Here is a 72,089-nt window from a genome sequence, read left to right as displayed (position 1 = left end):
TTGCAACACAAGTTACTCTCGAAGGATGGCCTGTCGTTTGCAAGAGCCGTGGAGCTTGCAGTCAACATGGAGACTGCCCACCGGAATACACAGCAGTTGAGGAAAAGGAAGATGTCACAACGTGGATACTACAGATCCAAAGGCATGAACCATAGTGCTACAAGAGTTCAAAATGTTCGACAAGAGTTAAAAATGTCATCACTGTGGTAATGTCGGTCATATTCAAAAGGCATGTTGGGCTCGGGCACAGGCATTTAATGTTAACAAAAAAGGGGGAAGATCAGCAAAGGGATAAATAATTGTACAATGAATGGCTATGTGCAAACTGACGAAAAAGATGACGATGTTCCCATGTTACAAGTCCACGTGTATAGTGCTAATGGTAGCCGGAGACCATATAAGGTCGTTTTTCACATAAATGGAAAAAAGGTTCCAATGGAAATTGACATAGGGGCTGGAGTCAGCATTATCTTCGAAAAAGTGTATGAGCGGTCGTTCTCACATATACCACTAGAGGGGAATCGTGTAGCACTGAAGGGCTATTTAGGCGAACCAATTCCTGTCAGAGGTAAATTTAATGTTAAAGCGAGATATTAAAATCAGACTGCTGACTTTCCACTGGTAGTCGTGGGGGTTAATGGGCCGTCTCTGTGGACAAGAGTGGCCAGATAAAATAAAATTAAACTGAGAAACGATCAAAACAGTCACAAAAAAATAATTTCTGTCAGCTCCAAGTCCCAAGTCAATCCCAGAAATACTCGAAAAACATGATGATGTTTTCAAAGATGAGTTAGGGACACTAAAATACATTAAGGCATCAATATCTGTAAGGACAAAGTTGAAAATGAACTGCAGCACCTTGAGGAAGATGAAATCATCACTCCTGTCAAACAGAGCGAGTGGGCCGCTCCAGTCGTCCCAGTACCAAGCGGGATGGTGGACTACGTATATGCGGTATTATAAAATGACGTGAACCAAGCCATTAACACTGAGTCTTATCCACTACCACGCATCAAGGAGGTGTTAGCCACACGATGTGGTGGTAAAATATTCTCGAAAATAGATTTGGCTACAACTTACCAACAAATTCTTCTTGACGATGACTCAGAAAAGTATACCACAATCAACACACACAAGGGACTGTTTGTGTATCAATAGTCTTTGTTTTGGTATTAATTCGGCTGTCAGCATTTTTCAGAGAATAATGGAGAATCTAATGAGCGATCTCAATGTAGTAGTGTACTTAGATGACTTACTTGTTATGGGCCGAGACAAATTCGAGCACCTAAAAACCCTTGACAGAGTTCTGCAGAGACTGAAAGAAAATGGTCTAAGAGTGAAGAAGACCAAATGTGACTTTGGAAAGTTGCAGATCAAATATCTGGGGCACATGATAGATGCAAAAGGTGTCTACCCATCCAAGGCATACCGGAGCAGATTGTCACTGACAATGCCACAACCTTCATGTCGAATGAGTTCCAGCTCTTCATGAAAATAAATGGAATCCTTCACACGACTGGAGCACCAAAGCATCCTGCTACAAATGGACTTGCTGAGAGATACAACCCAACCTTCAATGCAGGCATGAAGATGCTTGTGTAGGGGGTTAGAAACGACCTCCGTTATTGTATGTTAGTCGATTAGACTACCAAGTCAGGAGAGGGCGCTACGCGCCTGTGAATAGAGCAAAGGAAGGCGATGTAGGCTCAGCTCACGCATGCGCAGTTGTCATAAATGCCGTTGTGTGAAGCTGATTAACACGGTTGTCTCGTGTCGTCTTTCCTCGTCGTTCACAGGTATTCAAAATAATAAGTGTTAGACATTCTCAAGATGTTAAAGTAATTGGGGACTTATTGGGCGATGCTATATATGAAACCTTGTTTGGTGGCTTTGATGAATATTTTGTGGCTTTGATGAATTTGGATTGTTGGATGTCAATTGTAGTTCCCAGTACAACACACACGAGGGGCAGACGTGCATAAGCATGTGCGAATGTGGAGAATATATACAATGTACAGATGCTGAATGTAGAGATCTACACATGAATGTATTCTGATATTGAAATTGCTGAATTGACGTTTTGATGAGTAAATGGTCATAAATGCCGTTGTGTGAAGCTGATTAACACGGTTGTCTCGTGTCGTCTTTCCTCGTCGTTCACAGTGCTACCTGCCTGTGACGCTTTTGGACCGACTCAGGTATCCCCTAGGCCTGAGGCCGGTTACAATTGGGGGCTCGTCCGGGATCCGTGTCGCTAGTGGGCAGAGTGGGAGCTGCTACGACGAGAACCTGTGCCTAAAGCTTCAGGGAAGACTGTAGTGCTGTCCGTTCTCCAGAGAGTAGAGGCTTCAGGGGATAACGATGGCTCCACGACGGGTATTGATTTTCAAGATCCAAAAGAGACTATTAGCTTTGAATGTCAATCAGCTACTAACTGTTGCCGGCGCAGTGGATGAGAGTGATACTCAGGACCTTGCGGCCCTTAGTGAACCAGAACTGTTTGATGTGATTATTGACTGTGTCAGAGGTGACAAATTAAGACACATAGAAGATGAAGGCATCTCTCAACTCCTTCACCTCGATGACATGATCAGCGAGCTCCTAGATGCCCCGGAGGAACCTACTGGGGAAGGAGCTGACCTGAGAGGAGAAGTTGAGGTTCCATATCTTCCACCGAGAGACATCCACACACCGGGCAGGAACGTCACCACTCCATCGCCATTCAGGATCATCGCCAACAGTTCAGGTGGTGCTCCTCCTGAACATGCCGGCTTATACTCTGGTGTGGGGGAGCAGGTGGTGAAGTACACAGATGTAGCTGCTCTGTTTCCACGGAGGGAGTTCAAAATTTATGGTGGTCAGATTTCTGACACCGGGTCTGAACTGTCATACCGTAGTCTGTGTAGAAAAATGGATGAGGGACTACAAGAAGGGTTTAGCGAGTCTGAGGTTATCCGCACTGTGTCGAAGATAACTAAACCTGGAACATTCCGAGACATGCTAAGTGATACAGAGGGTCTTACAATGTCACAGTTAAAAACAATTTTACGATCACTGCCTAACTCAATGCTGTCGGACATCGCTGGGTGGGTGAATTGGCGGATTTCCACTTCACAAGAAAGTACAGGCCAGGCAAGGCGAATGCTGATGCCGACACACTGTCACGTTATCCAGTTAAGCTGGAGGGACACACAGAGGAGTACACTGAAACTTTGCCCCCAGACGTGGTTTCCACCATATGGCAGGGGGACAAGGCTGTGGCTGAGGAGGATGTGTCATGGATGGCGGTGTTGCAACCCACCTCTGATGGTGAGGATTTTCTTCCGGTGACAGTCCCCGTTATCACTCCAGATGATATCAGAGCTGCTCAGGAAGAGGATGCGTCAATCTCCGAGGTAATGACACTGAAGAGGAGGGGATGGAACCCCAATGACAAAGATAAAAGACAAATGGGAACAGAGGCAAGGAGACTAGTACACGAATGGAATAGACTGAAACTGGACAAGGGGATTTTATACAGACAGGTGGGGAAATGGAAACAGCTTGTTCTCCCTAGTAAGCTGAAGTCGACGGTGCTTAAACACCTGCATGATGACATGGGTCATGTTGGAGCTGACAAGGTGATCAACCTTGCAAGGCAGAGGTTCTATTGGCCATTCATGCAGCATGAAATAGAAAACTACGTCATTCCCCAGTGTTCCTGCATTAAACAGAAATGACCCACCATTCCGGAAAAAGCACCCATGGGCAACATCACTACTAGTGCCCCATTTGAGCTCATTTCTATTGATTATCTCCATCTGGAGCCAAGTAAAGGAAGCTATGAGTATATTCTAGTCCTCGTAGACCACTTTACTCGTTTTGCACAAGCCTACCCAACTAAGAATAAGTCAGGCAAGGTTGCTCCTGAGAAAATCTTTAGTGATTTTATTCCACGGTTCGCTTATCCAGTGACACAACATCATGATCAAGGTCGGGAGTTTGAAAACAGTCTATTCCAGCGGCTTCAACAGTTGTCTGGCATTGCACATTCCCGAACCACCCCATACCATCCGCAGAGCAACCCTGTAGAACGTCTGAATAGAACATTGTTACAGATGCTACGCACTCTCCAAGAAGAGACGAAAGCTGAGTGGAAAGACTATTTGCCTCATGTAGTTCATGCGTACAACTGTGCAAGACATGAGTCCACTGGCTATTCACCGTTCTTCCTCCTCTATGGAAGGTCTCCCCGGTTGCCCATCGACTTAGTTTTTGGTCTGACAGCAGACGAAGAAGTAAAAAGCCGACAGGAATATGCACGTAAGTGGGCCTGTCGAATGCAAGATGCTTACAGAATTGCCTCCGAGAACAGTCAAAAGAGCTCTGAAAAAAGGAAGAAATACTATGACCGTGGTGTTAAAGGCATTGCACTCCAGCCAGGGGATCGTGTACTTGTCAGGAACCTATCTGAGAGGGGTGAACCTGGCAAGCTCCGGGCTTACTGGGAGGAAAAAGTCCACAGGGTAACTGAAAGAATGGGAGAAGGACTAGTGTACAAGGTTCAAGCAGAAAACGGAGACAAAACTACCCGTCTGTTGCACCGCAATCTCCTAATGTCTGTCAATGATTTGCCAGTTGAACAGCCAAATAAACAGAAAAAACAGCTAGACCGACAGGCAAGTAAGCAGAAAAAAAACAGCTAGACAGACAGGCTTATAGCAGGGAAGCAGTTGGGCAGGAGTTTGGATATTCAGATGAAGAGGAGGGATGTTCATACAATCTCCGACGGTTACCTGTGTATAAAAGGAAGACAGGCAGTCATCAGGTGTCTCAACCTGAACCGCACAATTTAAGAGCTGTGGCATCAGAATTCTACCCCCAGGCACAAACTACGGAACCAGAGGATGGGCAGCAGCTAGAGGAAGCGTTTCCATTGGTCGTACCAGCATCATTACCAAAACCAACACCAGCTGACAGCCTGCCTGCTGAGGGAAGCCCGGAACAACTTGTAATGGATGATAATGAGGGTGATGCAGGAGCGCCGCCGGAGTTGGTGGAATCGGACACCGCGTCACAAAGTGGAATGAAATCGCTGCCACGAAGGTCTACTCGTACTCTAAGACCCAGAGAGATATTCACATATGAACACTTGGGTCATCCATCATACCAGGCCTGGAGACCTGGGGCAAATGTGTTGTATACTTGCATGCCTTACCCCACGACTCATTATCTACTGCGACCTGAACACTGTTGCTACCGTACCCCGATGGTATGGACTTGAATGTAGTTGCATTTGAATGTGATTGACACCACCCGACGGAGACCAGACAGATGACTGTGCTTCTACTGGTACTGGACTACTTGTTGGTATAGTCAAGATGTCGGGGGACATCTTTTGAAACAGGGGAGAGTGTAGGGGGTTAGAAACGACCTCTGTTATTGTATGTTAGTCGATTAGACTACCAAGTCAGGAGAGGCCGCTACGCGCCTGTGAATGGAACAGAGGAAGGCGATGTAGGCTCAGCTCACGCATGCGCAGTTGTCATAAATGCCGTTGTGTGAAGCTGATTAACACGGTTATCTCGTGTCGTCTTTCCTCGTCGTTCACAGGTATTCAAAATAATAAGTGTTAGACATTCTTAAGATGTTAAAGTAATTGGGGACTTATTGGGCGATGCTATATATGAAACCTTGTTTGGTGGCTTTGATGAATATTTTGTGGCTTTGATGAATTTGGATTGTTGGATGTCAATTGTAGTTCCCAGTACAACACACACGAGCGGGCAGACGTGCATAAGCATGTGCGAATGTTGAGAATATATACAATGTATAGATGTTGAATGTATAGATCTACACATGAATGTATTCTGATTTGAGTAAATGGTCATAAATGCCGTTGTGTGAAGCTGATTAACACGGTTGTCTCGTGTCGTCTTTCCTCGTCGTTCACAGTGCTACCTGCCTGTGACGCTTTTGGACCGACTCAGGTATCCCCTACGCCTGAGGCCGGTTACACTTGCAGGATAGACCCTAAGTGTTAAGGATAACATCTCACTCTTCATGTTGCGTTATTGTTGCGCTCTCCTCTATGGTAACGGAGATACGGTGTTGTGGGATCCGGAAAAAAACCACAAGACAAGCATTGCGATACGTCTTGACTCAACAGTGGTTTACTTCGAATGCCCAGATGTAATGCAAACGTATGCGCACAACAATTTCCTGTCCAACGATCTAAATCGGTCCGACATGAAACACTAATCGAAGCAGGTGTCCCTTGTTTAAATAAACATTTGATATATATCATTTGTAAACCAATATAACTACGCGAATGTAACCAAAATACGAAATAAGATACTTTACAACCTGTCACATACTCCCCCTCAAAATAGATGTTGTCCCCAACATATGTACTAGTAAATACATAAATGCGCTGGACGACATACCCAAAACAATTATGCACTGTATTATGAACTGCATCCAAATATGAACTATAATAATCAACAGTTTACAGACTGGAACTCTTTTCATACATTTTGTTTACATTATAACAATCAACAGTTCACAGACTGGAACTCTTTTCATACATTCCGTTTTAATTATACACATCAGGGCTCATCGGGGTCTTCTTGTTTCCATCTCACTGTGCTATCAAACAGAAGTGTCGATTAACCATCTCTGTAGTACTCTGTGGCATAATAGGGGTGTGCACCATACATCCAAGGCATTGTCTGTTCACCATAACATGGTACTGTCCCTACATTGTAACAAGATGGCGAACCAAGACTATCATACGTGAACACCTTGGGTCTCCTGTGTTCTCGTCGTGGCCGTTGATCTCCCCCAATATCAGAATTACCGGGGGGTGGCTGGGGAAAAGGGGGACACACCGTCACAGGTGGATCATTTTCCGGACCAATGTGGCCCTCCTGAGTTTGGTCAACTTCCTCAGCTCTGTTAGCTCTGTCCCCGGCAGTTCATTCCCCAGTTGATTGTCATGATGGTGGGTTGTCTCCACCAAGCTCACATCCCGCAGTTCTGGTGAGTCTGGTCGGGTACTCTGGCAATGCAACACTGGATAATACTCATCCTCCTCATCATCCTCTTCTGAATCCATCTCAGGCATCTTGTTCGGTCGTTGCCGAGTGGACTTTTTATTGGACTGGGGCTGTAGTGAAGTCTCTATTGGCAAATGATCACATGGAAGCAAGAGATTGCGGTGGAGTATCCTAGATCTAGCCCTTCCCCCTCTCAGGTTTTAGCTCATAAACTGGAATGTCTTTGCTGACTTGACGAACCACTGTCTGAACAGCATCCTCCCAGTGGTTTCTCAGTTTGCCTGAACCTCCGCATGGGGTTAAGTTTCGAAATAGAACACGATCAGCGGGCAACAGGGTAGAATACTTTAGTTTACTCTCATATAGTCTCTTACTCCTGGCAGCAGCTTTGTTGTTATTTTCTTGCGTGATCACATACGCTTCCTCCATACGCTGTTTTCACTTCTTCACATAGTCCTTCTGGTTGGTGTCACCCTGGTTAGAGTCTGGATTCAAACTAAATAACATATCCACTGGTAAACGTGGTGAACGTCCATAAAATAAGTAAAACGGTGAAAACCCTGTCACCTCACCTTTGGTACAGTTGTAAGCATAAACTAGTTTGTTAAGTGAGTCTTTCCAGTTACTCTTTTGTTTCTCTGTCAGTGTCTTTAATTTTCACTGGATCAGTGTTCGATTAAATCGTTCAACATGTCCATCCAAAGTTGATTTTCAAATTCACCACCCTGATCATGGTGAATCCGAAGAGGGAACCCAAACTTTAAAGCATAGTCATTAAATATTTTGTTTGCCGCTGTTTTGCCAGATTTGGACGCTGTAGCATAAACTTGAGCAAAATGTGTAAAATAGTCTACTAGCACAAGCACATATTCATAACCACCCTAACATTTGTCAAGATGCAAAACGTCAACAGAGACAAGTTCAAAAGGCTGAGTAGTCACAATATTAGTGAGAGGGGCTCTGGCCTCACGGTTGAGCTTTTTGTGTTTTAGGCTCACACACACTCTCAGTACATAGTCCTCTATTTCTTTTTGCATAAAGAGCCAGTAAAAACGATCCCTTACAAGGGAAAGAGTCCTTTCTACACCATGGTGGCCCATTTAATCATGCAGCTCTTTTAACACTGTCACCTTGTGTTTTTCAGGAAGCAGTAGCTGGGTTCTGTTTGCCGATTTTCTGTACAAAACACATCTGTCATTAAAGTGTAGCTTGTCCCATTCCCCCACAAGATAAACAACTTGAGGACAATGCTTTCTTAGTTCAGTACCTAGCGGTTTCGTCTCTGCCAGTTTGTATCTAATAATATGTCCTATAATGGGGTCAGTCTCTTGATCTAGCGTGATCTGTCCAACAGTCAATGGGGCTATCGGTGTGTTTAGTGACACCTCGGCACACGTAGCTGAGATTCCCATAGACCAAGCTGCACTAGACTCGTTCTGTTGGTCAACTGCTTGTACGGCAGCACTCACAGCATCATATGACATTTCTTTTGTACATCCTTCCATATATGTTACCATATCAAGGGGCATCCTAGATAAACTGTCTGCATCAACATTTTCCTGACCAGACGGCTTCTCCAAAATGCACCCCACCCTCAGCCGACCCCCCTGCCCACGAACTGTCCCCTGCACAATGAAACTCCCTCAGAAGCCCCGTAGCAACGGCTAGCGATGCTGATAACGCGCAAGTGTTAATGAATGAATTAATGTTACGGAAAATCTACGATCTATTGCAGCTGCAATTAAACAAAAAAATAACAATTAAATTGTCCGGTTCAAGATTAAAAAAAAAAAAAAATCAATCTCTCCCCAGCCCTCGCGCGTGGGTCTCGGTCTTAAGCCCTTTCGTCCGCCGAGCGCACGGAACCGACTCATAATCTGAATAGGCATTAGAGTTTAGCGTAGTAAGTCTACGCCTACAGAGCTCGGCTAGAATTGGTCTACTTTACCCCATTCACCTGCCCTCAAGATCACCGATGCGCAGATTAACGTAATTAGATTTTTTTCGTTGAAAAATTATTAACAATCCATTCACTCAACACAGCTTCATCCTCGCGGCGCCACTCACCCGTGAAGCAATCCTGAGCGACAGACACCAAGAAGTGAGGGGCAGCCCACTCGAACACTCTCGAAAGAAAAAGAGGGCTTCCTCTACTGGGAGAAACGCGGGGCCCACTCCTTCCCCCCCTCTCGATGTCTTTAGCCAGGACCCGGATTTTTCTTGGCGCCAATTATAATGGGTTTGACTTGATCGGCCGTCCCTGTCTCATTGCTTCCATTGGTCTTGATGGCAGAGGATGGTTAAATCACCAGGAATCCAGGTGTTGGACAGAAAGTTAGTTTAATCTTGAAGACAGCGAAGACATCACGGTGTTGGCTGAGGAGGAAGCATGAAGAAAAAGAGAGAGAGAGAGAGAGAGAGAGACGGACGGGGAGAGTATTTATATGACTGACAGGGTGTGACGCAATAGGATGTGACGTAATGGGCAACCCGGTAGTCGAGTGGTTAGCACACCGGCTTCACAGCGCAGAGATCGCCGGTTCGCGTCCCGGTCCGGCCTCCCTGTGTGGAGTTTGCATGTTCTCCCTGGACCCGCGTGGGTTTTCTCCGGGTCCTCCGGTTTCCTCCCACACTCCAAAAACATGCATGGCAGGCAGATTGACCACCGAAAATTGTCCCTATGTGTGAGTGTGAGAGTGACTGTTGTACGTCTTTGTGTGCCCTGCGATTGGCTGGCAACCAATTCGGGGTCACCCCCGCCTCGTGCCCGAAGACAGCTGGGATTGGCTCCAGCAACCCCCGCGACCCTCATGAGGAATAAGCGGTATGGAAAATGAGATGAGATGAGTAATGGGATGTGACATCATGTAAAGGAAGGCAGGATGACGTATCAGGAAGTCCAAACCAAAAACTAAATGATGCAAAAAGATGTTTAAAGATGTTCGTAAAGCAAATTTACCCCACCATAAACAATAGGCAAACTTGTTATGATCACAGACTTCATTTTTTCAACATTCACTACTGATTACAATTATCCATTTGTATGCCATAAAATCTTGCACTCGTAGAATAATAACCCATTTGTCATTTACCTTTCCCTATGAAATGAATATATTAGAAATAGATCGAGATAGTAATGCATATTGTACGCATGTTGAAGTGTCACAAGTTTCTTGAAAAATCAATACCCAGGGATCAAATAAGATCACGTGCTGAGAATTGAGAATTGAGAATAAAGCACCATCAAGGTGCTTTACAAACATCTGTTCTCTAAAATTCCTATAAGTATTTAAGTGTGAGGTAGGGCCCCAACACCATGGCAGGTGATGACAAATCACTCACACCTAAATTCCTTCCTCCAATTCTTCCGCTGGACAAAAGAAGGAAGCCAAGACACACAAGTGATGTGTGAGTGAGTGTGTAGTTACCAATATATATATATATGTGTGTGTGTGTGTGTGTGTGTGTGTGTGTGTGTGTGTGTGTGTGTGTGTGTGTGTGTGTGTGTGTGTGTGTGTGTGTGTGTGTGTGTGTGTTCGGTTCTAATTCTTGTTTCTCATCTGGTTCTTGTTTCTCATCTGGTTCGTGTTCAACGAAGTTCTGTGATAAAAGTATCATCGAGGACGATAGATGGTGAACAAAAGCTACTTTATTCTAGTGAAACAGAAATAAGCACATCCCTCGTTGGAGCGAAGGAAGCCAGGAGCACACAGAACAAATAGCACAAAGGGAGAGAGAGGACCTCCCGCTCGGACTACTTTTAAACGTCCATAGCAGCGATCTGTTGTCCAATCAGCTATGGACAAGTATAGGAAGTCACACAGCAGCGATCTGTTGTCCAATCAGCTACGGACAAGTTTGTTGGGAGAGAACATTTAGACTGAAACTTGAAACTTGTTACATCCTGCTTTCAAAACTATTCAACTAATGAGTTTAACAATCCATGTAGACTAAACTAAACATGCAATAACATAATATGTACTAAGCTAAACATGGAATAACATAATATATTTACTAATCTAAGCATGAAATAACGTAATATGTTTACTAATGTGCATAAGCACTCTATCATTCCCTCCTGTTGCACATTTAAACATCAGTTCATACATTTCCAAAACAGTTTTCATGCATGCACGTCATACTAACTGCACAGGGAACCATTCTTTATATTTTACTTCACTTTATTGTATCTAATATATCTAATCTATCTAACCTTATCTAATATTATATAACCTAATCTAACCTATCTAACACCATGGAGAAGGCGAAAAACCTCTGTCACTACTTTGCTGCTGTGATTTGCAACCTCTCCATTTGTGAGAGTTTTGAATTTTAATGAGGAAAACTCCTTCTCGGTTCTCCGTTTCTTTTTTTGTTTTGTTTTTGTTTGTTGGAGCAACCACACTCTGGCCATGGTGTACTATTCCTAGCTACAACACAGGGTCCCCTTCACGCATTTGTTGATACAAAACCTTTGCGTAATTCACCTGAGAATTAGTTATCATATTCATTAGTGTTGCTCTTAAGCATGGAATAATACAACCAATGACTAAGAAAATAAGTACAATCACAATTGCGAAAGGGATAAACATTCTGAGCAAAGTCGTATACCAAGGGCCCCCAAAAAGCCCGTCAAAAATCCACGGGTGATCAGTCCGACGCTCTTTGGCCATGGCATCTCTGAGATCCCTGATAACAGACAAAGCATCAGTCATGTTTATGGTATTCGCTTCTTCGGGTATGTACGTACAAGTGTCACCCACCATAGCACAGACGCCCCCTTGTGGGGCTGTCAAAGGGTCCAAAACCATTCTATTTTGCAGCAACATTTGTCTAATTGCTGCAATTTCGGTGTTTTGCATTTCATCTACTTTCCAACTGGCATTTACAAACACTTGAAACCTGTAGTCAATTGTTTCAATTCGTAGCATGTTTTTAGCCACTCCAATTTGTGGAAAAAGAGCTAACATTACCTTACTACCAGTGCTATGGTGTTTGAATTGTTCTGGGACATCAGATGCTCGAAGCTCACCGACAGTGCCTGGCTGCTTGTTTGTCAGGGCACGCCCTGCTGCTTAATCTTCCGGGTCCATTCTGCTCCCCTCAGCAGAGACAATCCTGCCGAGGTACCTCACTTCTCCGGCTTGAAGAGGTCACACTTTCGGGATTTAAGTTTTATTCCATTTTCTCTGAGATGTCGCAACACTCGCCTGACGTCCTCAACGTCGTTGTCAAATGTCCCGCTGAAAACAAGAATGTGATCAAGATAGGGGACAGATAGGGGGTTTCATGCATCCCTCAAAAGGGAAAAAACAGAGCATAACATTGTTCAATGCATGTCACTTTTACCTCTTTCATTGTAATATTTTCCTCGCATTTCGTACAGTATCTCCTAAATCGGCAACAAAAAAGTCTTGCATCACTCTATCATTCTTACTCTCTTCGGGTCACATGTAAATGTTAGAATTAAAAATAAATCATGATAATGTGTTTGCTGGTTTCTCTTTCAATGAATTGATGTTAAAATAGATACAAGAGGAGTTTTTTATTTTTTTTATGGCAATCGAATCTACTGCACCCAATACTATTACTATATATATATATATATATATATATATATATATATATACTTGTTGCACAGACCTACACAGACTCATTCCCATAGTTTAATCGTATAGCTCATCGACTTTATTCCTCTGTAGTTACTACATCTGCACATCTCCATTGCTCTTCAAATGGGCACCAGTATACTTTGTCTCCATTCATCATGCATCTTATCACCATCTAAGATCTTGTTGAACGACCCAGTTAGAAACACCACTGCCACCTCTCTGTCATGATCTGGTTGGCGACCAACGGGGTGCGACGTCAGCCCTGCTGGCAGCCTCGCAGGTGCTGGTCATTATAATCACTGTCACTTAAAAGGACACCCGGCACGACCATCCGGTTTCGGTTCATTGTTTGCGGCTTGTTTGTGCATGTGTTTGTTTAACCTTGGCGGACTTTTACTTTTGGTCTTCTTTTGCTACGTTGTATTTTTTCCATTCAGATGATTTTGATGTTTTACATTTTGTTCCTGCTAACTTTATTTTAATACAATTTGTCAAACAACCTCCTGCTCCCTCCTGCCTGCTTTTTGGGATCCGCACCATCACCACCTTGCAAACCGTGACACTCTCTGAGATACAGTAAAGTCTCGTTATATCGATATCGGTTATATCGATAGTACCTCTTATTACGATACTATTTTCATGTCCCTTGCACATTTCTAGTCTTTTTATGTATAATTAGTACCGTTTAGTACGATACCCGGTTATGACGATAATCCGGTTATTACGGTGCTCCTTTTCATCCCCCGCCGGCCATTTTTGTTGTTTATATCGATATATCCGTCGCGCCATTGGTCAACTTGGTCACGTGTCTTGTTACGTGAGCCGCCATCGGTCGCGCCATTGGTCGACTTGGTCACATGAGCCGCCATCGGTCGTGCTATTGGTCGACTTGGCCGTGTGACTTTGTCACGTGACACGCCATCGGTCGCCCCATTGGTCAACTTGGTCACGTGTCTTGGTTACGTGTCACGCCATCAGTCGCGCCATTGGTCGACTTGGTCAGGTGACTTGGTTACGTGCCCAGCACCCGTGTAGCAGAGCCATTTTCATTTTCAGACGCTAGCTCGTGTGTAGCAGACGAGATTGAAGTGTTTGTGTTAAAAGGTAAAAATGGGAAGCAGAAGAAGATTGATGACTTTTTTTAAATTGTATACATAATACAGTAAGATGTAAGCGTTGCAGTTTCCCTGTTGTGCTATGTACATGCCCACTGTACTGTATATGAATGCAATCGTTTTTTGCAACAATGTTTCTTGTTTTGTCTGCTGAAGCGCGATGATTTTGAAAATTATTAACATTCCATACTGTGTATTAAAGGACAGCCGATGTCACTTTTTATTCAAATGCAAATAAAAATGACTTCACGCCAAGACGTCTTGCATTGCTTGTGAATCCAAACAATGGCTTCAGATTCGGATAATATGCTTTCTTGTTACACATCCAGTTATGAATATGTTTCAAATACACTGTAGTTCTGAAGATTAAAGCATACATGTTTACAATCATTAAATAATTATATGTGCCATTTTGAGGCAACATTGGGGGAACATCTCCCAAAAAAAAGGGAGCTAATGGCCAGCTCCGTTTCTTATATGGCGCTTGGCTGCCCTCTTTTGGCGGCTTTTGTTTAATGCAGTTCGGCGCAGGATCGGATATATCGATAGTCCCGGTTATATCGATATTTTTTCGGACTCCCTTGAATATCGATATAACGAGACTTTACTGTACTTCCATACCTCAATTCAGGTACCTCTTTGAGGAAGAAAAATAATGAAAAAGGCATCACTGCTGTTAGCTGGATGGGTTGATGGCCGAACCAGTGAATGATGTCACCTTTAAAGCCCCCTTATATGCACATTTTGCCAACTAATAAAATTGTTTAACATGCATGGGCATCAAATAGAGAACATGAGATAAATTCCACATTTAGGCATTTTCTTTGACCTTTTAATTATCAGTGTGTAGTTATTAACAAAAGACAGCAGAGTAAAACTCAGCAACAAAAAAAGCATCAAATAAATAAATAAATAAATAAATAAATAAATAAATAAATACCATAAATAGATGTAGACAACATATTCTGACCGAATCCCAGGTGTTGTGTCACATTCGTCACATGGATATGATTTACATTTCCCTCTATGGAATTAACCCTTAGGCTCACTATATACTTGTTGCCGACTTTTTCTTGCTGATTTATGAGATACTGTACGAAATGCGTGTGTGTGCTTGTGTATGCGTGTGTGTGTTTGAGTGACTCAATTGGTGGAGAGTGCAGCCCTGACCCCCCAGCTTCCTGAAACATATTACCGCAAAAGACATTGGGGCTTTGTTAGCCAACTTGGATGGCTGCGTCTGGTTTGCACCTCTGCTATTTTCACAAAAATGCATTATGACTATGTTGTCAATCGCTGGACAATGATGGCATCCTACTTTAGTTTGTCTGTAATGGGAGACCTTGTTTCAAACTACCATATGTAATGGCAGTACTGTGTGAAGGTTGCATGATAATCCCGTGTCTGTATGGATTTTGACCGGATACTCTGTATAACGTACTCCTATATTCCAAAAACATGCATGGCAGGTTTTTTGACCACTCCAAAATGTACGTCGATGTAGTTGTGAACGTGAATGTTTGATGTCTATATCTGCAAAATATTCAGAGTGCAGCTGTTGACTGCCCCAAAACAGATGGAATAGGCTCGAGCAAACCTGCGAATTCAAAGATGGATGACTAATTTAGGTATGTTGTACAGAGTGAACCATGGCATTATGCCAGCAGATTTTCAGTCGTGAATGAAACATTCCTTTTTCCTTTGTCCTTCTGATACACCCGACCTTTATGAGTCATTTCTTTGAAGATATTGCCCAGTGACAACTGAAAAAATAGAGATATATTTGAAAGAATAACCTATTGTAAATTGCATGACAAAGTTTGACCTATATCTACAATCACCAATGACACAATGATGGCAACATTACATTACAGGAGCATGTACTGTCGCAAACTGCTGCGCAGCATTCAATGGCAGGGCAAACTCCTAAAAATGTATGTATGTATGTAAAAATGTATTCAAAGATATCTCTCAGCTGTGCTTGTATTATTATTGTTATTTTTTTAACTTCCAAAATATGTTTAATGGTTTTATCTTGATCGTTCGTCCCTGGCTCATTGCTTCTAAGGGTCTTGATGGCAGAGGGTGGTTAAATCAGTAGGAAGCCAGGTGTTGGACAGAAAGTTAGTTTAATCTTGAAGACAGCAGAGTCATTGCGGTGTCGGCTGTGGAGGAAGCATGAAGAGAGAGAAAGAGAGAGAACAGACTGGGAGAGTATTTATATGACGCACAGTGTGCGACGCAATAGGATGTGACGTAATGGTATGCGACATCATGTAAAGGAAGGCAGGCTATGACGTATCAGGGAGTCCAAAATGTAAACAAAGATTAGAAAGCGATGTTTAAAGATGTTCGTATTGCGAATTACCCCAACAATGTTTTAACATCATAATTTAATTCACCCCCCCCCCAAAAAAAAAAAATAAATAAATAAATAAAGCCCAGTGAAACAATCACCAATGAGACAGTGATTGCAACATTACTTTCCAGGAGCAAGTACTGTCGCAAAATTTGATGGCAGAGCAAACTCCAAAAAATGAGGTATTCAAAGATACCTCTCAGCAGTGCTTGTATTATCTCATCTCATTTTCCGTACCGCTTATTCCTCATTAGGGTCGTGGGGGTTGCAGGAGCCTATCTCAGTTGTCTTCGGGCACGAGGCGGGGGACACCCTGAATTGGTCGCCAGCCAATCGCAGGGCACACAAAGACATACAACAGTCACTCTCACACTCACACCTAGGGACAATTTGGAGTGGTCAATCTGCCTGCCATGCATGTTTTTGGAGTGTGGGAGGAAACCGGAGGACCCGGAGAACATGCAAACTCCACACAGGAAGGCCGGACCGGGACGCGAACCGGCGACCTGTGTGACTGTGAAGCCGGTGTGCTAACCACTCGACTACCGGGCCGCCCGCTTGTATTATTATTGTTATTATTTTTAAACTTCCAAAATATGTTTTAACATAGTAATTTAATTCACACACCCCAAAAAATACAAACAAAGCCCAGTGAAGGTGTGACAACATCAAAATGAGTACATTTTTTCCACACTACTTCTCTGAAATAAGGTATATACGGTGCACCGGATTAGAAGAAACCTTCAATGAGTTATGTATTTAAAAACTTCTTCCACATACAATATAAGGCGCACCTTCAACAAAATGGCATATTTAAAAATTATTTTGATATATAAGGAGCAAGTTCATTTTTTGAAAAAATGAATGAAGGCTTCTAAATGTGCCATATGGAAAATACTGTAAATGACTGATATGATTCCTTTTACCATTCAAACATGTTTTGCTGCTCAAAATGTTCTGGAAATTAGCTGTATATGTTAAAAAAAATGCTTTATCTTTTGGATAGACTAATTTTTGTCTTAAAGTATTCATCGGTTTGAAATAAGTAGGAATGTTGTGTTGCCATTGTACCCTCTGTAGTTTTTCAGAAACCCCTGCAATGTAAGATACTGCTACTCCTCTCCCTTTTTCTTCAGGATTTTTGGTTTCTTTCGCTATTCTTTTCTTTTGGCATTTGTTAAAAGACCACGTAGGCTAACCACAGTTTGTGACTCATTGTCATTACCTTGTTGGTATTTGTTCAGCCCTATGCTCGAGGGTTCTGATAACTCCTAGTTTGCATTGTATTGTCCCTTTAACTTAATTAATTTCACACTCCGAGGAGGAGGTTGACAACATATTTTGAGCTTCAATGCACTTGATATCAAGACTTACATTTTGAATATCAAGAGTATGTGAAGGAACTAGAAGTTGTTGATTTTTTTTTTACATTTTTTTGCTGTAATTTTTAAAATCCTGGTTATAAATTTAGTGTGAGAATTGGAGGAATGTCAGGGTTTGTATCTGAATTAAGACAGTTTAATATCTTAAAGACTTGGATGGCCTTAATTTAACCCGAGGTAAGCCCACATATGTCCTTGTTCTCCAGTTATCCTCCCCTGTGGTGCTACCGGTCATGTGTTTCACTCTCCTGCTGTGAACTAAACCCTGTGGGCTTTTACATAAAAGAAATGCCAATGCATCTTCTGCCCTGAAGCCAGACAGTTAAATGTTTCACCATGAGACAACTTCTTGAGACCATGCTGCTTCTTAGTCTCATTATTTATGACCCCAAAGTGGAGTAATCTTTGTTTGACAGTGCAATAAAAGATAGGCAGGGGGTCAAATTTACTTGAAATTATTCTGGGGTGGCAAATTCTATTCTATTCACGGCTAATGTTTTCTTCTTATATATTTAACATCAGAAAATCCCAAATAACATGTCCTGTTGTTGTGATGAGTATAGACATCACGTGAAGGTCAGCAGTAAAATCCCTTTACACTTGAAATAAATGTTAAACCTTCAGAAAGTTAATCAGGTATATTGACTGAGCACCACACAGTTAGGATTAAGACCTTCTATTGTGGAAAAATGTCAACACCACAAGACACAAAGCCATTCAATGTAACCATAGTAGTGGAAATTTATCGTCTCTATGTGCAACGAGATGTTCAGCAAATGAGAAGTACACTGCATTGGAGCGTCATTCCACTATTGTATGATTATGTCAGTTTCTATCAACTGCAGTGAAGTCTTTGAAGACCGCCCCCAACTCCCACATTCAACAGTCGTTTTTATCTTGTCATTCTGAGCTTTTTTTTGGATTTTCCAATGAAGAAATATGTATTCACGGCGACTAACATTTTTGGCTGGTTTGCAGGTGTATCAAAGAGAGAAGAGACATCTCAACCTCTTGTGCAGTGGTTCTTAATCTTGTTGGAGGAACTGAACTCCACCAGTTTCATATGCTCATTCACTGAATCCTTCTTTCAATGGCTGTGCCCACTAACTGCAGATGACACTGAGGGCTGGCCTCTGCAGCAAAAGTACAGTTGCACCTAAAAGCTAGCAACCACTCATTTGACGACAATGAGGTTAAAATCTTAGCAAAAGAACATAGATGGTTTGAAAGGGGGGTAAAAGAAGCAATTCTTATAAAACAACAAAATCCTTCATTAAACCGGTCTGGTGGGGTGAGGTTCAATTTGGATCGTTCATACAATAGCCTGCTTAGGCAAAACAGGTTAGGCAACTTTCGTAATGCTGATGAGGGTCGTTATGCTGATGAGGTGATACCGGTGGGAGTGGGGGTAATAGGCCAGTCGTTAGTCAGGAATGTAGGAACAATCAGTGGGGCCACAGGGAGGGGTCCTCTGCCCCCCCAACCTGAGAGTAGGGACCTATCATAGCTGTGTCCGTTGCCGCCATTTCTGGACATTAGGGATATATAAATGGGGCCGATACGACCAGTCAGACTTTAGTTCGCTGACGAAGCCTCTTGGATAGGAGGCAAAACGTCCGAAACCTTCATTTTTGTACAGATGACGGCTGAAGAAACCTTCTCATCGATGGACCACTCCTGTACGACTGAGAGCTTACACAGAAGTTTTTGTCTATGTTTAACATTGATATTTGTGTTTTTGGTGATGAATGAATAGCATGTTTGTGTCTATTTTAATGCAAAGCAAATGTTGGCTTTTGGGTCTGATTTAAAAAAAATAAAGCCTAGATATACTTGAATCTGTCTTTCTGTCTATCTGCCTGCCAGATCACCTGCCTTATAATAATAATAATAATAATAATAATAATAATAATAATAATAATAATAATAATAATAATAATAATAATATCTACTCTTTCATCTATAACTGCCTCATACAACAAAGAGGGTGCAGAAAAGTGTTTTATCATTGAATAACTGTCTGTCTTTTGTGTTGTATATATGATTTTGTTATTTTGATTTCAAGATGGAGCCGCGAGAGTGGCTGCCTTTACAGCAGCTCCTATACTTTGTTCTTGTGCTTCTTCATTTGATAACTTTGCTGGTGTGAATTAGGAATTTGGCAATTGTCAGACTAATAAAGTTTATCTTATATTGATAATAGTATGACTAAGAATAAGAATGAGAATAAGAATAAGAATAAGAATAAGAACAAGAAGAAGAAGAAGAAGAAGAAGAAGAAGAAGAAGAAGAAGAAGAAGAAGAAGAAGAAGAAGAAGTAGAAGAAGAAGAAGACGGAGAAGGAGAGCGAGAGTCAGAGTCAGAGCCAGAGACAGAGCCAGAACCACAATCAGAATCAGAATCAGAATCAGAATCAGAATCAGAATCAGAATCAGAATCAGAATCAGAATCAGAACCAGAACCAAAACCCAAATTAAAATTAAAATTAAAATTAAAATTATACAATTTGTCATCTGGCTTGTGGATAAGTGCCCATGGTTCCTGGAAGTTGACATTTTCACTCCAGTTTAAGTCTGACACTGTGAATCTGTGTGTTTTTGCTCTACTGTAGGTGTGAAATGAGTTATCTACCATGTTATGGATTAGTCCAGCATTTGATGGCGGTCACATTTTTAATTTCTAATTCAAACAAGTTATTGAAAAGCTTGCGCATCATTACCATCCCTAGTAAATTAAATTAATCTCTTTCCTCCATGATGAAGGATAGACTGTTGCTAACACGAGGACCAGAGTTTGGAAAAGTGCGATTCATTTTATTTTATTGTCAAATAAATTATTTGAATCTATCTAAAGTAGCCAGAGAATTCACTAAATGCAGTCAGAATATCTTTCGGTTTACATTCTGAAGACACGAAAGGTCCAGATTATCCCAAATGCACTGTTAGTCTTTTGAATTACAGAACACGTGGTGAAACTGATAGTACTTTTGATGGGTTAAAAGTGATCGTCTGTTCCTGGTTCATCACTTTTCAGGGTGCTAGAAGTGGCATGGTGAAATCAGCAGGAAGCCATATGTTGAACAGAAGAAGGGATATTGTGAGGTCGGCCGAGGCGGGACAGAGAGCAAGAGAGAAAGTGACGCGCTGGGAGAGCATTTATAAGACGGACAGGGTGCGACGTAATAGGATGTGATGTAATGGGATGTGACATCATGTAAAGGCAGGCACGATATGACGTATCAGGAAGTCCAAAACAAAACAAAACGATGCAAAAAGATGTTTAAAGATGTTCGTATAGCGAATTACCCCAACAACTTTAATAAGACAGAGCATAAGTATTCCGGTCTAAAAAAAGGTGCATATTGATTTTTGCTCAGGACCAAACAACCTTTTGCATTTTGGTAGGGGGCAGGGGTTGATGGGTTAGAACGTGCTGCATTATGCTGTGTGTGCTGGCGGACACGGGGAATTTTCTTTTGTACTTCATTGGCACAACTGTGAATTGAGGAGCAGAGAGGGAGCAATGTGTAATGCCATTTAGGGGGGTTTGATCGGGGTGCAAGCAGATAGATTCCTAAGCTCCATAGTCATGTGTGTCTGTGTAAGCTCTCAGTCGTACAGGAGTTGTCCATCGATGAGAAGGTTTCTTCAGCCGTCATCTGTACAAAAGTGAAGGTTTCTGGTGGGGTGAGGTTCAATTTGGATCGTTCATACAATAGCCTGCTTAGGCCAAACAGGTTAGGCAACATTCGTAATGCTGATGAGGTGATACCGGTGGGAGTGGGGGAAATGGGCCAGTCGTTAGTCAGGAATGTAGGAACAATCAGTGGGGCCACAGGGAGTGGTCCTCTGCTCCCCCCAACCTGAGAGTAGGGACCTATCATAGCTGTGTCCGGCGCCACCATGTCTGGACATTAGGGATATATAAATGGGGCCGATACGACCAGTCAGACTTTAGTTCGCTGACGAAGCCTCTTGGATAGGAGGCGAAACGTCCTAAAACCTTCACTTTTGTACAGATGACGGCTGAAGAAACCTTCTCATCGATAGTCATGTGTGGTGGATGGCATGTGAATCATTTTCAAAATGAGTTCATTAATTGCTATTGTGTTAATGTTCTTCTTTCTGTTTTTAAAAGCAGACCTCTGACGATGTGTGGAGGTGGATTAAGAGGCCTTCACTCTCCAATTGCTGACATCGTATCAGCTGCCTCATTTGTAAGTTAAGAACTTGCAGTTTTTTGCTTTGCACCATTTGATCTGCATGGGTTCCATTAATGTATTTATTTTATCTGCATGGGTTCCAGCAAGTTATTTCCCCTTCATCTAGACCTCTGCTGTGCTAAATGTAAAGGAAATTTGAAGACACATTTCACTCGGCAGGGAAGCATGGTGGCTGTGTCCATTTCCACAATGGCCCAGATGCCTGTTTCTACCTGTGTGCGTTTAGAAATGTATCAATAGAATGAAAACTCATCCTATTTGTACACTTTAACTTACTTTGCAATAGAATTGTGCTGCAAATTTAAATATGGCACATACGAACATGAAAATCATGTGCACCCCTTGACCTGTATGCTATTTCTTGCAAAATATGCTCTCAGTTTCCACCTAACTCACTCCCACCTTCCCGGGATCACAAACCGAATGCGGCTGGCTATCCATCTGGAGCTCATCCGATGCCTTGGAGAATTAAAACGGTCCCATGCATTGCAGACTGGGCAGCAATTCTACATTGTCGCCAGCACACAATGATGATCCATCCTTTTTTCAACTGCTATGTTATTTACTCATTTCCTGACATTCCTGAATCTAATTTAAAGCAGATTCTTTACTTACAGACAGTGTAGGTGTTCAAATACCTGACATGTTTCAGCGTTTCACTCTGACGAAGGCGGAAGTATAAGCCCAAACATGTCAGGTATTTGAACACCTACACTGTTTGTAAGTGAATAATCTGCTTTAAATTATATATCAAGTAGACAGGATGTACTTAGTACAATGATTCCTGAATCTATTCATCAATTTAAAAATATGACATGGAGTGCCATTCCAGAATTTGTTCGGGTTTTGAATTTTCTTGCGGGGGTGCCGATTGAGCGCTGGTTACACCTCTGGTACTGTTTTTCCCTTCCAGAAGTGGGCAGCAGTTGGTTTTGTCCATGTGAGCGCTTTATTACAGTTTCAACTGTTGTTAAAGCGCTATTAAAAATCAATATGTATGTATTGCATTGCATTTTGGACAGCCATGCTCATTTCAAGATCATATAACTCCAGACCCATATGATTTAGGAATTAACTGGTTTTTTTTCTGATGAAAGAAGAGAGTCAAGAGTTTCATACACTGAATTGAATGATTATGTAGTCCTAAAAATCAATATTCTGTGGGTTCTGTAATTAGAGTAAAACTGATAAATATCCTGGCACTGGAGTGGCCACATGTTTGCACATCGTCTGGTAGTGAATGAGTTAAGCACCCAATTATTGTATCAGCAGTCAAATACATTTGTAAAGACAAGTAATACGTCTGTCTTGGCCATCCTGATGCCACGTGACAGGTTGGCCCTGGCTGTTCTCAGGCACAGCTCATCGCCAGCTTTGTAGGCAGCATTCCGAGCCCTAAGGAGCCTGTGGACTTCACCCGTCAGCCATGGCTTCTGGTTGGCCAGGATGGTGACAGATCTGGTGACAGTCACGTCATCCATGCACTTCCTCATGTAGGAGGTAACAGAGTCTGTGTACTCTTGGAGGTCAGTGTGGTTGTTGTAGGTGGCCGCTTGTCTGAACATGTTCCAGTCAGTGTTGGAGAAGCAGTCTTTGAGTGCATCTGTCGACCCATCAGGCCACACTCCCATTATGGGAAGGTGAACTTTGGGCAAAAGAATGAATCAGATCCAAGCGTTTTGTTGGCAAAATCGTTGTGTGAATTTTTTTACAACAAAAAGATGTCCACAGCATGTGTACTGCCGCAGTCCTCTTTGTTCCCTCCACAGGAACAGAGGCTGCTCCGCCCCGGAGACGAGGTGCTGATCAAGGCGACCAAGAGGAAGTCCTGGTCTGCACCAAAGTGGGAGGGGCCATTCACCGTGCTGATCACAACGCCAACTGCCATCGAGATCGCCGAAAGAGCCACCTGGGTGCACCAAAGCCATTGCAAAATCGTTCACCAACCAGATCCTGAGCAAGTGGAAGAGAGACGGAGCCAAACTACTCAATAGCCATTGGTTTGGTCCACATCATCTTGCTGTACAAATTCGTGAAGACAATCCAGATGACACACATAGAACCTCCCATTCCATCAGCCTGCGAAATTCCACTAATACATCCAACAAATTCAGAAAAGTGCCCAAGCATGGCACATCCTGTTGCCTGCTTGCCACTACAAGATGCAGCAATCATCTCATTTCCTCTTAACATCCTCATGAACGAAGCATGACAAAATGGAAGTGATTATCCTCATGGTTCTTGGTACGCTCGTATCGAGTCAGGGAAGGCTTGGACCACTGGTTGGGACTCCGTTGTGGTCCATTCTGAGCCCAAAACAAAATGGGTTCAAAATAGCTGTGCCCAAGAAGAAAAACGAATTGTCAGAAAGATAACTCGAGGGAACTGGTTAGGAACTGGAACTGGCACAATGACAGATATCCAACTCGTTATCGTAACCCACAAGGTTGCAGGATGCATGGACTTGAGATTTTCGAGAACATCACATTAGTTTTCCCGTAACTATATGCACGATGTCATCTGTGACATCACCAGTCATAACATGGCCTCTCCAGCGCAAACCACACATCAAACTGACAGCCTGGATGGAAACACCTGACAAAAGCCCAAAATTCAGGTGTCATGGACACATTATATCAACCGTTTGCAGAAGAAAAACATGACTGGAATCGGTTGTTATCAAACACGTGGTATCGTTATGCTACATTAATTGCTAAACAAAATCGGAAAAGTAATTGTTTTGTTTGTTCCTATATGCCACATTCCGTGATGCAACAGCACGTGCATTCAAAGGTATTTGGAGATAAAATGGCTCGAGCTGCGTATATGTTAATATCTTCGCATTCGAGTGGGTTGCGACTACCAGTATGCGTTGTAATATACGGTACAGATCAAAACTTAGGTTTTATAGATGAGGATAGATGTTTATATGTGCTACCGTTAATCAACTACCGTCAATCAAGTGTTTGTAAATGCCAGCTTGGAAGGAGATGAAATGCAAAACACTGAAATTGCAGCAATTAGACAAATGGTGCTGCAAAACAGAATGGTTTTGGACCTTTTGACAGCCCCACAAGGGGGCGTCTGTGCTATGGTGGGTGACACTTGTTGTACGTACATACCCAAAGAAGCGAATTCCATAAACATGACTGATGCTTTGTCTGTTATCAGGGATCTCAGAGATACCATGGCCAAAGATGGACAGCTTGATCACCCGTGGATCTTTGACGGGCTCTTTGGGGGCCCTTGGTATACGACTTTGCTCAGAATGTTTATCCCTGTATTTATTTTCTTAGTCATTGGTTGTATTATTCCATGCTTAAGAGCAATGCTAATGAATATGATAACTAATTCTCAGGTGAATTACGCAAAGGTTTTGTATCAACAAATGCGTGAAGGGGACCCGGTGTTGTAGCTAGGAATAGTACACCATGGCAAGAGTGTGGTTGCTCCAACAAACAAAAGCAAAAAAAGATACGGAGAGCTGAGAAGGAGTTTTCCTCATTAAAATTCAAAACTCTCACAAATGGAGAGGTTGCATATCACAGCAGCAAAGCTGTGGTAGAGGTTTTTCACCTTCTCCGTGGTGTTAGATTAGGTTACATAATATTAGATAATGTTAGATAGATTAGATTAGATAAAATGAGTAAAGTAAAAATATAAAGAATGGTTCCCTTTGCAGTTAGTATGACGTGCATGCATGAAAAATGTTTTGGAAATGTATGAACTGATGTTTAAATGTGCAACAGGAGGGAATGATAGAGTGCTTATGCACATTCGTAAACATATTACGTTATTTCATACTTAGATTAGTAAACATATTATGTTATTCCATGTTTATCTTAGTACATACTATGATTATTGCATGTTTAATCTAGTTTACATGACATTATCAAGCTTATTAGTTCAATAGTTGTTGCAAGAGGCAACAACTCCAGATTTCATTCTAAGGTCCTCCCAACACTGAGTTGTTCGTAGCCGATTGGACGGAAGATCGAGTTGTCCGTAGCTGATTGGACAACAGATCGCTTCTGTGTACGTTCAAAAACTAGTCGGAGCGGGAGCTCTTCACCTCTCTTTGTGATCTTTGTTTGTGTGCATTGTTCCTGGCTTCCCGTCCCAACGAGAGACGTGCTTTTCTGTCTCACTAGAATAAAGTAGTTTTTTGGTTCACCATCTATCGTCGTCACTGATATTTTTATCACAGAACTTCGTTGAACACCGAACCAGAAGAGAAACAAGAATTTGAATCCGACACTTACATCAACACAGCTGCCCCTCACATTATCCAACTGCCTCGTGTCAACTGTTGATACACTCAAGGTCGTGGGAATCACAGTCTCCCAGGACATGAAGTGGGAGGTCAACACCAGCTCCATCCTGTCAAAGGCCCAACAGAGGATGTACTTCCTGAGGCTGGTCAAGAAACATACCCTGCCACAGGAGGTGCTACGACATTTCTACACGGTTGTCATCAAATCAATCATGTGTACGGTTTGGTTCGGGGCCGCCACAAAAATGGACAAAATCTGACTTCAACTGATATTTAGGACAATGGAAACAATCATTTGCACCATCCCTCCCACTTTCGAGGACTTGTCACACTGCAAGAATCCAAACAAGGGCGTGGAAAATCCTACTGGACCCTCTGCAACCTGCTGTTCGATTCAAATTCTTGTTTCTCTTCTGGTTCGGTGTTCAACGACGTTCAGTGATAAAAATATCAGTGAAGATGATAGATGGTGAACAAAAAACTACTTTCTAGTGAGACAGAAAAAGCACTTCTCTCGTCTAGGCAGGAGCGAAGTCAGAGCACACGAACAAAGATAGGAACAAAGAGGGGAGAGCTCCTGCTATGACTAGTTTTTGAACGTCCACAGCAGCGATCTGTTGTCCAATCAGCTACGGACAACTCAGTGTTGGCTGGACATAGACGAAAACTTGATACTCGTTACATCCTGCTTTCATACGGTTCGACTGATACTTTATTCCATGTAGTCTAGATTGAACATGCAATAACATAATATGTACTAAACTAACATGGGATAACATAATATGTTTACTAATCTAAACATGAATGACATAATATGTTTGCTAATGTGCATAAGCACCCTATCATTCCCTCCTGTTGCACATTTAAACATCATACATTTACAAAAGTTTTCATGCATGCACGTCATACTAACTGCACAGGGAACCATTCTTTATTTTTACTTTACTAATCTAATCTAATCTAATCTAATCTATCTAACATTATCTAATATTATTTAACCTAATCTAACACCATGGAGAAGGCGAAAAACCTCTACCACAGCTTTGCTGCTGTGATATGCAACCTCCTATGAAAACTCCTTCTCGGCTCTCCGTTTCTTTTTTCTGCTTTTGTTTGTTGGAGCAACCACACTCTGGCCATGGTGTACTATTCCTAGCTGCAACACAGGGCCCACTTCACGCATTTGTTGATACAAAACCTTTGCGTAATTCACCTGGGAATTAGTTATCATATTCATTAGAGTTGCTCTTAAGCATGGAATAATACAACCAATGACTAAGAAAATAAGTACAATTACAATTGCGAAAGGGATAAACACTGAGCAAAGTCTTATACCAAGGGCCCCCAAAGAGCCCGTCAAAGATCCATGGGTGATCAAGCCGGTGATCTTTGGCCATGGCATCTCTGAGATCCCTGACAACAGACAATGCATCAGTCATGTTTATGGAATTCGCTTCTTCGGGTATGTACGTACAACAAGTGTCACCCACCATAGCACAGACGCCGCCGTGTGGGGCCGTCAAAAGGTCCAAAACCATTCTTTTTTGTAGCACCATTTGTCTAATTGCTGCAATTTCAGTGTTTTGCATTTCATCTACTTCCAAACTGGCATTTACAAACGCTTGAAACCTGTAGTCAATTGTTTCAATTCGTAGCATGTTTTTAGCCACTCCAATTTGTGGAAAAAGAGCTAACATTACCTTACTTCCCATGCTATGGTGTTTGAATTGTTCTGGAACATCAGTTCCCCAGATCGAATCATGGGGCTTAAACGACACTCTTCTTTTAACACGATGGTGCGCTGGACGACTGGTAATGATGAAAGTATTGTCAGTTACAGTAACAGGTGCGCACATACCGTAGGCTCTCGGAGGAATAAAAGAATATACTTTCCAACCACATAACCACCAAAGATGTGAAGATACGGGTAAAATGGTGACATTGGTGTTTAACGGTAGCACATATAAACTTCTATCCTCATCTATAAAACCTAAGTTTTGACCTGTACCGTATATTGCAACGCATACTGGTAATCGCAACCCGCTCTCGGTCATAACCTGATTTTCAGTTTCCAAAATGGTATCTAAACTTGGAACAATCTCTCCTCTCGAAGCATTGCGAAGAACTGGAAAATGTTGATCAGGTTTATGCGAAGATATTAACATATACGCAGCTCGAGCCATTTTATCTCAAAATACCTTTGAACGCACTCATTGTTGCATCACCGAATGTGGCATATGAGAACAAACGAAACAATTACTTTTCCTATTTTGTTTAGCAATTAATGTAGCGTAACAATACCACGTGTTTGATAACAATGGATTTCAATCATGTTTTTCTCCTACAAGTGGTTGATATAATGCGTCCATGACACCTGAATTTTGGGCTTTTTTGGCAGGTATTTCAACATTGGCTGTCAGTCCGATGTGCGGTTTATTTTGGAATGGCGATGTCACGACTGGTGATGTCAAAGATGACATGATGCATATAGTTACGGGAAAACCAGTGTGATGTTCACGAGAATCAGGACAGAGTCTCAAGTACAGGCATCCTGCAACATCATGAGTTATGATAGCAATTTGGATATCAGTCATTGTACCAGTTCCAGTTCCTGTTCCTAACCAGTTCACTCGAGCTATCTTGACGACGTTTCGTTTTTTCTTCTTGGGCACAGCTATTTCCAACCCATTCTATGTTAGGCTTAGAACGGACCACAACGGAATCCCAACCAGTGGTCCAAGCCTTCCCGGACTTGATACGAGCTTACCAAAACTCTTGAGGATAATTGCTTCCATCTTGTCGTGCTTCGTTCATGACGACGCTAAGGGGAAATGACAGAATTCCTGCAGCTTCTAGTGGAAAGCAGGCTACAGGATGTGCCATGCTTGGGCACTTTTCTGCCGTCGTTGGGTGGAGTTTCGCAGGCTGATGGAATGGGAGGCTTTACGTGAGTCATCAGGATTGCCTCCACTAATTCATACAGCAAGATGATGTTGACCAAACCCATGGCTATTGAGTAGTTTGGCTCCGTCTCTCTTCCACCTGCTCCGGATCTGGTTGGTGAACGATTTTGCAATGGCTTTGATGCACCCAGGTAGATCTCTCGGCGATCTTGATGGCAGTTGGCGTTGTTATCAGCACGGTGAATGGCCCCTCCCACTTTAGTGCAGACCAGGACTTCCTCTTGATCGCCTTGATCGGCACCTGTTCTCCGGGGCGCAGCAGCCTCTGTTCCTATGGAGGGATCAAAGAGGACTGCGGCAGTACACATGCTGACTGGACCTCTTTTGTTGTAAACATTTCACACAACCATTTTGCCAACAAAGTGCCTGGATCTGATTCATTTTTTTTTTGCCAGGGCACACCTTCCCATAATGGGAGGATGAAAGGTCTGCCATGCAAGATCTCAACGTTAACGTTAAGCCGTTATTAGTGGGTGTTATTCTCATATATAATTTAACCAAAAACAGACATTCAGGCCATGGTTTTCCTGTGGCCTCCATAGTTTTTCTGAGTCGATTTTTTATCGTACCATTCGTTCTTTCAACTAATCCTGTACTCTGTGGATGATATGCACAGTGGTTCTTTAATTTAATACCTAAATGTTCAGAAATTTTGGTTATTATGTCATTAACAAAATGTGGCCCATTATCACAGCGTTGGTAGTTCAGACGTCAGCTGAACTAGTACTTTTTCATCCCACAACGCTGATGGTACCACACTCGGTTGACTTATTGATTACAGGCACGAAAATGACCTTTTTGTCACCAGCACGACATTTGTCTATCATGACAACTTTGCTGGAACAACCACACATAACTGTTGAGAGGTGCAATAGCATTAACCCAGCGACACTTGTACCTCTACCTGTTGACGGAGAACCACATTCATGCGTTGACAGAATAAATGAGAACTGCAAACCACGACCAGACTTGAAAGACCTTTACCTGACAGCATCTACCTGTACATTGACGGCTCTGCGTCTAGGTCAGATGCAGGGGCTAACAAGGTAGGCTATGCTGTTGTGACCGATGTTGAAATTATTGCTGATGGCTCATTACCAAACACGTATTCAGCACAAGCAGCAGAAATTGTTGCATTGACTGAAGCGTGTAAATGGGCAGAAGGAAAAACAGTGACGATTTTTACAGACAGTCAATATGCGTTTTCCACACTTCACTGCTTTGCAGCTCAGTGGAACCGCAGAGGAATGACTACATCGAACGGAAAATCTGTTGAACATGCAGATTTATTGAGAGGCTTATTGAAAGCTATCCTCCTTCCAAAAAGTGTAGCTGTATGCAAATGTGCAGCACACACAAGGGCTAAAGACAGGATTTGCTCAGGTAATTCAAGAGCAGATGCAGCCGCCAAGAAGGCTGCCCAGACTACTTTCAATCTAGTAATTCAAAAGACGCGTGAATTAGTGCCCACACAAGTTTTGAAGGATATGCAAGCGTTAGCTACAAAATTCGCAAAAGTTTTGTGGCTGGCCGATGGTGCTAAGCTAGTTGATGAGCTGTATAAAATAGACAACAAACCATGTTTACCAAGAAACATGTTCCCTATGGTGGCTGGATTGAGTCATGGTAGGTCACATGTATCAACAGGGGCATGGTGTTTATAGCAGGGAAAGTATTCCATTTAAGCAGAGGTTTCAACTCGTATGCAAAAAACTTTTGTCGGAGTAGTTTGATTTGCTGTAAACACAATCACAAAGGTAACATGCGACCAAAAAGAGGAACATTTCCATAGGGGTCACACCCTTTTGAAGTGGTCCACATGGATTTCATTGAACTAAGCACAAGTAATTCTTATAAATACTGTTTGGTGTTAATTGATTCATTCACTAAATGGGTGGAAATTGTGCATTCAAAGAAATCCGATGCATTATCCGTTGCGAAACCATTATGCAAACATATTATTCCAGAACATGGCATACCAAGAATAATTTGGAGTGATAATGGGCCACATTTTGTTAATGACGTAATAACCAACATTTCTGAACATTTAGGTATTAAATTAAAGAACCACTGTGCAATATCATCCACAGAGTGCAGGATTAGTTGAAAGAACGAATGGTACGATAAAAAATCGACTTAGAAAAACTATGGAGGCAACACGCAAACCATGGCCTGAATGTCTGTTTTTGGTTAAATTATACATGAGAATAACACCCACTAATAACGGCTTAATGCCTTTTGAGATCTTGCATGGCAGACCGTTCATCCTCCCATTATGGGTAGGTGTGCCCTGGCAAGAAAATGAATCAGATCCAGGCGCTTTGTTGGCAAAATGGTTGTGTGAAATGTTTACAACAAAAGAGGTCCAGTCAGGATGTGTACTGCCGCAGTCCGTTCTGTTCCCTCCACGGGAACAGAGGCTGCTGCGCCCCGGAGACCAGGTGCTGATCAAGGCGATCAAGAGGAAGTCCTGGTCTGCACCAAAGTGGGAGGGGACATTTACCGTGCTGATAACAACGCCAACTGCCATCAAGATCGCCGATCTTGATGGCAGTTCTCGGAACCAGGAAAGAAACAAGAATTTAAAGCGAACACCCACGCGTCGTCTCCCGTTGAATTTGTAATGGGCAGAACCACCGGGAGCTTCTTGAGCTTTTTTCCCGTCTCCTGTTGACTGGGGCACACAGGTGGCACTCTTCAAACGCTCAGGCTGGTTGACTGGCACGGGTTTCTTGGCACCAATTAATGTTCGATTCAAATTCTTGTTTCTCTTCTGGTTCAACGAAGTTCAGTGATAAAAATATCAGTGACGATGATAGATGATGAACAAAAAACTACTTTATTCTAGTGAGACAGAAAAAGCACATCTCTCGTCTAGGCAGGAGCAAAGTCAGAGCACACGAACAAAGATCGGAACAAAGAGGGGAGAGATCCCGCTCTGACTAGTTATTGAACGTCCACAGCAGCGATCTGTTGTCCAATCAGCTACGGACAACTCAGTGTTGGCTGGACATAGACGGAAACTTGATACTCGTTACATCCTGCTTTCATACGGTTCGACTGATACTTTATTCCATGTAGTCTAGATTGAACATGCAATAACATAATATGTACTAAACTAACATGGGATAACATAATATGTTTACTAATCTAAACATGAATGACATAATATGTTTGCTAATGTGCATAAGCACCGTACTACCTGCCCACCACCTTTTCCCCTCAAGCAGGTGATACCAATCCATGCGCAACAAATGCAGCAGACATTTAAACAGCTTCTTCCCCCAAGCTATTAATTTTCTAAACAGTAACCCAAATAGAACTGTTTGGTATCTCCTTCTTTTTTCATTTTTTGATGATATAAGTGCAGCGTGTTCTACCGGAGAGAAATTCCTTTTGTGTTCTACATATTTGCCAATGAAGATGATTCTAATTCTGAATCTGAGTCCTCACCCATCTCTCCTCTCTATCACCAAATATCATTATTCTAGCGGACTTCAACATATACATGGACAATTCCACCCTTCTTCTGATTCGACAGTTTTGGCTTCCATCAATTCTCTGACTTCCGCACACACATAAACGGACACACACTGGATCTGATTCGCTGCTCTGGTCTTACCCCCTCCAGTTGTACAGCTAATGAACTTCCTGCCACTGACCATTTCCTTGGTTCATTTAACGTTTCCATCACCCTCTCTCTCTCCAAACCACCCAGCATCATCACGTATCGAAACATTAACACTGTCACCCTCACTGCAATGATTGCCACCCTGAATCCGGACTGCAATTCCTCTCCTGATGAACTTGTTTCCCGTAACAAAGCGGGCCTCACTAACACTCTTAACGCGCTTGCTCCTGTAAAGTCCCGGTCAGTCCAATTAAGTTTGACCGCCGCCTGTTTCACCGCTCATCTCTGTTCCATCAAATCTAAAACTCGGCAACTTGAAATACTTTACAGGAAAACCTGTCTCACTGCCCACAAGGACATTTACACTGCTCAACTCACCGATACATGGACTCTATCTCATGCGCAAAATCACAATACTACTCTGGACTCATCAACTCAAATACTGGAAACATTCGGGCTCTTTTTTCTCTGTATAACTAAATCATTCAAACCCCTCTCTCTCTTCTCCGACACTTTTATTCCTGAGACACCTGCAATGCTCTGCTTCTATTTTTTTAATAAAAAGATTAACAAAATCCACAAGCAATTAGTCTCCTCTTACCCCTCACACAACCATCCAAGTCCTTATCGAGCAGTTTACAAACTCGCCCGAAACAGGTTGACGAAGGAAATTAACATCGCAAAGAAAAGTTATGCGGAGAGGCTTAACAAACAGTTCTCCGCTAACGACACTGCATCGGTGTGGAATGGCCTGAAAGCAATAACAAATTATCGTTTACCTTCCCCCCAAGCAGTGTACAACAATGGTATGGCTGATGAGTTAAATACATACTTTTGCCGATTTGAAAAGGACACCACCATTTCCCCGGTCTGCCCACCATTACCAGAAACTACCGTATCTCCGCCCTCTGCCCTACAGATCCACGAACTGGACGTTAGACGGCTCTTCAAGCAGCAGAAGATCAAGAAAGCTGCAGGACCTGACAGAGTGTCCCCCTCCTGCCTGAGAGTCTGCGCTGACCAGCTGGCTCCGGTCTTCACACAAATCTTTAACAGATCCCTGGAGCAGTGTGAAGTCCCATCCTGCTTCAAACAGTCTACTATCGTCCCAGTTCCAAAGAATCCAGCACCCTCGGGATTGAACGACTATAGACCTGTCGCTCTGACGTCTGTGGTCATGAAGTCCTTTGAACGCCTCGTGCTGAACCACCTAAAGAACATCACCGGACCTCTGCTAGATCCTTTTCAGTTTGCTTACCGGGCAAACAGGTCTGTGGAGGATGCAGTCAACATCGGACTGCATCACATCCTCGACCACCTTGACCACACAGGAACCTACGCAAGGATCCTGTTTGTGGACTACAGCTCTGCGTTCAATACCATCATCCCAGAACTCCTCATCCCCAAACTTCTCCAGCTTGGTGTGTGCCCCACGATCTGCCAGTGGACCCTCAGCTTCCTGACAGGACGGACACAACAGGTCAGACTGGGAAATATATCATCCACAACACGAACCACGAGCACTGGAGCCCCGCAGGGATGCGTCCTCTCTCCATTGCTCTTCTCTCTCTACACAAACGACTGCACCTCAACGCACCCAGCTGTCAAATTCATAAAGTTCGCAGACGACACCACGGTCATCGGTCTCATCAAAGACGGCGACGAGTCTGCGTACCGACAACAAGTGGAGCAGCTGGAGCTCTGGTGCAGCCGTCACAACCTGGAGCTGAACACGCTCAAGACAGTTGAGATGATCGTGGACTTCAGGAAACATCCATCACCACAACTACCCCTCACACTATCCAACTGCCTTGTGTCAACCGTTGAGACCTTCAAGTTTCTGGGAATCACAGTCTCCCAGGACATGAAGTGGGAGGTCAACACCAACTCTATCCTGAAAAAGGCCCAACAGAGAATGTACTTCCTGAGGCTGCTAAAGAAGCATGGCCTGCCACAGGAGGTGCTGCAACATTTCTACACGGCTGTCAACGAATCCATCCTGTGTTCTTCCATCACCGTTTGGTTCGGGGCCGCCACAAAAATGGACAAAATCCGACTTCAACGGACAGTTAAGACGGCGGAAAAAATCATTGGCACCGCTTCCCACTCTCGAGGACTTGCACACTGCAAAAATCCGAACAAGGGCGCGGAAAATCCTACTGGACCCTCCGCACCCTGCCCACCACCTTTTCCAGCTACTCCCCTCAGGCAGGCGCTACCGATCCATGCGCACCAAATCCAGCAGACATTTAAACAGCTTCTTCCCCCAAGCCATTAACTCTTTGAACTCTTCAACAGTAGCCAAAATGGAACTGTATAGTGCCACTTAGCAGTTTTTTTGACGACGATACTAGTGCAGCGTGTTCTACCGGAAACAAATTCCTTATGTGTCCTACATACTTGGCAATAAAGATGATTCTGATTCTGATTCTGATTCTGATTCTGATCAACTGTTATCTTCTTTTGAACTCCCCCACCCCTCAATAATTTCAAACTTTGTAACGAAATCAAAACAATTCTTCCTGTCAGCTCGACCCCCTCCCTACAATCCTGATAAAATCCTGCTTACTCTCTCTGCTTCCTTTTATTTCAGCCATTATTCACTCTTCGTTTTTCACTGGAATTGTTCCTTTCCCACTCAAAAGCGCAGCGATCACTCCAACTGAAAAAACCTGGTTCAGATCCCAACGATTTCAATAACTTATGTCCAATTTCTGATCTTCTATTCATCGCTAAAATTCTTGAAAAAAAATGTTGCCTCCCAGCTTCACTCTCACCTCACGCAAAATAACCTCTACAAACAATTCCAGTCCGGTTTCTGTCCTCGCCACAGTACAGAATTGGCCCTCATAAAAATAACTAATGATGTTCTCATGACAGCAGAAGCCGGTTCATTCTCTACTCTCATCCTACTCAACCTGACCGCAGCTGTTGACACCATTTCTCACCCCATCCTGTTCAACAGACTTTTCACTTTAGGCATCACTCACACTCCACTTCGCTGATTTCATTCATGTGTCTTCTGGTGCGTCCCAAGGGTCTGTTCTGGGGCCCCTTCTCTTTATTACATACCTTCTTCCCCTTGGCAATATTTTCCGCAATTTTTGCATTCACTTTCACTGCTTTGCGGACAACACCCAACTCTACCTCTCCAGCAAACCCGATGCCTCTCTTCCACCTTCATCTCTTTCACTTTGCCTCTCAGAAATTAAATCCTGGTTTTCCCATAACTTACTCAAACGTAACTGTGAAAAAAAACGGAACTTCTCCTTGTCGGTAACAAATCAACCCTACACAAAGCAAACAGTTTCTCTCTCACCATTGACAGTTCAACCGTGTCCCCCTTCTTTCAGGTCAAGAGGATGGGTGTCATCCTCAATAGCTCACTATTATTCCACTCCCACAAGAATCCAAACTGGGACGTGGAAAATCCTACTTTACCCTCCTCACCCTGCCCACCACCTTTTCCAGCTACTCCCCTCAGGCAGGCGCTACCGATCCATGCGCACCAAATCCAGCAGACATTTAAACAGCTTCTTCCCCCAAGCCATTAACTCTTTGAACTCTTTAAACAGTAGCCAAAATGGAACTGTATAGTGCCACTTAGCAATTTTTTTGACGACGATACTAGTGCAGCGTGTTCTACCGGAAACAAATTCGTTGTGTGTTCTACATACTTGGCAATAAAGATGATTCTGATTCTGATTCTGATTCTGACATAAATAACATAACTCGGTTTGCATATTTACACCTCCGTAATATCAATCATCTCCGTCCCTCACTTCTTTTCTGTGTCAATCAGAAAATTATCCACAAACTCCAACTAGTCAAAAATTCCTTAGCCTCAATCACTAAAAACCCCTCCTTTCACCCCACCACCCTATGTCCTCCAGCAGCTCCACTGGCTCCCTGTTAAACTTGAATTCAAAATAATTATGTTTACATTTAAAGCCATCCATAACCAAGACCCTCATCCTCCAACCACCTCTGTGCGCCCTCCGCCCGTCTCACTACGATGGTGTGCAGAGCATTAAGCCGCTCTGCTCCCAAACTCTGGAACTCACTTCCTCCCAACATCCGAAATATTGACTCCCTTTCTACTTTCAAATCCCACCTCATAACCCATCTGTTTAAAATTGCATTCAATATCTAGTATAATCAGCTATCTAATTATTCATCATTTTATTCGTGATTTTATTGTTCTGTGTTTTGTTCTTTTAATTGTAAAGTGTCCTTGACTGTTCAGAAATGTGCTTATAAATTAAATGTATTATCCATTCATCCATCCATCCATTTTCCGTGCCGCTTATTCGTCATTAGGGTCGCGGGGGGTGCTGGAGCCTATCTCAGCTGTATTCAGGCACGAGGCGGGGGACACCCTGAATTGGTTGCCAGCCAATCGCAGGGCACACAAAGACGAACAACAGTCACTCTCACACTCACACCTAGGGACAATTTGGAGTTGTCAATCTGCCTGCCATTTCATGTTTTTGTTGTGGGAGGAAACCGGAGGACCCGGAGAAAACCTACGCTGGTCCGGGGAGGACATGCAAACTCCACACATGTATTATATATTATACTCCCCTAAATGTATTATTATTATTATTATTATTATTATTATTATTATTATTATTATTATTATTATTATTATTATTATTATTATTATTATTATTATTATTAATGTAATGCATCTTTGCATGAACAGACATAGCGTTTTTTCAGAGTTCATAGTGTCCAACACTTCACCTCACCATTGCGCATGTAACTGATTGGAAAAAGGAGCATTAATGTCCATGCACATCCCTTTTTGGAGGGTGTAGACTCACTCACATTCACAATTTCACACACTCACTATTCATTCACAATTTGTGACATTAAATAATTGCACATGATTGATCTCTTTAGGACACATTAACATCTCTTCTACTTCTAATTGTCACATCCTGAAGACATTGCAGCTTTGTGTTTGCCTCAGAGTGGAGTGGTTCGTCAGCAGTTTTACTGTGGTCGTAGACATCTACAAGGCTAAAAATGTTTGTAGTAGTGAAGGACAGTGGAAAATTACTTCGTTTTAAGGGTAAAGAATCCGTCCCTTAAGCACTCCATACTAAACCTCTTAATGCATTTAAAACCGTGTTCAAATTCCCAACGCCCTGTATCTTTGAGATAAGCCTCACCGCATTACCCTATATTCTATTTGACATGAATTACAAAGAGTTGCACAAGCAGTCAGAATATATTTTTACCCTTTTTTTCTGGTAAGTCATTTCTTCAATTAAAGGCTGTAGTCAAGCACAACAGCATAAATTGTGCTGTATTTGATGAACATTTTATTGTTACGTATTGTAATGACCATGCTGTGACCCAATAATGATGCTGAACATTAGCTCCCGTGGGCACCCTTTGGGAAAATACATTCCAAAGGGAATTGATTTCAGACTTGATGTGAAATTGAACTGTTAGGTATTCCATTGGACCCTGATATGACATTGATTCCAACTGCTGAGTGTCTGGTTACCTGAAACAGCTTAGTCAAGGGGAATTACTGGCAGCCCCTCCCACTCCATATCCTTTTTGGAAAGTCTGATCAACTTTAGGTCTCTGTGGAATGTGAGTATTCCTCCACTCCATCAATACTGAAAGCATATTGATGAAATGTACTTATACTCACCCTCAAACCATTAGCCCTGCTTTGTGATGTGAACCGACTTCTCCATTAAGCAGAAAGCCTACAATGCATAGTACCATCATTGACATTGAGCTGATGGCTTTGCCGGTGTGTACAGGTTAAAAGGGGCCAGTGAAAAACGATTATTCTTTAAGAATTTCTCAATGTGCAATGCCTGTCGTGTTCTCGTCAAAGAAAGGTCAAAGAAAATAAAATGATGAAGAAAAAAACACAGACGGCAGCTCTCTCGATCTCATGGTATTGGCCATATTAACTCGGGTGCATTTAGACAATCCTCGCGGTGACTTTGAACAACTCATGCAGACTCATCTGAAGACACTGTGTTTTATCCTTAGGCCTCTGAATACAAGAAAAGACAATTGCCACTGTGATAGGCACCTCTATGAATCTTCTCAAAAGATGCACACGTTATGGACGGTTGATTTGCAACTGTTATTACAATATTTCTGCTATAGTCCCAAATACAGTGAGACCTCAACTTACGAACTTAATTGTTTCCCAGACAGAGTGTGTAAGGCGAAAAGTGTGTATCTAAAAAAAACATTCCCATAGGAAACCATTACAATGGGAATAATTCGTTCCCGGGTTTCCATAAAATATTTTTCAACTAAATAAGCCTTAAAACTACACACAACCTACCTTATCCTCTGTATAATAAACGTGCTATTGTATTGTAATGAAAGACAGAGGGGTGCGTTCAAGTGTAGCAACACAAAAACGTTGGGAAGTGTTTGTCACCGCTCATTCAGTTAGACAATGCTTTCCAAACAGCCTAGAGTCTTAAGAAACCGTGCGCTATTCTCGAACCTGAACGCACCCCAAGTCTTGGATGACAAATAAACAGAGCAGAGTAGACGTGTACGGCTGGTAGTTTATTCAATTTATTCATAGTAACGCACCACATTTGAACTGAGGCTGAACACGAGCCTGTGGTGTTAATTTTCCGGTCCCATAACAGTAAAATTATCAGCAAAAAGCTCCAAGTAGGCGATCGACGTGTGCATTCAATGAGAAGGGGTATGGAAAGTAGCGCCGCGCTGTTCGGTTGTGCTTCTGCCGAAGATCACTTTCGCCAGATCCGAAGGTCGTGTGCTTGATGGACCGGCCGTGGTGGGTGTGTATTATGAAAATAGTACGTATTATAAGGCTTAATTTTCATAAATTTGACGTTCGTATGATGAAAAGTTCTTATTATAAGGCGTTCCTAAGTTGAGGTCTCACTGCATGTCACTCAGCGAATATTGTCATCTGTATGATGGGAAAAGTTCACACTTTCTAGCTGCAGAAAAGAAACAAGGGACTGACTGGTGTATTGTCAAGAGAGGCAAAATAACAACTCTTTAAACCTACTCCTACAGATTGTTTTACTACACAATAATAAACAATGATTGCCTTGTCAGAGCACTCCTTAAAGGGCACGACCCCAGTAACTTCCTCAATTGAGCCGAGAACAGTTCTCTGCGGAAGATAAATGTCAAGTTTACTAACATTCTGAATGGGAATTTTTACCATTTTTGTCGGCCCACTGGGTACATGTACTAACGAGGAGACCGGCTCTAGCCCCTCAGGGCAGCTGTTCCCTATACTGGGCTCAAATAGCATTGTTCCCCCCTTGGCCCATGCTCTTACTCTGCACTTCACCTCCCATACCTTGCCCGCAGGAATAATGAGTCCCTTCTTCCCAACACACACAGGGTATTGGAGGAATGTCTGATCAGGGCCCGATTTCTGAAGCACAGAAATCAAGGTCTCTACTGTGCGTTCACTGACACTCATGGCTTCTTTCAGTATGGCTCCAATGTCCACCTGTTCATTATTCTCTTTGATCATTTCTGCAATCACATTGCTTCCTCAGAGAGGACAATTCACACAACTCGTACTGATTAGTATGGGCACTTGTATGTCAGCATATCCATGGCTTCCACTCCGTATCTGCAACCCCACATTTACCCATCCATCAAAGGGAACCGCTGTGCCATTCGCTGCAGATACCTCAAACGGTTGGTCCGGAAATAGGGATGAAAGTGGCTGAATGGTTACGTTGGGCAGTGCTTCCTCTACCCATGCCCTACTCACCACGGTCACTTGAGACCCTGGGTCAAGTAGCATTTGGAGTGGGACCCCATTGAGTGCACATGAGACCATACATCGCTTGCCAATTAGTTGTGCTACATGTTTTTTTGATGTTGACTGACACTGCGTCGTCAGACTTATGGATGTGACTGGTTCCACCAAGTTGATTTGTACTGGAGGCTTATCATTGGCATTGATCACTGGAAGCCTCACTCCAGTGACCTTTCCCCGTTTCCCAGTGCCTTTCTTCGCAGACAGCCCATAGCTCTATGTCCTTCCTGACCACAAATGAAACAGTGAGGGCAGCTTTTAATGTTCTTCCGCACACAGGCCTGACACCTGCCCCTCGTCTCATTCCTTGGTGTCTGGGGTCGCGTCGAGGATCAAGTCAGAGACGGACCTGGATCTACCTGAGGCGCTGATTCTGTAGGTTTAACAACTTGGGCAAAGTGTTTGGTCAGTGCGGTCACTTGTGCAGTCAGCTCGAGAATGGCAGCACGGTTAGCCTGTAATTCAGAGTCAACTTTGGACTGGTTAATCTGGTCAGTTTGATTAGTTTGAGCAGCATGGACATTCACAGATCGATTTTTAGTCACAGTACTGAGGCGTTTCACCCTCTCAGCCTCTTCACTTGTGGACTTGGTAAGTTGTTCTAACAGGACATCATCACGAACCTGTAAATTGGTAAGGAATGGTTTGAGATCACATCTGACATGATAATTCTTCTCATTTAGCCCTTGATAGAGTGTGTGCAGAAATGTACCTTGGACGAGTTTTTGATCGTAACCAAAATCTGCACCTGGTTGTTGTGACTCAAACATAATTCTTTGCTTCAAACCCATCAGTCTATATAAAAATTTGCTGTGGGGACTCACTGTCTCGCTGCTGAGCGGTACTGAGTTCGTTGAAGAGCTCAGAGCTGCTCTTATCTCTGATATGTGATCGTAAAATTGTTTTTAACTGTGACATTGTAAGACCCTCTGTATCACTTAGCATGTCTCGGAATGTTCCAGATTTAGTTATCTTCGACACAGTGCGGATAACCTCAGACTCGCTAAACCCTTCTTGTAGTCCCTCATCCATTTGTCTACACAGGCTACGGTATGACAGTTCAGACCCGGTGTCAGAAATCTGACCACCATAAATTTTGAACTCCCTCCGTGGAAACAGAGCAGCTACATCTGTGTACTTCACCCAGAAAAAACAGCTAGACAGACAGGCTTATAGCAGGGAAGCAGTTGGGCAGGAGTCTGGATATTCAGATGAAGAGGAGGGATGTTCATACAATCTCCGACGGTTAACCTCTGTATACAAGGAGGACAGGCAGTCATCAGGTGTCTCAACCTGAACCGCACAATTTAAGAGCTGTGGCATCAGAATTCCACGCCCAGGCACAAACGACGGAACCAGAGGATGGGCAGCAGCAAGAGGAAGCGTTTCCACTGGTCGTACCAGCATCATTACCAAAACCAACACCAGCTGACAGCCTGCCTGCAGAGGGAAGCCCGGAACAACTTGTAATGGATGATAATGAGGGTGATGCAGGAGCGCCGGCGGAGTTGGTGGAATCGGACACCGCGTCACAAAGTGGAATGGAATCGCTGCCACGAAGGTCTACTCGTACTCTAAGACCCAGAGAGATATTTACATATGAACACTTGGGTCATCCATCATACCAGGCTTGGAGACCTGGGGTAAATGTGTTGTATACTTGCATGCCTTACCCCACGACTCATTATCTAGTGCGACCTGAACACTATTGCTACTCTACCCCGACGGTATGGACTTGAATGTAGTTGCAGTAGAATGTGATTGACACCACCCTACGGAGACCAGACAGATGACTGTGCTTCTACTGGTACTTGACTACTTGTTGGTATAGTCAAGATGTCGGGGGACATCTTTTAAAACAGGGGAGAGTGTAGGGGGTTAGAAACGACCTCTGTTATTGTATGTTAGTCGATTAGACTACCAAGTCAGGAGAGGGCGCTACGCGCCTGTGAGTGGAACAGAGGAAGGCGATAAAGGCTCAGCTCACGCATGCGCAGTTGTCATAAATGCCGTTGTGTGAAGCTGATTAACACGGTTGTCTCGTGTCGTCTTTCCTCGTCGTTCACAGGTATTCAAAATAATACGTGTTAGACATTCTCAAGATGTTAAAGTAATTGGGGACTTATTGGGCGATGCTAGATATGAAACCTTGTTTGTGGCTTTGATGAATTTGGATTTTTGGATGTCAATTGTAGTTCCCAGTACAACACACACGAGCGGGCAGAGGTGCATAAGCATGTGCGAATGTGGAGGATATATACAATGTATAGATGTTGAATGTATAGATCTACACATGAATGTATTCTGATATTGAAATTGCTGAATTGATGTTTTGATGAGTTGTCATAAATGCCGTTGTGTGAAGCTGATTAACACGGTTGTCTCGTGTCGTCTTTCCTCGTCGTTCACAGTGCTACCTGCCTGTGAAGCGCTTTGGACCGACCCAGGTATCCCCTAGGCCTGAGGCCGGTTACAATTGCCACTATGATACTTTCAGATGTCTGAAACTGTGGTAGTTATTTTTCACAGGAGAGTCCAAGTTATGTTCTCATTCACAAAGTGTTTATTCAATCTTCTGTGACTGAACTTTGAAACATTCAATCAAAATGATTCTGGACAGTGCAAAATTATTCTGCATTGTTCAATTCATCATCTTAAAATGTTAAAAGTAGGACCCCAACTGCAAACCTACCACAATATTGCCAAACGAAATCTCACAAAAATTGTTGTTTTATTATTTTTTAAGCCTCCAAAGTTGCCTCTTTCATTAAATGTATGTTTACATACATAGAGCTACATATATCAATATGCCTGCACTATGTACATTTTTTTATGAAACAGTTTTGCACTTTGACAGTATACAGTTGACATTTTTATTTTACTATGCTTAGAATATCTTTTCTATTCTTTCACACCTCCACCCCATCCACCTTTCAAATTGCTGCTGTGGACTGGACATTTCCCCATTGTGGGACAAATAAAGGTTTTCTGATTCTGATTCTGACATGGATTTACTATGTTTACATGGATTTGGGCAATAGGTATTTTCCATGGTGCTGTTTAAGGTGAAACTGTCAATGACGTTGTAACCTTTCAAAAACGAAGGACATCAACACAAAATTCTTAACCTTTTCCAATGCTGTAAAAATGTAAGTTAAAACAAGGGAAAAAGTAGAAGAAAAAATACCTATAAATAAATATAATTGCTAATATATAAATATGAGCATATTAGAGATGGGTGGCTTAATAATCGAGCGGTTGTCACATCCTCGTCAGCGCCAGGAGCGTGCCCCTCCCCTCCTGTCTCATCCTCCTCTGCTCCTGAAGCGGGCCCCTCCCTGCTCTCCGGACTCACTCACCTGTTCCTCATTTCATTAATTGTGCCTTCCGGCTATAAAAGCCACCCTTACCGTTCGGTCTGTGCCGATGTATTCTCCGAAGTTCCCTGATTTCCTGTATTACTTTTTAATGTGTCTCATTAAAGACTCTGTTTGAAGTTACTGTCTCCACCGTGTATTTCGGATCCAACCCTTACTACTTCACGTCGTCCCTCGAGTCCTGTCACCGCTCCTCGAGCGGACATGACAGCGGTGAGCACATTGACATCACAGCGCAGAGGTACCAGGATCATTTCCAGACCTGGCCTCTCTGTGTGGAGTTTGCATGTTCTTCCTGGGCCTGTGTGGGTTCTCTCGGCTTACTCCTGTTTTCTCCCACATTCCCAAAAACATGCATGGCAGGCTGATTGAATTCAAAATTGTGGGTGTGAGAATGAGTGCAAATGGTTGTTCGTTTACGAGTGAATACATGGCAAAAGCTTCAGGCTGTCCCCTGCCGAATATATCTTGGTTACAGTCCAGTACTCCTCCTGACCTTTGTTAAGATAAAGTGAATTAAAAAAGGGATAGATGGATGGATGAATGGATGAAAAGGACATGCCTGGAAGTAAGTTTTTGCAAGGTGGAAAACTGACTGTCATTAACCCGTTCGGGCAAAGCGGTTGCTACAGTATTCGTGTTATCACCTTGGAGCGTGCAAGAAAGGGTTCATGTTTTATGAATTTATCTAATTTTTCCAATGTTGTTAATACAATTTCCTAATTGTTCATCCTGGATGGTCTTTTTTCTGCTTTTCATAGCTGCAACAGATTAGCTGGAACGGAAGGAGCATCGATGCATATGTGAGCTGTTCCGGCTTGGAATTTCAGCGGATTTATGTGGAACGGAAGATGTGAACACCCTATGATCTGACTCAAACATGGAAAAATGCAGTAATACATTCTTAACATAAACACGCCCCCTGCTGTACACCTGCTAGGTGAGATGCATGGTCCTAGCGCCTGCCATACAGCGCGCCCCAGAACAACCCAGAAGGAATGTCAAAGTAAAAACTTTGCAGGAGGCTTCACCAGCCTGCCACACCAACTGTGCGGTCCTTCTTTCGGTGTCACAGGTGAACTTAGTCCAGCAGGGGACCTAGGTGAGACCCGAGTGGGGAAACGACACTCAACCCTTGAATGCTGAAGTGAGGCTGGAGGTTTCAGAGGGCATTCACGGCGTGGGACCTGGGCCGGCGAAATGTCCTCACCCACAACCAAATATGCAGGTTTAAGCCTGTCTAATGAAACGAACTCCCTTTGACCACCCATGTTGAGCACAAAATTCTTTTCACTGTGATCGAGTACTCTAAACGGGTCATCACACGGTGGCTGGAGGGGAGAGCGGTGGGCATCGTGACACACAAAAAAAGAACTGGGCTGACCTAAGTGCAGACGAAACAAACACTTTAGGCACACAATGGTGAACCGGTGCGGGAGTCAGGGGCTCTCCTGGCAAAAAAAGGGAAAGAAGATGCACTCGAAGCTTCAGGCAGAAATTCACCGGAAACACGGAGTGGCTGACTGCATTAACTCTGCCGGAGCGGCGTTAAGGTCTTCTTTTGGGGCCGAACATAGCCCGAGCAGGACCTACGGAAGACGGCCGACCCAGTTACCGTCCGATAGCATGGCCCGTAGCGCCGCTTTAAGTGACCGGTGAAAACGTTCACACATTCCGTGCATGGCCTACCACCTGCAGGTGGTAGGCCATGGTGCGGTGTAGCTGCACACTCAAGGACTGTGCAATGGCCGGCTAGAGCTCAGACACAAACTGGGGGCCCCTGTCCGAAGTGATGCGTGCAACCCTGCGAAGAAGGTAGGGGCCCGACCAGATCCACATGGAAGTGATCAAATCTCCCGGCCGGAATCGGAAAAAATTGCAGCTGCCCACTTCCTGACGTCCTTTCGTAACCCGGGCCAGACAAATTTGGCCCCAAGCAGTTTGACTGACGCCCGGACGCCAGGGTGTGAGAGGGAATGAATTGAATTACAAATTAGACAATGCCACTCCTGCAGGACCACGGGACAAGTGCGACCCATAAACACTTCGCAGAGGAGAGAGGGACCCCGTTCACACAGTGCCACTTCCTCAAGCTTCAGGGCCGTGCTTGCTGCCTTGAGTCCTCTGAATAATCCAAACCGAGATGGACTGGGCATACGATCGCGCGTGACAATCAATCTGCCTCAGGGTTACATTTACCAGCCACGTGCCAAATGTCTGTTGTAAATTCTGAAATGGCGCTAAGTGCCGTTGCCGACGGGCTGACCACGGTTTGGTCACCTTCGACATGGCAAATGTGAGTGATTTATGATCCACATAGGCGGTGAAACAGCGGCCCTCGAGGAGGAAACAAAAATGGTGCATCGCAAGATGTAGTGCGAACAACTCTCTGTCAAAAATATACTTGCATTCGTTATCTTGCTGCTTCCGACTGAACAATGTAAGTGGCTGCCATTCGTTCTCCACAAGCTGCTTGACCTCCGCCCCAAAATCAGACGAATCTTTCGTCAAAGCCAAATGTGCATTTGAGATTGGGGGACCAGATGGGTTACTCTCGCAAGGGCATCCTTGGCTTATTGAAAGGACTGTGCCCGTTGCGGAGGTCACTCGACAAGGTCGTTCAGTTTTTTTTTTTCTTAAGGTGCCGTAGATGGGTTGTAGGAGGTGAGCTGCGTGAGGAAGGGACCGGTTGTAAATATTAACCATGACCAAAAACTCCTGCAGAGCCTTAACTGTGGACGGACGGGGGAAATCCACCACTGCCTGCATAGACTAAATTGGCACTTCACAGGGTTAATGACAAGGCCGTGCGAATCAAGACGCTTGAAAACCTTCGTTAAGTGCGACAGGTGTTCCTCTGGTGAAGGGCTGGCCACAAGGATGTCATCGAGATAGACGGACACAAAATTGCCGCCTCGCAAAAGAGAGTCCATCAGTCTTTGAAAGGTCTGTGCCGCCCCCTTCTGTCTAAAAGGCATGCAGATGATTTCAAAAAGGCCAAAAGCGGTTATCACCACAGTTTTTGGCACATCCACTGCCTGTACCGGCACCTGGTGATAACTGCGAACTAGATCTGATATAGAAAATATCATGGTGGAGACCAAACGAGTGGAAAAATCCTGAATGTGCGGAATGGGGTGATTATTATTAAGCCGATGAAAATCACCGCACGGCCGCAAAGAACGGTCTTTTGGGCATGTGTAATGGTGAGGCCCACGGGCTGTTGGAACGCCTCACGATTCCCATGTGCTCCATTGTAGGGAACTCTACTTTCGCCATTGCCAATTTTGACGTGTCAAGGCGACGTGCGCAGGAAAAAACGGGCCAACCGTGGGAATGAAATGTTCTGGCATGTGTTTAGTATCGGCATTGGAAAAGGCGGGAGTAGTTAGCGACGGAAAATCGGTCAGCAGACGTTCATAAACGTTACTTACACTAAATAATTTGCGTGAGTCAACGGTCTCAGCCCTCCAGCCTCACACGGAAAAGTCTGTACCGATTATTGGAACTGTGATTGAGGCTACAATAAAATTCCACTTGAAATCCCGTCCGTGAAAGCACACAGTCACCGACCTGGAACGAAGCCGTTAGCTGCATACAGAGGAGGCCCGCATCCACTTGCCGCCTTGTTCGCGGCTGTGAGCGTCAACAGGCTGACTTGTGATCCGCTGTCCACAAGGAAACGTCTTCCTGACGAGGAGTCCTATCAAAAGCAGCTCGTTTTCGTTGCTGGCGCCCACGGCTGCTATTGGGCGCCGGTGCTGGAGTTTCCCAAAGCCTTGTAGGTGCAGGGGGGTACGCATTTTTGCGGGTAAAGTGTGTCGAAAAATGTTCGAACAGAGATTTTATTTTTTTGCTTGACTACATGTTTTAAAACACTTTTCAATAAAAAAATCACACGACCTACTATCACTCGTACAGTCATTCGTTGATGATTTAACAAAAAAAAAATTCCCGCAGCACTGATTAGACAAACTGTAATGTTTAATCATCTGCTGCTGGCGTTAACTACTTGACATAAATATTTGGGTGTGTCTTAGTAACTACAGAGTTCTAAAGTTGATTAGCCATACAAAGAAACTATGGGAAAGAGTCGTAAAAACTAGACTAAGAGCAGAAGTGAGCATTTGTGAACAGGAAGTGTATGGTTTCATGTCAAAAAATAGCACGACAGATGCAATATTTACTTTAAGGATGCTGATAGAGATGTACAGAGAACATCAGAGAGAACTGCCTTGTGTCTTTGTAGCTCTGGAGAAAGTGAATGGCAGAGTGCCCAGGAAACCACTGTGGTATTGCATGAAGAAGTCTGGAGTGAAGAGCAGTATGTCAGTGCAGTGTAAGACTTGTACGATGACTGGAAGACATTTGTTATGTGTGCTGTCAGTGTATTGGACAAATTCAAGCTGGAGGTGGGAATTCCCCAATTCTGAGCCCCTTCTTTTTCGTGATGGTAATGGACAGACTGACAGACGAAGTTAGAGAATAATTTCCATGGACAATGATGTTTTCAGATGACATTGTAATCTGTAGTGGGAGCAGGGAACAGGTGAATTAGAAAATAGAGAGTTGGAGTTTAGCCCTTGAAAGGAGAGGAGTGAAGGCCCGTTTCAGCAAGACGAAATACATGTGTGTGAATGTGAGGGGCCCAAGTACAAGAGTGAGGTTACATAGCGGAGAGATAAAGAAGGTGGATGATTTTTAGTTCTTGGGGTCAAATGTCCAGAGGAATGTAGAGTGTTGAACAGAGGTGAAGTAGTGTGTATGCAGGCTGGAATGACTGGACAAGAATATCAGGTGTATGTGTGTTTGAAGAGTTTCAGCTGAGATGAAAGGAAATGTGTATGACTGTGGTGAGACCAGCCATGATGTTCGGACTGCAGACTGATAGAGTGTGTTTATACACATCCGTAAACATAATGTTATTTCATGTTTAGTTTAGTACATACAGTGAGACCTCAACTTACGAACTTAATTGGTTCCCAGACGGAGTGTGTAAGGTGAAAAGTGTGTATCTAAAAAAAAATCCCATAGGAAACCATTAAAATGGGAATAATCCGTTCCCGGGTTTCCATAAAATATAGTTTTTAACTAAATAAGCCTTAAAACTACACACAACATACCTTATTCTATGTATAATAAATGTGCTATTGTATTGTAATGAAAGAAATACACTGCATTGTATCATAAAGTCACAAAGAGAGGCACATTACATGAGGACTGTAATTAAATAAATAAACTCTGCTGTAAAATATATTTTTTTTCAACTTCTTCGATTGCCTGAGACCGTCGCTTTGAGAGCACGGAAACACCTTTTGCAACAGACGCACCTTTGATGGCTTCTGTGTTCCGGAGAATGGGAGCAATGGTTGACTTCGCATAACCGTGCTCGGCCACTAAATCAAACGCACACCTCGTGTTCGTGTTTTTCAATTATCTCCTTCTTCTCAGCGACGGTGATTTTATTTTGTGTCTTCCTGGGCTGAACACGAGCCTGTGGTTGGGTTTTTTTCTGTCCCATCATAGTAAAATTATCAGCAAAAAGGTCCAAGTCGGCGATCGACGTGTGCATTTAATGAGAGGGGGTGTGTAAAGTAGCGCCGGCTGGAGCGCTGTTCAGTTGTGTGCTTCCGCCGAAGATCACTTGGCCAGCCGTGGTGGGTGTGTATTATGAAAATAGTGCTTATTATAAGGTTTAATTTTCATAAATTAGAGGTTCTTAAGACGAAAAGTTTGTAAGATAAGGTGTTTGTAAGTTGAGGTCTCACTGTACTATGTTATTTCATGTTCTGTTTAGTCTATATGGATGTATGTAGCTTATTAGTTAACTAGTTGGTATGCAGATTGTAACAAGTATCAACTTTCAGTCTAATGTTCTCCCAACACTTGTCTGTAGCTGATTGTTTTTTTTTTTTGTTCACCATCTATCGTCCCCGCTGGTATTTCATCATACTCATCATACTCCGTTGAACTCCGAACCAGAAGAGAAACAGGAAACCTCAAATTGGAGCCGATCAACCCGTGCCAAATGTCGGGTCCGGGTTGAGGGGTGCCCGCCTGTGTGTCTCAGTTGACGAGAGATGGGAGGTTCCTGTTTCTGGCGGCGTCTGTTTGTGGGTTCCCGCAAGGACGTTCCCTCTCGGTGATGCCTGCTTGTTGACTGAGAAACGAGAGCCGACAGAAGAGTTGGCGTGGTGGAGCTCCTCGTCATTCTGACTGACTACACGGCTGAGTTCGACCAGAGTTTTTTTTCAAGGTGGGCAGGCACGCAGCCATTTGTTTGAATGTATTGTGGGATCCTTCATGGCCAGAATGTATTCTATTCGTGTTTAATCCACGTATCCAGGGCTGGTAACGCGAATTTATGAGGTTTAAATCATCTGATTCTGATTTTGATTCTGTTTCTGATGATTCTGATCACGCCGGATCCCCTTAAATTCGGGCCCATGCGTTTGACGGACTTTACGCGTGACTAGCGACGCCTCTTCAGTTCGCGACGTCTGATGGTGCGCCCCGGCTGACGTACTGTAAGTCCGGAAGAATTCTAATCATAATATTCACAAGAGGTGGACTCCTGGAATTCACTGTGCGCAAGGACTGGAGAAGAATTTAATTTTGATCCAGGGGATTATGTGTTTAAATGGAGCTGCAATTTATCGTAGATTCTCCGTGATATTAATACATTCATTTTGGTTGATCTGTGCTGAATTGGTGAACTGCAAAAGTTTCTTTGTCTGAGGGAAAGATCTTGAACAAAGGAAGGTGGGGGCGTGGAGCCATTTGAGCCGTTATTGCGTGTGTGCGCGTGTGCGTGTGAGTGCGTGCGCATGTGCATGTGCATGTGTGTGTGTGTATGTGCATTCATTGTGTGTTTATGTGAGCACGTCTCGTGGCTGGAGACTTGACACAGCCGGTGTCTTCTTTGTGTTTGAGTTAACACTGAGTACCTTTCTGGAAAAGAGTTTACAGGAGCAATTTGTTGGTGAACTGCGGAATTAAAGAAAAAAAATGGTGCAATCTTTTCTAAAAAAGCTCCAATTCACGATTCATGATTAAAAGGTTCCCAGGATGCGAGCTTTACTGTAAGAAGTGGATGCAGCGTGGTGAATTTTCTGGTGCTTTGCAAGTTCAACCATTGAAAGAGATTATGTTTCGTTTGAAGCTCCAGTAGGCATCTGCAGTTGGCAGACCTCTACAAAAGATTTGTGCTGAAATTGACTTGTGAAATATGGCTTGCACAAGCACAGATTAAAAAAAAAAGAGGAGAAAGCTATGGTTGCGATGACTTCGAAAGTGAGCTCTGACGATGAAACTCTTGCTTCAACTGTTCAACGTCCCAGTAAAAAAAACGGTGCTTGTGGCGGATGAAAAGCGGCCATTGTTTCAAGCTGCAGAAAGACCCCATGGGAGGTCAGGGGGAGGGCATGTGTGCTGCCCTGAGCGCGAAGCCTGGGGTGAACAGACATTTAACCCCCCCCCCTCCTCCTCCTCCTCCTCCTTCTTTTCCCCCTCCTTCGCTGCTTTCATGGGGGAGGGAGGAGGCCAATTGTTTCACCCCGAGGGAGCGGGTAGCCCCCCCGTGGTGACTCCAAAAAATCACCAATCTTTGGCATGATCCAACAATGTAGACAGCTACATGGCGAAGATGTAAATATTTTCAGAGGACGCTTTGAGAATATTTTCAAGACCCACTGCTGTATTCCTGAATCTGCTGATGAGGATTCCGCATATGTTAACCAATTTAAGCAAACATTTCTCCAGAATTTGACGCCGGAAATTGGGGATTTCATTCGCAAACATTATGTCCAACACCAGACTGGAAGGTTGGTTGATCTCATGGAGTGGGCCATATATGCCCAAGAAGTGGTGAGAAAAAAAGTGGGGAAATGGTGTAGCGTCGCCGATGGAACAAGTAATGGCATCTGCCATGGGTGACATAATGGAGAACGCGTTGTACCAAGATCGGGTGAAGAGACGTTTGCCGTCTGACAATCGATGCTATAATTGTGGCGGTGTAGGGCATTTTACATCCATCCATCTTGGATTTTACATCCAAGATGGCGCCGCGGATGGCAGCCTCGGTCACGCGCTCCCTAGTATTGTTCCTGGTTTTGTCATTTTCATTTGTTTTTTGCGATCCTACGCGACTCAGTTACACGAGGGAAGAGTTACTGAGCATTGGGGAATCCACTCTTGGACTATTTTCACCGACACACCAAAATCTACAAGGTTTTTCGGGGCTGCTCGCGAGCGGCGTAGCAGCTCTGTACGGAGCTTTGAGACGCCGGCGTAGGAGGGGGAAGCGAGCCGGCGTGCTCGTCAAGCTACGGCAGCGTGGATTTCGAACGCCGCTCCCATCGATCCACCTCGCTAATCTACGCTCACTACCAAACAAGATGGACGAACTTCTGCTTCTCACAAAGACCAATAAAACGTTTGCCCGCTCTGCTGCGCTGTGCTTCACTGAGACTTGGCTCAGTGACCGCCACCCGGACTCCGCGCTACACCTACCCGGATTCCGTCTCCTTCGGGCCGACCGTGATACGGAGCAATCGGGGAAATCCAAAGGCGGTGGACTATGCTTCTACATCAACGAAGAATGGTGCACCGATGTCACGATGCTCGACGCACACTGCAGCTCTGGTTTGGAATCGCTGTCTCTCAACTGCAAGCCATTCTACTTGCCACGTGAGTTCGCTTCCTTTATTCTCGTTGCCGTGTACATCGCGCCACAAGCTAATGCTAACGCGTGTATACAAACGCTAGTGGACCATGTAAACCATCTCGAACTGAAATATCCAGAATCACCCCTGATCATTTTGGGCGATTTTAATCAAACACGTTTAAACCGTGAACTTCCCAAATATATGCAGCATATTGACTGTTTTACCAGAGGAGAAAGCATTCTAGATCATTGTTACACAGCACTCAAAGGCGCATACCGGTCTGTTGCGCATGCAGCATTGGGTCTTTCTGACCACTATTTAATCCACTTTATTCCCACATACAAACAGAAACTCAAATGTGTAAAACCGGTAGTCAAGACAGTTAAAACATGGACAGATGAAGCAAAGTTATCGCTACAAGAATGCTTAGACTGCACTGATTGGAGCGTCTTTGAAACTTCAACGGGCACATTGGATGAATACACAGACACTGTAACATCATACATCAGTTTCTGTGAGGACATGTGTGTACCAACAAAGTCCTTCCGCTCATTCAACAACAACAAGCCATGGTTCACTCCCAAACTCAGGCAGTTTAGGAAAGAGAAAGAATCCGCATTTAAAAGCGGTGATCGAGCAGTTTACAAACTCGCCCGAAACAGATTGACGAAGGAAAACGCAAAGAAACGTTATGCGGAGAGGCTTAACAAACAGTTTTCCGCTAACGACTCTGCATCGGTGTGGAATGGCCTGAAAGCAATAACAAATTATCATTTACCTTCCCCCCAAGCAGTGTACAACAATGGTATGGCTGATGAGTTAAATACATACTTTTGCCGATTTGAAAAGGACACCTCCATTTCCCCGGTCTGCCACCATTATCAGAAACTACCGTATCTCCGCCCTCTGCCCTACAGATCCACGAACTGGACGTTAGACGGCTCTTCAAGCAGCAGAAGATCAAGAAAGCTGCAGGACCTGACAGAGTGTCCCCCTCCTGCCTCAGAGTCCGCGCTGACCAGCTGGCTCCGGTCTTCACACAAATCTTCAACAGATCCCTGGAGCAGTGTGAAGTCCCATCCTGCTTCAAACAGTCTACTATCGTCCCAGTTCCAAAAAAACCAGCACCCTCAGGATTGAACGACTATAGACCTGTCGCTCTGACGTCTGTGGTCATGAAGTCCTTTGAACGCCTCGTGCTGAACCACCTAAAGAACATCACCGGACCTCTGCTAGATCCTCTTCAGTTTGCCTACCGGGCAAACAGGTCTGTGGAGGATGCAGTCAACATTGGACTGCATCACATCCTCGACCACCTTGACAACACAGGAACCTACGCAAGGATCCTGTTTGTGGACTACAGCTCTGCGTTCAATACCATCATCCCAGAACTCCTCATCCCCAAACTTCTCCAGCTTGGTGTGTCCCCCACGATCTGCCAGTGGACCCTCAGCTTCCTGACAAGACGGACACAACAGGTCAGACTGGGAAATATATTATCCACAACACGAACCACGAGCACTGGAGCCCCGCAGGGATGCGTCCTCTCTCCATTGCTCTTCTCTCTTTACACGAACGACTGCCCCTCATCGCACCCAGCTGTCAAATTCATAACGTTCGCAGACGACACCGCGATCATCGGTCTCTTCAAAGACGGTGACGAGTCTGCGTACCGACAACGAGTGGAGCAGCTGGAGCTCTGGTGCAGCCGTCACAACCTATAGCTGAACACGCTCAAGACAGTAGAGATGATCGTGGACTTCAGGAAACATCCATCACCGCAGCTACCCCTCACACTATCCAACTGCCTGGTGTCAACCGTTGAGACCTTCAAGTTCCTGGGAATCACAGTCTCCCAGTACATGAAGTGGGAGGTCAACACCAACTCTATCCTGAAAAAGGCCCAACAGAGAATGTACTTCCTGAGGCTGCTAAAGAAGCATGGCCTGCCACATGAGGTGCTGCAAAATTTCTACACGGCTGTCATCGAATCCATCCTGTGTTCTTCCATCACCGTTTGGTTCGGGGCCGCCACAAAAATGGACAAAATCCGACTTCAACGGACAGTTAGGACGGCGGAAAAAATCATTGGCACCGCCCTACCCACTCTCGAGGACTTGCACACTGCAAGAATCCAAACTAGGGCGCGGAAAATCCTACTGGACCCTCCGCACCCTGCCCACCACCTTTTCCAGCTACTCCCCTCAGGCAGGCGCTACCGATCCATGCGCACCAAATCCAGCAGACATTTAAACAGCTTCTTCCCCCAAGCCATTAACTCTTTGAACTCTTTCAACAGTAGCCAAAATGGAACTGTATAGTGCCACTTAGCAGTTTTTTTGACAACGATACTAGTGCAGCGTGTTCTACCGGAAACAAATTCCTTGTGTGTTCTACATACTTGGCAATAAAGATGATTCTGATTCTGATTCTGATTTTGCTTGACACTGCAAAAGAAAAAGTACACCGCAAAGGAAACGTGGGAAATCTTACGTCAGACCTCCACCATACAACACACGATATGGTGAAGGACAAAAAAAAAACATTTAGATTGACGTGCGGACCCCATTTCGACAATGATGACAACAGTCACGACGGTGGGAAATGGGGATCAATGAAACCAGTGGAAACATTGGATTTGACAAATGTATTTGCCTTGACTTTGCCAGAAAACGAAAAACCTTATTATTGGCTAAAAATTGGGAAAAAGGATGTCAAATTTCTTTGCAATAGTGGTGCATGTAGATCAGTGTTAAGAGACACCATTCCAGGTGTCACTCCGAGTCGACAACAAATTTCTGTGGTATCATCAGATGGGAAAGTGACATTGTTACCCATTTCTAAGCCAATACAATTTTAGATGAGGGATTAACTCCATACAAGGTCACTATGGTCTTGAGTGGAGATTGTCCTATAAATTTGTTGGGAGAGACCTGTTACAACAACTACAAATAGCTTTAATACCAACATAAGAAGGGTACAAACCCAGAAAAGTTAACCTTCTTGAGTCCTTCGTAGTTGACCCTATGGGGGACCCAGTAAAGGTTGATTCATTAGAATCATGACGAATGGCCACTATAGTGGCTGAGGACTTTCCAGACATCCCGGCCACCCTTTGGTCATTGGGAAAAACAGATGTGGCCTTACTTAAAACAGCAAAACCAGTCGAAGTATTGCCTATAATGACTTATCGACCCAGACTTAAACAATATCCATTAAAACAGGATGCTATTATTGGCATCATTCATGTAATACGGGATATGGTGAAGGCTGGTATTTTGATTGAAGACCCAACTTGTGAATGTAATACACTGATATTTCCTGTTAAAAAAAGTTGAATCTGGGGTCTGGAGAATGGTGCATGATTTGCGACAGATAAATAAATCCATACAATCGCATGCTCCGTGTGTGCCAGACCCACACACATTATTGAACAAAAAATGGTTTACAGTAATTGATTAGAGCAATGTTTTTCTCCATTTCGTTGCACAAAAATTCACGTCATTGGTTCGGATTTACATTTAATGGGAAATAATATACATATACAAGATTGCCACAAGGGTTTACAGATAGCCCTACAATTTTTTTCACAGCAAATGTCTTCGTGTATTGCTGATTTTAAACATCCTGAGACTTCTCAAAATTCTTTTGTACGTTGACGACATCTTAATTGCTTCACCGACTGAAGACGAAAACAAGACTGTATCAATAGCTTTGTTCAAATATTTAGCGAATACAGGTAACAAAGTTTCTTTGGATAAGTTACCTTTTTGCCAAAAAAAAAATGTTTTTCTAGGACATCTTTTTTCAAGAAAGGGACGAGAGTTGACACAAAAAAAAAAAAAAAAAAAAAACTGGCAATTTTGCAGGTTCCACGACCTAAGACGAAAAAAACAGATGATGACGTTTTTGGGACTGTGTAATTATTGCAGAACTTGGATTCCGCATTATGCACAAGTCACTCAACCATTATTGGCACTCATATACCAAGACGAAATGACTCTATTTAGTGGACTGAAGAGGGCATTACAGCCTTTACAGAATTGAAAAAATTGATAGCCAATACGAGTGTTTTGGCCTTGCCTGACTATGACAAACCTTTTGGTCAAACAGTTGGCTGCAAAGACAAATACATGACTTCAGTCTTGTTACAAAAACATGGACAAAAGCTGAGACCAGTTGCATTATATTCTAAAAGACTGGATCCAGTGGCTGCAGCTCTTCCAGCGTGTGTTAGAGCAGTGTGTGCCGCAGCGTTGGCAGTTCAGTCGTCAGCTGAACTTGTACTTTTTAATCCCACAACGCTGATGGTACCACACTCAGTTGACTTATTGATTACAGGCATGAAAATGACTTTCTTGTCACCGGCACGACATTTGTCTATCATGACAACCTTGCTGGAACAACCACACATAACCGTTGAGAGGTGCAATAGCATTAACCCGCCGACAATTGTACCTCTACCTGTTGACGGAGAACCACATTCATGCGTTGACAGAATAAATGAGAACTGCAAACCACGACCATACTTGAAAAACACACCTTTAACTGACAGCATCCACCTGTATGTTGACTGCTCTGCATGCATTATGCATTATGCTGGCGTAACCGACATTGAAATTATTGCTGACGGTTCATTACCAAACACGTATTCAGCGCAAGCAGCAGAAATTGTTGCATTGACTGAAGCGTGTAAACGAGCAGAAGGAAAAATAGTGACGATTTTTACAGACAGCCAATATGCGTTTTCCACACTTCACTTCTTTGCAGCCCAGTGGAACCGCAGGGGAATGACTACATCAACTGAAAAGGCTGTTAAACATGCAGATTTATTGAGAGGCTTGTTGAATGCTATACTCCTTCCAAAAAGTGTTACTGTATGCAAATGTGTAGCGCACACAAGGGCTAAAGACAGGATTAGCTCGGGTAACGCTAGAGCAGATGCAGACGGGAAAAAGGCTTCTCAGACTGCTTTCAATCTAGTAAATCAAGAGTTTAGTGCCCACCCAAGTTTTGAAGGATATGTATGTAAGCGTTAACCACAAAATCCGAAAAAGATCTGTGGCTGGCCGATGGTGCTATGCTAGTTGATGGGCTGTATAAAATAGACAATAAACCATGTTTACCGAGAAACATGTTTCCAATGGTGGCTCGTTTGAGCCATCGTAGGTCACATGTATCAACAGAAGGGATGGTGTTTATAGCATGAAAGGTATTCCATTTAAGCAGAGGTTTAAACTCATATTTAAAAAAAACGTTTGTCGGAGTTGTTTAATATGCTGTAAACATAATCCACAGGGTAATATGCGACCAAAAAGAGGAAAATTTTCACAGGGGGTCACACCCCTTTGAAGTGGTCCACATGGATTTCATTGAATTAAGCACAAGTTATTCTTATAAATACTGTTTGGTGCTAATTGATTCATTCACCGAATGGGTGGAAATTGTGCCTTCAAAAAATCTGATGCATTATCCGTTGCTAAAGCATTATGCAAACATATTATTTCAGAACATGGCATACCAAGAATAATTTGGAGGGATAATGGGCCACATTTTGTTAATGACGTAATAACCAAAATTTCCGAACATTTAGGTATTACATTAAATAACCACTGTGCATATCATCCACAGAGTGCTGGATTAGTTGAAAGAACGAATGGTACGATAAAAAATCGACTCAGAAAAATGATGGTGACAACAGGCAAACTATGGCCTGAATGTCTGTTTTTGGTTAAATTATATATGAGAATAACGCCCACTAATAACGGCTTAACGCCGTTTGAGATCTTGCATCGCAGACCTTTCATCCTCCCATTATGGGAAGGTGTGCCCTGGCTAGAGAATGAATCAGATCCAGGCGCTCCGTTGGCAAAATGGTTGTGTGAAATGTTTACCACAAAAGAGTTTCAGTCAGTATGTGTACTGCCGCAGTCCTCTCTGTTCCCTCCACAGGAGCAGAGGCTGCTGTGCCCCGGAGACGAGGTGATGATCAAGGCAATCAGGAGAAAGACCTGGTCTGCACCAAAGTGGGAAGGGCCATTCACCGTGCTGATCACAATGCCAACTGCCATCAAGATCACCGAAAGAGCCACCTGGGTGTATCAAAGCCATTGCAAGATCGTTCACCAACCAGATCCTGAGCAGGTGGAAGAGAGACGAAGCCAAACTACTCACTAGCTATGGGTTTGGTCCACATCATCTTTCTGTACGGACTCGTGGGGGCAATCCAGATGGCTCACGTAGAGCCCCCCATTCCATCAGCCTGTGAAATTCCACTATTATATCCAACGACATCAGATAAGTGTCCAAACATGGCACATCCTGTAGCCTGCTTTCCACTAGAGGCTGTAGGAATAATCTCATGTCCCCTTAACATCGTCGTGAACGAAGTACAACACGATGGAAGCAATTATCCTCCAGTTTATTGGTACGCTCGTATCAAGTTGGGGAGGGCTTGGACCACTGTTTGGGATTCCGTTGTGGTCCATTCCAAGCCCAACACAGAATGGGTTTGAGATAGCTTTGCCCAAGAAGCAAAATGAACTGTCGTCAAGATAGCTTGAAGGAACTGGTTAGGAACTGGAACTGGTACGATGACAGATATCCAACTTGCTATCATAACTCATGATGCTGCAGGATGCATGGACTTGAGACTCTGTCCTGATTTTCGTGAAAATCACAGTGGTTTTCCCGTAACTATATGCATCATGTCATCTGTGACATCACCAGTCGCGACATCGCCTTTGCAGAATAAACCACATATCAGACTGACAGCCTGGATGGAAACACCTAACAGAGGAAAAGTAATTGATTTGTATGCTCTTATATGCCTCATTCTGTGACACAACAACGCGTGCATCCAAAGGTATTTGGAGATTAAATGGCTCGAGCTGCCTATATGTTAATATCTTTGCATAGATGATGAAATCCTGGGGAATCCTCATCAACATTTTCCGGTTCTTTGCAATGCTTTGAAAGGAGCGATTGTTCCAAGTTTAGATACCATTTTGGAAACTGAAAATCAGGTTATGACCGAGAGCGGGTTGCGACTACCGGTATGCGTTGCAATGTACAGTACGGGTCAAAATTTGGGTTTTATATATGAGGACATACGTTTATATGTACTACCGTTAAACACTAATGTCACTCTTTTGCCCTTATCTTCACATCTTTGGTGGTTATGCGGTTGGAAAGTATATTCTTTTATTCCTCCGCGAGCCTATGGCTTGTGCGCACCTATTATGGTAACTGACAATACTTTCATCGTTACCAGTCGTCCAGTTCACCATCATGTGAAAAGAAGAGTATCGTTTAAGCCCCATGATTCGATCTGGGGAACTGATGTTCCAGAACAATTCAAACACCATACCACGGATAGTAAGGTAATGTTAGCTGTTTTTTCCACAAATTGGAGTGGCTAAAAACATGCTATGAATTGAAACAATTGATTACAGATTTCAAGTGTTTGTAAATGCCAGCTTGAAAGTGGATGAACTGCAGAACACCGAAATTGCAGCAATTAGACAAATGGTGCTTCAAAATAGAATGGTTTTGGACTTTTAACAGCCCCACAAGGGGGCGTCTGTGCTATGGTGGGTGACACTTGTTGTACGTACATACCCGGGGAAGCGAATTCCATAAACATGACTAATGCTTTGTCTGTTATCAGGGATCTCAGAGATGCTATGGCCAAAGATCGCCGGCCTGATCAACCGTGGACCTTTGCCATGCTTTTCGGTGGCCCTTGTTATACGACTTTGCTTAGACTGTTTGTGCCTATCGTGATCGTGATTGTACTTATTTTCTTTGTCATTGGTTGTATTATTCCATGTTTAAGAGCAACATTAATGAATATGATAACTAATTCTCAGGTGAACTACGCTAAGGTTTTGTATCAACAAATGTGTGAAGGGGACCCTGTGTTGTAGCTTGGAATTGTACACCATGGCCAGAGTGTGGTTGCTCCAACCCAAAAAACGGAAAGCCGAGAAGGAATTTTCCTCGTCAATATTTTGATCTCATCTCATCTCATTTTCCGTACCGCTTATTCCTCATTAGGGTCGCGGGGGGTGCTGGAGCCTATCTCAGCTGTCTTCGGGCACGAGGCGGGGGACACCCTGAATTGGTTGCCAGCCAATCGCAGGGCACACAAAGACATACAACAGTCACTCTCACACTCACACCTAGGGACAATTTGGAGTGGTCAATCTGCCTGCCATGCATGTTTTTTGGAGTGGAACCGGCGACCTCTGCACTGTGAAGCCGGTGTGCTAACCACTCGGCTACCGGGCCGATATTAATATTTTGATTGAATTGAAATTGCCTTTAAGACTCTCGCAATTGGAGAGGTTGCATATCACAGCAGTACAGTTATGACAGAGGTTTTTCGCCTACTCCATGGTATATATAGAATGGTAACCCGTGCAGTTAGTATGACGTGCATGCATGAAAACCGTTTTGGAAATGTATGTACTGTGTTTAAATGTGCAACAGGGGGGAATGATAGAGTGTGTTTATACACATCCGTAAACATCATGTTATTTCATGTTTAGTTTAGTACATACTATGTTATTTCATGTTCAGTTTAGTCTATATGGATGTATGTAGCTTATTAGTTAACTAGTTGCGTATGCAGAGTGTAAAAAGTATCAACTTTCAGTCTGTTCTCCCAACCCTTGTCCGTAGCTGATAGGCTCAGTCGAGACAATGTCATCAACTGCTGTGTGTTAAAACTAGTTTGAGGAGGCGGGCTTTGTTCTGTTGGCTTCCCGCTCCGACGAGACATGTTCTTTTTATTTGTTCTACTAGAATAAAGTAGTTTTTTCTGTTCACCATCTATCGTCCCCGCTGGTATTTCATCATAAAACTCCGTTGAACTCCAAACCAGAAGAGAAACAGGAATTAGACCCCAACACAGACAGTGCCACAGAATAAAAGACCGGAAGCAGAGCTGCAGGTATCACAGATGAATATGGCCCTGGTGAAATATCTGAAGACAATGAGGACTGCATGTAATGATATGAGCAAATCGTATACTAGTGATGCCTGGCTTTAGATCAAAGGAGCATGCGCGCTGCTTCAAGTCAGTCTGATGAGAGCCTACGAGAGCCACACATGTCAATTGCCTTCTCCCTCCAACCAACACAGCCGTCCTAATAAAGAACCTCAACTCTATCCAGAAGTTGTATCATTTACCGAACCCGCTTACACAAAGCAACACACTGCAAAGTATGAAATTTCCTCATTGTGGGACTCTTAAAAATGTGAAGAAGCATGTCCAGGTAGGCTGGAATTGCTGGAGAAAAATGTCATGGGCTATATGTCATGGAAGGGTTTGAGCGAGATTGAAAGGAAATGTGTATAAAATGGTGGTGAGACCAGCCATGATGTTTGGACTGGACACAGTGCCACTGAAGAAAAGACGGGAACCAGAGCTGGATGTAGCAAAGATGAAGATGTTGAGGTTTTCTTTGGGGGTGACCAGGTTAGATAGGATCAGGAATGAGTATATCAGACGGACAACTCATGTTAGAGGTTTTGGAGAGAAAGTCAGAGAGGCCAGACTGAGATGGTATGGATATGTCCAGAGGAGAGAGAGTTAACATATTGGGAGAAGGATGCTGAGATATGAACTGCCAGGCAGGAGACCAAGAGGAAGACAAAGAGGAGGTTTATGGATGTTGTAAAAGAGGACATCACTGTAGTTTGTGTGAGAGAACAGGATGCACAAAACAGGGTTAGATTGAGTTAACTGATTCGATGTGGCAACGCCTGAAGGTAAACCCGAAATGGCTTTACATAGGAAACACTTTCTCCTTTCATAAAAACCGCCTGTCCAAATTAATGGCTCAATATGGAAAACTATATTGAAAACAGGAAAAGAGACAGCACGGGGAAAATTTAAGATGCTGTCTGGCAGCAACTGGCTAATAGTTATACAAGATCAACCAAAGCGAGCCAGATAGGATGGCTCAAGTTCAAGATTGATGAAGAATCTTAAAACCATAATTGTATCATGTAAAATCTATCACCATTGGCTACATTCCTGCCACTGCCATGATTGGCAGCTGGTCGAGTTTTCCTGTTAAGTTCCAACAAGGTTTTCCTTAAACTGGTATACCACCAAAAAAATCCTCCTCATCATAAAATTGGAGAGAATATATCATGTCGATCAGTTTTTCTTTTTTTTGTGAAACTTCATCATATTGTGCTGATCAATTAAAAATAGACACATAGACTTCCGGTATGCCAGTGAGACGGTAAGCAGCAAACAGACGGAGCTCCCGGCCAACGAGCAAAAAAAACGGAAAAAAGGCTGGAAAGAAATGAAAACGACAACTCGAACAAAATGGATATGAATCAAACTCAGACTGGAAAAGGAAAGGACAAAAAGAGGAAGAACGAGAAACAGAGTGAAAACACGTACAACGAAGTTGAAGCGGGGCAGGTGTTAGCGATAAAAGCTAACACAGCTCTACCATGCGGAACCGACAATCCACCTGGCAGGGCGACGGCACTCCAAGCTGATCTACAGAGTGGACTCGGAGACATAAGAGCCAGAATGGACACGGGACAACACCGTTTGGACGCCAAGTTAGACAAGATTACGAAACAAATGGAGGAGATGAAACACGGACTTGAAAGCTTACGAGAGGAAACGAATAGAAAGCTCGAATCCGTAAACGCGGACATGCGGGCACAAAAGAAGGACATCGAAATGCTGGAAGAAAGAGCCGTTGAAGTGGAGGAATGGAACACGGAGATACAAGAAATTCTCGCCGTCTCACTTGAACAACAAAGAAAGCTCCGAGAGAAAGTGTCCGACCTGGAAGGACAATCAAGAAGGAATAACGTTCGGATTTGGGGACTGAAAGAGGCGGTCGAGGGTGACTCCGCAGCAAACTGTGTGGATAAATTTATCCATAAAGAACTGGAAATATCCGAAGATGTTCATCTTGAGATTCAGAGGGCGCACAGAACGCTGGCCCCAAAGCCACAACCGAATAACCCAACGCGAGCGATGATCGTAAACTTCCTCAGATTCAACACCAAAGAGGACATTCTCAAGACGGCCTGGCAGATTCAAGTGGAGGGAAACAGGGTGAGTTTTGACCACGACTATGCAACAGAAGTGGCGGCTAAACACAAAGACTACATTGGACAAAAAAAAATAGTGAAAGAGGCTGTCATCGAATCCATCCTGTGTTCTTCCATCACCGTTTGGTTCGGGGCCGCCACAAAAATCGACAAAATCCGACTTCAACGGACAGTTAGGACGGGGGAAAAAAATCATTGGCACCACCCTACCCACTCTCGAGGACTTGCACACTGCAAGAATCCAAAATAGGGCTCGAACAATCCTATTGGACCCTGCGCACCGTGCCCACCACCTTTTCCAGCTACTCCCCTCAGGCAGGCGCTACCGATCCATGCGCACCAAATCCAGCAGACATTTAAACAGCTTCTTCCCCCAAGCCATTAACTCTTTGAACTCTTTCAACAGTAGCCCAAATGGAACTGTACAGTGCCACTTAGCAATTTTTGACGATGATACTCATGCAGCGTGTTCTACCGGAAACAAAATCCTTGGCAATAAAGATGATTCTGATTCTGGTGAATGAATAGTAGAATGAATGAATCTCTGTGTCTTTGTGTTGTCATATTATTTGTTATTTTTGTTTTTACCAAGATGACGGCGCGTGCACATGCAGCGTTTTCATGTTTATTAAAGTCATTCTAAGTGCCTTGCATGCTGGGTCCGAGAAGACAGTAATTTCATCTGTGCTGTATGTCATGCATATTAGCATATTTGACAATATATCTGACTTTGACTTTGACTAATAGCCATCGCAAAGCTTTTTGACAAACTGAACTCAAAAACAAACAAAGGTGTGTCCTCTGGAGACTACTCAAAGTGATTCATGTTTATTTCAGGACATTACAGACACAAGTAGCAGTGAGGAGAAGGAGCAAGGGGTCAGAGAAACAGATGCTCGGTGAGCACATTAAACAGGAAAGGGAGACAACACAGCTTGTTAGCACTACAAAGAAAAAAGTGAAAAGGTGAGAAAATGGATTGAAAACACACTGAAATTTGGACTTGTTTAAACTTTATTGATATTTCAAAGGCAGAGTATAGACTGCAAGGTTAAAATATCCCACCAATCAGCCTCCACAAATAACCCGCACAAGCCATCTGTACAATTTGAAGAGAAAAGACAAGCAAGGGGACCAGCTATTGATGGAGTTTCTAGTGTGTCTGCCTGAATTTGTTGCTGTTGCAACATCGCAACTTCCAAGTAGTGCAACCCAGAGCTCCTTGAGCCATTTTTTGCAAAAAGTTATCAACCCAGCTATCACAAAATTTGGGTTTTTTAATTTTTTTCAAACATTTGGGCTTTGTTTAAAATTTTTCTTTTTGTTTATTTTTAAAAAAAAAAATTTTTTTTTTTCCCCAAAATTCAAAACGGATTCAAAACCCCAAATTTTTTCTTTTTAAGGGGACTTTCCCCATTGTTTTCCGAACGTTACGGAAATTTCTTTTAAAATATTTTTTTTAAAAAAATTTTTTTATTTATTAAAAAAAAAATTTTTAAAAAAACCGGTTTTCTCCCAAAATTTAATAAACTCAAAAAAAGGATGGAAATAAAAAGGGCCCAAAACTAAAAAAAAAAAAAAAATTATTTAAAAATTTTTTTTAAAAAACCCTTTTTTTGGCCACTATTTTCAGGGATTATCCGACTTTTTCCCTTTGTTTAGACTCTTTCAAAAATTTTTCCCCGGGGAAAAATTTGGGGGGGAAACGGCCTTTAAAAATTTTGGGCCCCCTTTTTTGTATTTTTTCCCACCCCCCCCCAAAACCAAAGACACCCCCCCAAAAAAAAAAAAAAAAAAAAAAAAAAAAAACCCCCAAAACCCCAACCCCAAACCAAAACAAAATTTTTTGGCCCCACAAAGGGAAACCCCAAATTTCTTTTTTTCCCCCTAGATAAAGAAGGTTTACCCAAAAAATTTTCTTTTTTAAAAATTTTTAATTTTTTATTTTTAACCAAAGCCCTGTCTCCCTTTTAGGTTTAAATGATTCTTTTTTATTCTGGTCATTTGGGTTTTTTTTCCCCCCCAAAAACCCTTTTTGAGATAAATCCCGGCCTTTTTTTGTATTCAAATTTTTTTAAAAAAAGGGAATTGGGAAATTAAGCTTAAAAAAATTTCAAAAAGTTATTTTATTTTAAACTTTTGGGCCCAAAAAAAAGGGTTTTTTTTGGGGGGGGATAGGCCCCCAGGGTTTTGGGCCCATGAACCCCTGGGTTTTTGGGGGAAAAGGGCCAAAGCCCCCAACCCAAAATTTCCTTTCCCTATAAACAAAACCCTTTTGAAAATTTTTTTTAAAACCCGGGAAAATGGGGCCCGGGGAAAATTTAAACATTTTTTTCCCAAAAACTTTTTCCCCTTAAAAAAAAATAAAAAAAAAATTAAAAAAAATAAAAAAACAAAAATTTTTCCCCTTTCCCTTTGGGGTACCCAAGGGGGTTTTCTAAAAATTTATTGGAATTTTAAAAAAAATTTTTAAAAAAAAAAAAAAACCCCGTCCGGGAAATTTTTTTTCCCCCCCTTAAAGGACAGAAACCAACTTTCCCCAAACTAAAAAGGGGGGGTTTTTTAAAATTTTTTACCGGGTGGGGTTTAACCTTTATTAAAAATTTTTTATTTTAAACCCCCTTTTAAAATGTTATTTGTGGTTTCCCAAGGGCGGGGAAAAGGGGGTCTTTTTTGGAAATAGGGCCCACCCCAGCTAAATAAAAAGGGGTTTTTTTAAAAAGTTCCCCCGCATTTTCCCGATTTATTTTTCCCCAAACTTTCCTTTATTCCCAAAACCCCCAAATCAATTTGGGAAAAAGAACCCTTTAAACCCTTTCAATAATTTTTTGGGTTTCAAAAATTTTTTTTAAACAAAAATTAAGGAAAGGTTTTTCCCCAAAAAAAAAAAACAGAAAAAGGGGCCAAAAAAAATGGCCCCAAAATTTTTTTTGGGAGTTTAAAACTTTTTCCCAAAGATAATAAAATTTCTTTAAAACCAAAACCTAAAAATTAAAGGGCATTTTTTAAAAAAAGGGTACCCCAAAAAAAACCAAATATAAAATCAAATGTTTTGGGCAAAAAAATTTAAAGTTAAACCTCAACACAAAATTTAAAAAATTTTGAAAAACTTTATTTTGGGGGGTTGGTTAAATAAGGGGTTTTCAAATTTTCCCCGGGCGAAAAAAATAATAAAAACCCTTTTCCAATTCAAAAAAAAAAGAAAATAAAAAAATAAACAATTTTTTTTTTTAAAAAAAACCCCAAAAAAAAAACCCCCAAAAAAACCCCCAAAAAGAAAAAACCCAAAAAAAGAAACCCAAAACCAAATTTTTTTAATTTTTCCCAAGGGAAAAAAAATTTTTTTGACCCAATTTGAAAAACAATCCAGCGAATTTTAAAAAAATTTTTTTTAAACTTTCAAAAGGTTCCAAACGAAAAAGTTTTTAAAGGAGTTAAAATTGTTTAAATATTTAAAATTTATTTAAACCCCGGTTTTTTTACATTCAGTGAAATTTTGACCCAAAAAACCCCTTTTTCCCCTTTTTTAAAATTTCTTTTTAAAAGACCCCAAAATTTTTCCACCCTTTTTCCCAATTTTCCCCAAAACCCTTTTTCCGGGTATTGGGAAAAAAAAACCCTTGGGGCAAGGGGAAACCTTTTTGCTGGGGCCCCCCCAAAAAAAAACCCCCCAAAAACCCCAAAAAAAAAAACCCAAAAACCCCCCCCCCCAAAAAAAACCAAAAACAAAAACCAAAAGGGGGCCCCGGGGCCCAATCGGGGCCCCCCCCAAAAGTAAAAAAAAGGGAAACAAAGGACCCCGGGCCCATCAATTTGGTGGGGAAAACGGGCCCCGGGCCCCAAAAAAAATGAATTTAAATTTTGGGGGGGAAAACCCAACTGGATTTTTTCTAGTTTTTGGGAAAATTTCTTTATTTAATTTTTTGTTTTAAAGGTTATATTAGGGTTTAAACAGGGGCAAAAAATTTTCCCCATTTTGGGCTTTTAAAATCCGGGGGAAGTTTCCCGTCTAAATGGGGCCCTTTTAAATGGTTTAGTTTCCCCCCGAAAACCCCAGCAAATTTTAAACAAGACATTTTCTTTTAATGTTTTGGGAAAGGAACCCCCGGGGGCAAATTTTAAAAGGGGTTTAAACCCCAAATTACCCACAAATTTTAAGAAAGGGGCCCCCAAAAACCCCAGTATTCCATCCAACCGGTTTTTCCCCCGAAGGAAAAAAAAAAAAACCCACCCAAAAAAAGCAAATTTTAATAAAAAAAAATCCAAAGGGCAATTTACTTAAAACCCCTTCCCAATGGGACCCTTTTTTAAAAATGGGGAAAATAGAAGGGAAACCCAAATTTCAAAACCCCAAAAAGGAGAGGAAAAAGGGTTTAAAATTTTTTGAAAAAAAAAAAGGTTTTTAAAAATTTTTTTTTTTTTGTTTTTGGAAATTTTGCCCAAATGTTTTAAAAGTTGTTTTAATTTTAAATTCTTAAAAGCCCAAAAAAAATTTTTTGTTTCTTCGGCCCATTTGAACCCTTTTGAATTTTTCCCAAAATTTTCCAAACCCGTTAGTTTTTTTTTTTTATTTCCTTAAAAAATTTTTAAAAAAAAAATTTTAAAATTAAGGCGGGGTTTTTTTTTAAAATGGGTGGAAATTAAAAACCCGTTTTGGGGTTGAAACGGGGCCCAAAGGGGGGGGAACCCCCCAAATTTTAAAAAAAAAGGCTTTGGGATTGAAAAATTTTGGGCCCCGGAGGGGTTTTTGGGTGGGGGCTTTAAACCTTGGTTTGGGGCCCCAAAAGCCCCAAACATTTTTTCCCGGGGCAAATTTTCTAAACACTTTTTTTTCCCCACCCTAACAGGGGGAACCTTTTTGGGACCCCCCTTTTTTTTTTAGAAAATTTTTGGGGGGGGCCCTTTGGGGGGGGGGGGCCCCCCCGGGGGTTTTCCTGGAAAAAAACCCTGGTTTTTTATTCCCTTCTTTTAAAAGGGGTTTCCTGAAAATCAAACCCCGGCCGGGGGCCTTGTCCTGGGGGTTAGCCAAACACAGGGCCCCCAAACCTTAAAATGGGTGGCCCGAAAGGGGAAAATTATTTTTCCTTTCTTTATTTTTTAAAAGGGCAAAATTTTTTAACCCCAAAAAAAAAGGGACAAAAGGGGGGACTTTCCCAAAAGCGGGCCCCCACAAAAACAGGGCCCCATTTCAAGGAAAAAAATTTGGTTTCCCCAACCCCCAAAAAAATGGGAAAAAAAAAAAAAAAAAGAAATTTTATCCCCCAAAATTTTCCTAAACCGGGAAAGGGTTTTTAAAAAAAAAATTTACAAAAACTGAAAAAGGAAATGATTTAATTGAGGAGTTTTAAAATTTGAACCCCCTTTCCCTTATTAAAAAAGGAAATGGGGCCATTTAAAGGGGAAACCCAAAGCGACACCCAAAAATTTTCCCTTTGGGTTAAAAAACCTTTTTCCCCCTCGAAAGGGGGCCCGGGGAAATATTTTTAATTTAAAAAGGGGAAAAGCACTAAAGGGAATTTCTAAAGGGGGGCCCTTTTAAATGGGGGAATTTTACTTGGAAAAAAAAAAGGGAGGGGGGGACCCTTTGAATTTTCAAAAGGCTTTGCCTTTTAATTTTTATCAAAACCCATTGGGAAATTTGCCCATTTAACGGGAAATTGGGTTTTAGCCCCAAACCCGGAAAAAGTCTTGGGTTTTGAAAAAATTTTTAAAGGGTTTCAAAGGGAAAGGGGGAAAGGGGTCCTTTGGTTTAAAATTTGCCTGGGTCCTTTTTTTAACCGGGGGGGTTTTGGCCTTTTCGTCAAGGGGAAAAAAAAGGGGTGGTTGGGGAAAAAGGGGAGTTTTCCGCCCCTTAAGGGGGGGGGGTTCAGGGCGGCCCTTTTGCGGGGGTTTTGGGGCCCAAAAAGGGAGGGGTTTTGGGGGAAAATGGGCTAAATTTAAAACAAAGGGAGGTTTTTCTGGTTTTAAATGAAAATTTGGGGGCCCTTTCCCAAAAGGGGCTTTGGGAGGGGTTCTGGGGGGTTTTTGGGTTCCTTTGGGTTTTTTAAAGGGGGTTTGTCTTTGGGGAAACAAGAAATTTTGGGGTTTTGGATTTTAACAAACCCAAAACCCAAAAGGGGGGAGGTTGGGACTTTAAACAAAAAGGAAAAAGGGGGGGAGGGTTTAAAGGGTTTATTGCAGGTATTGGGGTGGGGGGGAAAAAGCACAACCAAAACAATGGGTAAAAACCTTTCAAAAACCCCTTTTTGAAAGGTTAAAAAAGTTTTTATTTAAAAAATAAAAAACTTTAAGGGTTTTTTTTTTAAAATTAAAGTTTAAAAAGGGAAACACAAGGGTTTTTAAAAAAGACGGGCCCGTTTCTTTGGAATCAAAAAAAAAAATTAAAAAAATACAAAGAAACCCAAGGGCCCCAAGGAGGCTTTTTAACAAAACCCGAAAATTTTTAATAAAAATTTTTCAAATAAAAAAGGGGAAAAGCAAAAATTTTTTTTTAAAGGGTTTAAAAATTTTTGTGTTTTTTTCCAAACGTTTTTGGGAAAGGCCCGGGTAAATTTAAAAAAGGGTCTAATTTGGTAAAATAAATTAGCCCTTTTTTAAAAACATCAAAGTTTTAAATTTTAAAAAAAACCCCCTTTAAAAATTTAACAAAAGGGTTTTTAAAAAACAAAAAAACAAAAGGCTTTTAAAAATTTTTTTGGCCAAAAAATTTTTTTCCGGTATTTTAAGGCCCAAAAATTTAAAAAAATGGGGGTTTTTGTTTTTTAGCCCCCGGGGGGAAAAAAATTAAAGGTTTGATTTTCAAACATTTTTTTCCCTTTTTGAAAAATTAAAAAATTTTAAAAAAAAGTGAAAATTTTTGCTTTTTTTGACCGTAAAAGGGGAAAAAACAAATTTGGGTTTCCCAAAACCCCAAAAAGTTGTTTAAAAATTTTTTTTTTCCCATTTTAAGGGGAAAATTTTCCCGGTAAAAAAATTAAAAGGGGCCAAAGGGCCCCAAAACCACCCTGGGGGGTTTACCCAAAACAAAAAATTTAAATAGGGGAAAAGCCGGGAAATTTTCTGGATTTTCCCGGTAATTTAAGCAAAAGGGAAAAAAAAAACCAAAGGCCCCCCCGGGATTGGGTTTTTGGTTGGGGAAATTTTCACCGATAAAAAATTTAAAAGCAAAAGGGGGACCAAACCCCCAACCCATAAAATACCCCAAAAAAAATTAAACCTTTGGGCCCACTTTTAAAGGCAGGAAAAGGGTCCGGCCTTCCCAGGGGGGTTGGAAGGCCCTTTAACCAAAAAATTAAACAAACAAGAAACCCAAAAAAACCCCTCCTAAATATCTTAAAATTTTAAAGGTTTTTTTAAAAAAAAGGATTTTTAAAAACCCGTTTAATTTTAAAAAATTTTGGTTTCTTTTCCCCAATTTTTTTTTAAAAAATTTAAAAAGAAAGGGTTTGAAAAAAAAAAACTTTTTTCCCATTTGGGAATTTAATTAAACCTTTAAAATTTTTAAAATTTTTTTTTTTTTAAATGGAAAAGAAACCAAACTTTGTAAATTAAAAAAATGAAATCGGGCATTAACCGGGCCCAAAAAGGAAAATAAATAAACCCCTTGGGATTAAAATCCCCCCTTTTTTGTAATTATTTTTTTTTTTGGGGGCCTTTTTTTTGGGGAAAAAAACCGGGGCAAGGAAAGGGTTAAAGGGAAACTTTGGGGCGGTGGTTTTAAAATTTAAACCCTTTTTCAGTAAAGGGAAAATTTTTGAAAATAATTTTGGGGGGTTTTTTTAAAAATTTTTGGGTTTTTAATACCCAAAACCAAAAACGGTCAGAATTTCTTTGAGTTTTGGTTTTTCCCCAAAAGTTGGTTTTTAGATTTTTTTCCTTTTGAGCCAAAGATAAAATTTTTTAAAAGGGGGAAAACCATCGTATTTTAAAATTTTAAAGGTTCTGGACCAAATTTTAAATTTTTTTAAAGGGAAAAAAAAATGAAAATTTAACCCCCCAAAATTGGAATTTTTAAATTTTTTGAAAGGAAAAAATTTTGGGGAAAGGGTTTTTTTTAAATAAATTTTTTGGGTTTTGTTTTTCCCTTAATTAGAAAAGGGGGTTTTTTTAAAACACCATTTCAAGTAAAGGTTTTTTTTAATTTTTAAAAAGGGAAATTACCCAAAACCCCAAAAAATTAAAATTTGTATTTTTTTAAAGAAAAATTTTAAATTTTTCCCCATTTTCCCCTTTTTTTAAAAATTTTTTAAAAACAATTTTTTGCAAAAAAATTTTTGTTTTTTGAAAAATTTTAAAAATTGGGAAAAAAAGGAAATGTTTATTTAAAAAGGGAAAATTCTTCCCTTTTTTAGCCCGGGTTTTTTCACCAAATTTTTAAAATTTTCAATTATTAATTTTAAACTTTTAAAAAATTTATTTTTTATTTTAAAAAAAAAAAAATTAAAACCCTTCCTTTTGGCCACCCGTTGTAAGCCCTTGTTTCCCCCCCAAAAAAATTTTTTGATAAAGGAAAGATGAATAAGAGGGTCTCCCCTTTTCCCCC

The sequence above is a fragment of the Hippocampus bargibanti genome, linkage group LG08 (assembly GCF_051943395.1).
Source record: "Hippocampus bargibanti isolate YZ-2025 linkage group LG08, ASM5194339v1, whole genome shotgun sequence".
Classification (NCBI taxonomy): domain Eukaryota; kingdom Metazoa; phylum Chordata; class Actinopteri; order Syngnathiformes; family Syngnathidae; genus Hippocampus; species Hippocampus bargibanti.
The sequence above is the reverse complement of the archived record's forward strand: the minus strand, read 5'-3'. Positions refer to the sequence as shown.